The 68,909-nt window shown below is 51.6% G+C and overlaps 3 protein-coding genes across 5 annotated transcripts; all 3 read left to right on the top strand.

Annotated features, from left to right (window-relative positions):
• Window positions 1-17,788: 17,788 nt before the first annotated feature.
• On the top strand, window positions 17,789-24,258 carry KRT2 (keratin 2). Its single transcript, XM_040989010.1, has 9 exons — window positions 17,789-18,430; window positions 19,192-19,406; window positions 19,750-19,810; window positions 20,617-20,712; window positions 21,248-21,412; window positions 21,670-21,795; window positions 22,504-22,724; window positions 23,640-23,674; window positions 23,783-24,258. The coding sequence occupies exons 1-9, from the start codon at window positions 17,789-17,791 to the stop codon at window positions 24,256-24,258; spliced, it is 2,037 nt and encodes a 678-aa protein (XP_040844944.1).
• Window positions 24,259-33,808: 9,550 nt separating this feature from the next.
• LOC121162137 (keratin, type II cytoskeletal 73-like) lies at window positions 33,809-42,731 on the top strand. 3 transcript variants are annotated; one of them, XM_040988994.1, is made up of 10 exons: window positions 33,809-34,255; window positions 35,653-35,867; window positions 36,476-36,536; window positions 36,771-36,866; window positions 37,397-37,561; window positions 40,294-40,419; window positions 40,776-40,996; window positions 41,725-41,759; window positions 42,478-42,517; window positions 42,554-42,731. In XM_040988994.1, exons 1-10 carry the CDS (start codon window positions 33,809-33,811, stop codon window positions 42,729-42,731), a joined length of 1,584 nt encoding a protein of 527 aa, XP_040844928.1. The 3 variants fall into 3 exon arrangements, with proteins under 3 accessions (XP_040844928.1, XP_040844936.1, XP_040844921.1); XM_040989002.1 differs by having other exon boundaries at window positions 42,478-42,559; window positions 42,626-42,731; XM_040988987.1 differs by having other exon boundaries at window positions 42,478-42,731.
• A 7,922-nt stretch (window positions 42,732-50,653) lies between these two features.
• Window positions 50,654-59,365, top strand: LOC121162130 (keratin, type II cytoskeletal 72-like). Its single transcript, XM_040988974.1, has 9 exons — window positions 50,654-51,088; window positions 52,104-52,318; window positions 55,375-55,435; window positions 55,752-55,847; window positions 56,346-56,510; window positions 57,020-57,145; window positions 57,806-58,026; window positions 58,269-58,303; window positions 59,178-59,365. The coding sequence occupies exons 1-9, from the start codon at window positions 50,654-50,656 to the stop codon at window positions 59,363-59,365; spliced, it is 1,542 nt and encodes a 513-aa protein (XP_040844908.1).
• Window positions 59,366-68,909: the final 9,544 nt, after the last annotated feature.

The following is a 68,909-nucleotide window of genomic DNA, read 5'->3' as shown; positions in this document are numbered from 1 at the left end:
CACTAAAGTGTGGATGTCTACAGCTAAGTAGCCTGGCTGCCAAGGTACACTTTTATGAAAAGGTCAAAACCCCTTGTTGAAAAGAGTGTGCCATCTTCTCTTTGTACAATCAACATGTTCCTTGGTAACTCAGCAGATCTGGAATCTGCAAAAATGCTCTGTGTCTGCATGCAATAAGGAACTGGGTTCTGTGTTTGATCAACATGAGGCAGGAAGGTCAGCCCCATCGAGGTCCAATCTACATGTCAGAGACAGACTTCTTCTCATGCTGACAGACAAAAACTTGCAGGGTTATGAAAAGCACTGACAACAGTATGGCTTCTCTCCTTTAAACAATATTTATTTTATTTATTTGAAAAGCAAAATTACACAGAGGAAGAGATCTCCCACCTACCAGTTCCCTTCCCAAATGATTGCAAGGCTGGGGCTCAGCCAGGTGGAAGCCAGGAGTCAGATTTTTTCAGGTTGTCCACATGGGTGTAGGGGTCCAAATACCCAGGACCATTCTCTGCTGCTCTCTCAGGTGCATTGGCAGACAGTGGGAGTTGGGACTTGAACTGGTGCCCACACGTGTTGTTGATTTATTTAACCCTTAATGTCACAGCAACAACCCCAATATTGCTTCTTTAGGGCATTTTGTGGCTGGAGACTTCCTTAGAACATTCGGGGAGAGAAAAAGAATTACATATGTTCTACTGTATTTTGCTCTGTGTGTGATGTGTCGAAGGGTGTTGGGGAAAAGTCTAGCGAGAGAGAGAGATAGAGAGATCCATGGAGGACATGAGGAAGCAGTACTTGAGGTTGGAGAGATGTTGGGAGGTGAACACTTGAGGTAGGGGCAAGGGAACTGCAAGCTGAGAAGCTTCTAGAATCATGGTCAGCATTCAGCAAGTGAAAGGGATGGAGTGGGCACCAGGGGCCTACACCCTCTTGAAGAGGTGTGGCCAACAGGGGACAGCCCCACGGAAGACCAGAAACGCTGTCTATGATGAGAGGCTTCCTGAAGCTGCCACTGGCTGCAAGGAGAAGAAAGGAGAGTCAAGATGCCTATGAGAAGTGCCAGTGATTTTTAGCTGCTTGTTGAACAAACGGATTCCCAGGGTGCCCTGGGACACTCTGTGTCACCATGTTCGCTCCTCCTCTTACCTGCTGGAGGGGATGTGGCACTCCTGCCAATCCACTGTGGGGAACATGGCACCCGTCTTAGTCAACTCGTGACCTCTCCAGGTTCAAGTTGGGCTGCTCCCCGCCCTAACTGGTGCCCACGCCCCATTTCCAATCTGTCAATGAGCCCTGCTTGTTCTGTCTGGAAGTGTGGTGGCCTCTGCTGGTACAAATATTCCTTTACACTCAGCGACGAGACGACCAGTCACAGCAAGGCAGCAGCACTTGGGGACAGTGAGACCGGGACAATGGTGTTTCAGGAAGCTTTGGGGGAGTAATAGACAAAGAGAGGCCTTCTCCAGGTTCTATTCATCAATTGTATATGCAAGGAAGCTGCTGTAGCACTCATGGGCTAGGGCCTCTGACAGTGGGAGACGTGACGCCTCTGGATAAGCAGCTCAGTCCCCAACATTCTGAAAGTTCAGGAAAGCTCCTTTGGCAGGTGGGGTCTGCAATGGTGGGGTGAGGGTGGGACACCAGCTTGCTGTTGCCTCTCCTTTGGCCAAGGATATCTTCAGGCTGCGATGGAAACTTGTCTTCCAGTCACCGTGTGGGACATTTAATGGAGGCATGGGCTAGCCATTCTCTCTCTCTCTCTCTCTCTCTCTCTCTCTCTCTCTCACACACACACACACACACACACACACAGAGTTGCAGAATTAGTGGAGAGAGAGACAGAGAGAGAGAGAGACCATGTGAGCGAGTTTCCATCTGCTGGCTCAGTGCCCAAAAGAAGCCTGATCTGGACCAGGCTCCATCAGGGTCTTGCGTGTAGGTGGTGGGGGCCCAAGTACTCGGACCATGTTCTGCTGCCTTCCAGGTGCTTCAACAAGAGGCTGGAAGGGAAGCTATACTTCTGGCACACAGATATGAGATGCTAATGTTGGGAGAAGTGGCCTAATCCATAAAAGCTCAATACTGGGCCCAACACGTGTTTTTTATGTAGTACAGTTTTATAGGCGCTGGGGATTCCCCCCACCCCCCCCATAACCCTCCCCCCATGGTGGATTCCTCCACCTTGTTGCATAACCATAGTTCAAGTTCAGTTGAGATTCATTGCTTGCAAACACATGCCTAGCATAAAGTTCAGCGTCTTATTGTCCAGATAAGTTCAGTGGCCTCTTGGGGAGACCTTCTATGGTCTGAAGATAGGTCTAACAGAGTAAAGATCCGGTCGGTTAAAAGCCCCAACAAGGCCTCAGTATCAATATACAACATTATGGAATTAATTGACAAAGTAATGGGTAGACAATATGTTAAAAATAATGCAAGTTCCATTCTTCGAAACATCTGGGTTGAGACAGTATCAATGACCGGTTCAAAAAATAACCAACAACCAAACAAAAAATTACAGGTTAAATCAAGGCAAACATGTGGTATCTAATCTTTTGGGATTCACTCATTTCCCTTAGCATTATAGTTTCCAGTTGGGCCCATTTAGCCACAAAGAACTGCATTTTGTTTTTTTTAATAGCTGAGTAGTATTCCATGGAGTAGATGAACCAAAGCTTTCTTATCCAATCTTCTGCTGATGGGCATTTCGGTTGCTTCCATGTTTTTGCAATTACTGATTGTGCTGCAATGAACATAGGGATGCATGTTGGTTTGTCGTAAAACAGGTGTTTTGGATATATTCCTAGGAGTGCTATTGCTGGGTCATATGGTATGCAGATTTTGAGTTGTTTGAGTGTTCTCCAGACTGATTTCCATAAAGGCTGTACCAATTTGCAGCTCCACCAGCAGTGGAGTAGGGTTCCCTTTTCCCCGCATCCTCGCCAGCAAGCGTCGTTGGTGTTCTTGTTTATGTGGGCCAATCTTACTGGTGTTAGGTGGTACCTCATCGATGTTTTAATTTGGATTTCCCTTATTGCTAGGGAGCTGGAACATTTTTTCATATGTTTGTTTGCCATTTGGACTTGTTCCTTTGTGAAATGTTTGCCCATTTCCCGTGCCCATTTCTTGAGTGGTTTGTTTGTTTTGGTTTTTTGGTTGTTTTGAAGTTCTTTGTATATCCTGGAAATTAGCCCCCTATCGCCTATATCGTGTGCAAAGATCTTCTCCCAATCTGTGGGTTGCTTTTTTACTTTGTTGATTGTTTCCCTTGCTGTACAGAAGCTTCTTAGTTTGATGAGGTCCCATTTGTTTATTCTGTTCTCAACTGCTATTGCTTTTGGTGTCCTTCTTAGAAAGTCGGAACCTACTCCTAGGTCTTGCAGGGTATTTCCTACATTTTCCTGCAAGAGTTTGAAGGTTTCTGGATGTAGGTTTAGGTCTTTTATCCATGTAGATTGGATCTTAGTGTATGGTGATAGATGTGGGTCTATCTTTTTGTTTCTACAGGCTATCAGCCAGTTGTCCCAACAACATTTACTAAAGAGGCCTTCCCACTTGCTTGAGTTGTCATTGGTCTTTTTGTCAAAGATTAATTGGCTGTATTTGTGTGGGTTCCCTTTTGGTGCTTCTATTCTATTCCATTGATCTTCCTTTCTGTCTTTGTGCCAGTACCAGGCTGTTTTGATAACCACTGCTCTATAGTATGTCCAGAGGTCCGGGATTGTGATTCCCCCTGCTAACTTCTTATTTTTCAGGATGGTTCTAGCTATTCGTGGTTTTTTGTGTTTCCAGATGAACTCTTGAATCATTGTATCCAGTTCCGTGAAGAATGTTTTGGGCAATTTGATTGGAATTGCGTTGAAAATGTATATTGCTTGTGGTAGTATAGACATTTTAATGATATTGATTTTGCCTATCCAGGAGCACGGGATGTTATTCCATCTTTTGAGGTTTTGTTCAGTTTCCTTTTTAAATAGTTTGTAGTTTTCTTCGAATAGGTCTCCTACGCTTTTGGTTAAATTTATTCCCAAATACTTCATACTTCTCTCTGCTATTTTGAATGGTATCCTGTTGGTTAGATCTTCTTCCATCTTGGTGTTATTTGCGTACACTATGGCTGTTGATTTTCGTTCGTTAATTTTGTACCCCGCCACTCTGCCAAACTCTCGTATAAGTTCTAGCAGTTTCTGTATTGAGTCTCCTGGTTTTTCTATGTACAGGATTATGTCATCTGCATATAGTGAAAGCTTGACTTCTTCGTTTCCTATACGTATGCCTTTGATTTCTTTTTCTTGTCTTACGGCCTCTGCAAGTACCTCTAGGACTATGTTGAATAGCAGTGGTGATAGCGGGCACCCTTGTCTTGTTCCAGATCGCAGTGGGAAGGGTTCTAGCTTTTCTCCATTCAGTATGATACTGGCATTGGGTTTTTCATAAATTGCTTTGATTATGTTGTGGATTTTCCCATCTATGCCTACTTTGGCTAGAGTTTTTAGCATGAAGAGGTGTTGGATTTTGTCGAAAGCTTTTTCTGCATCTATTGAAACTATTATGTGGTTCTTGTTTTGCAGTTTTTGGATGTGGTTTATAACATTTATGGATTTCCGAATGTTGAACCATCCCTGCATTCCAGGGATGAATCCTACTTGATCCGGATGAATGATCTGTCTGATGATTTTTTGAATTCTATTTGCTAGGATTTTGTTGAGAATTTTAGCATCAATGTTCATCAGAGAAATAGGTCTGTAGTTTTCCTTCTCTGATGGTTCTCTGTCCGGTTTTGGGATTAAGGTGATGTTAGCTTCATAGAATGAGTTTGGGAGGGTTGCTTCCTCCTCTATTGTTTTGAAGAGCTTGTAGAGGATTGGGGTTAGTTCTGTTCGGAATGTTTTGTAGAATTCTGTAGTGAAGCCGTCTGGGCCTGGGCTTTTTTTCGTTGGGAGATCTTTGATGACTGTTTCAATCTCTGCCTCGGTTATGGGTTTATTTAATTCTGCAGTTGCCTCCGGACTGAGTTTTGGTAAGTGGTGGGAGTCCAAGAACTTTTCTATTTCTTGGTGGTCCTCAAATTTGTGGGAGTACAGTTCTTTGTAGTAATTTCTAATTATTTTCTTAATGATTGCAGTGTCTGTTGACACGTGTTTTTAATGCTGATCATCACGTGTTCTTCAACAGCCACCTAAAGACCAGCTGCCTGTGACATTCTCTTGCACCACTTCCTGAATAGAACAGCATTCTCTTATGGTCCCTTCCCACATCACCTGCTGATACCCCAGCATTGATGCTATCATATCGTATAGTTATCATGTGTCCTCTGATTTCTGATACCCTAAATGGTTGGATAAGTGGGAGATACATATATTAGTCGTACCTAGTTTGTTCAAAAATGTGTTCAAAATCCCCCCCCCCCGAAACAGATGGGGTCGTCAGCTGGGTTCCCTCCATCTTGTCCCAGCAGAGTATACTGCAGGGTGCAGAATGTGCATGTGTCAGCTTTCCTAGGCTCCCCGTTACCTGCGGGACACTGTTTGCCATAGTAGGGGTAGGGCTGGGGTACGGGGCAGCCCCTAAATAGGTGATCTCACCTTGCCAGGAGGAGCAGGTTCTTAGTGGCCATCCTGAGAGGGCATGGGTACCTAGTCAGATGAGAGGGGAAGGGTCCACTGTGGTAGCTTGTACTCAGTCCTGTTCAGTGTGTGCGTGTTTGCATCACAGGAACTGGCAAATGCTCCGGGTCATGACTTGCCCTGCCACAGAGCCATCGGCACCTGTGTGTTGCTGTGCATATACTTGCTTGGGAGCCCTCCCATCTGCCTGACGATGAGTCTCAGGAAAGCAAGGACTGCATCTTCTTTGCCTTTTCATCCCAAGGATGAAGCCACACATGTATCTCACTGTCAACCAGCAGGAAGTCCTGGATCACTGAATTGGAAAGAGCAGAAGCCCCGATGACTCCAGAGGATCGAGTCAACGGGAACAGGGTTGTCAGTCAAGACAAGAGAATGTTGGACTTGGGTGGCAGAGGATGGGTTAAGGGTAACAGGTGTTGAGTGGCAGGAGGTAGGATGTTGCCCACTCCAGTTCAAGGGAAATCTCATCTGAGAAGACAACCTTTTGAGGTGATTTTCACTTAGGACAGCAGGTGCCCGTCTGCCTGCAGAGTTGTGTAGGAGATGAGGTCTGAGATGCCTCTCCCCTAGCTCTAGGTCCTTAATTAACCTCAATTATATGGGCTCTGGGAAGGGGTGTGGGGGGCAGGTCCCGGCTTAGCTTTTTCAACCTGGCAATCTGCACATTCCTAGCCTGAATGTCAGAGAGTAGCTGGGGAAGTCCCTTTCGTTGTCACTCTTAAATCTCCTGATCTCAGCCCAGTTGGTCCCCTTTCATCCCACACCTGGTGGAGCTGAAAGAATGCAGCAGGCAAAGGAGAACGTGATGTACTCTTGCCTGTGTCTCCAGAAGAAGGGTGGGATGATCCTCTCTCGATGCCACACCTCCCCAGAACACGCATGCGTGTGCGTGCACACACACACACACACACACACACACACACACACACACACACATCGGCATTTGGGCGTGTTCATTCCCGCTGTGCTAACTGCCAGGGTGTGGTGCTTGAAATTAGAGCAACCCCTCTGACTCCCAGGGGAATGTCCGTGTGTGGTTTGCACCTCCTGCATAATCCTCTTTCTTGCCCCTACAATGAATCAACAAGGTTGCCATGGTGAGGCCAGTTGGTGTGGCCAAAGCCTCTTGTCACCTCTCTGGCACCAACATCGCCACTGCCCTGAGGTCACTGAAGGTCCCGTGAAGTAGAGGTCCTTGTCCCTGAACCCCAGTCAAGTACCATCTTTACTGGACATCCAATGGGATGCAAAGAGGAATTTGGGGTCGGTCTGATACCTTACAAGGGAAGGACTGTCACGAAAGCTCTGGAGGCCTGTTAATAGCACACTTTTGTTGGCTCTCTATTTTCCATCCTTTCTGTATAAGTACCACATGCTAACCAATTGCGCCACTGGAGCTGCAATTTTCCAACCTTTCTGGCAACCAAGTGCTAAGTGCAGTATTCACTAAGTCTCTGCCTTCGGTCTACTTGAGGTCCTTATTGGTCATCAAGTTTAAAGCCACAGGGTTGGGGTGGATTGTTGGAGCAGCTGTAGGCTGGGCTCCTGCATTGTTGGTTTTTAGCTGTGTGACCTTGACCAACCACCAAGCTCCATCTTTTCATCACCAGAGTGCAGGGTCTGGAGCTACGGTCTCTGAGACCCTCTGAGCCACTGACCATCACAGATGCTGAAGGACCTGGAGAGCCCTGGGGAGGGCAGAGCATGGGCCCCACCTTGTCATTAGGAGCTAGAATCAGGTTAGGTGGAAGGGTGGAAGCTGGGCTCCAAGGAGGTTGCAGAGTCTGAATATGTTGTATAACCCTGGACACATGTCTTGGTTCTCTTAGAGGCTCTGTCTGCCTTTATGTAAAATGGGCACGCTGATCTTTACCTTGCCCAAGGAGACAGGACAAAATGTCACATATGGGGTGAGCTGGGCTGGCGCACGAGCTTAATTGCTACTCTTCACCCGAGTGTGAGGGTACCTGGGGCAACAAAGGCTTTCATGAAGAGCAAGCCGAGCCCTAGCCTTTGTTTCTGTGGGTCTTGAAGGATTCAAGATTTTAAAGCAATCAATATGGAGGCAGGCAGCCAGCCAGTTTCCAAGTTCCTGCAACAGCTGATGCAAGGTCAGGCCAAAGACAAGAACTTGAAACTTACTCTAGGTCTCTCACGTGTGTGCCAGGGACCTAGCTTCCAGAGTCTACCTCCCAGACATTGCATGAACAGGAAGTGGTAAGCAAAAGGGAAGCCAGGACTTGAACCAGGATATGGGCTATGGGCATGCCAAGCAGCCTCTTAACTGCCATACCAAAGCCCCCATCCAAGAAGCATCCCCCTTTTAAAAGAAGAACCCATTCTTGGTGCCAGGGTTGAAGGGCAATGCGCAGCCCCCAAGTCACCCCTCCTACTGGCCCTGTAATTGAGGGGCTTGCTAGGATCAGAGCAGGGAGGAGCTGGTCGCTAGCTCAGGTCAGGGTTGGGATGGGACAGGAGCTATAGGAGGCAGAGAGAGGCTGGAGTGTGTGTGTGGGGGTAAGCCATAGGGAAGGGAGTAAGAGGTAGCCTAGGAGACTATACTGTTTCAAGACTATGGCGTCAGAGCTTGAGATATCCTCTGATAGACCACTGGGAAGCAGAGTCATTGCTTTGTGCCAAGTGCTGGGCGTATTATGATTTTAAAGAAGTTTTGTGAGGTACAGTTAGCCCTATTTCAGAGATGTGGACATAGAAGCCACAAAAGGGCAGGTCAAACTCTAAGGTCAGCAAGCGAAAGAGCAGTGCAGCTGGTCAGCACTGTCCTGCTGGACAGAGTCCTGTGTGCGTGGCCACCTTCGTGTGTCACACCTTGCATGGGTAATCAGGCATGACAGCTTTTCTTCCTTGAGACAGAGAAATTTCCAGAAGCCTTTCTGTTGGAAGGCTCTGGTTGTGACATTGGGATGGAGGGCCAGGAAAGGGCTGATGAGGACAGGAAGAGACCACAGTGTTGAACAGCCTAGGGCTCTTGCCTCTCAGTTTAGAGTAGCTCTGCATTAGGGAATGGGCACGTGAGATCTGGTCTGGCCCCATCAAAGCTGGGCTGTGAGTTGGGACCTCTGGGGCCAGGTATCCTGAGCTGGCCTCTCCAGCCAGCTTCCTGGGATCTCAAGCCCATGCTGGTAAAGTCTCTCTCTCTCTCAGTGTGTGTGAAGATACAGGAGGAGAGTGGCTGGTAACTGAGAGATCAAGTCCAGTTTATGTTGAGCAGATGGCCTGGGTCACTGCGGATGCTTCTTCCTGGACTCCCCGAGGGCTCCCCACCTTTCACTCACCCCCATATTGTGTCTTCTGGTTGACCCAGGAGACAGTCCAAGCTCTCTGTGCCCCAGCCTCCCCCCTGGGGACTAGGGACTTCTGTCCAGGACAGGTGGCTGCTTTCAAGCCTGCTTCTGGCTTCGTCCCTCACTTCCCAGGGCTCAAGATCATGCCTCTCCTGCCAGCTCTTCTTGTTCAAGCTGTCTCTGGGTTCCATCCCAAGTCCCACTGTCTGTGTCCGCGCCTCTGTCCCCAAAGACGGTGGAAACTGGGTTCCTAGGAGGTGTCATGGACAGGCTGCCACTGGGCTCCTGCTGGTTACAGCACTGGACAGGGAGGCCATGAGCTGTGTCCAGCATGCAGAGGTGACAGCAGATAAGGAGCTGTCCCCCTCTTGTGCACTTAACTACTCAGCTCTCACACTCTCTGCCTCCCTGTCTTCAATAACCCTCAGCCTCCTGGCTGCCAGCCTGCATATTGCTCGATCAACTGTGGCGTTAGTCCATCTGACCGGTCTGTGTCTTGTTTTACCACGTATCTGCCTTGTCCACCCATCCAATTGGGCTCAGCCTTATCCTTTCCTTTTTTCTCTGTGTCTTGAACCCATGTTCCTCCCAGATCTTTTCAAAGGACCCAGTACCAGCTCCATGATGCGAGGCGTTTGCCCAAAGCCAACACAGCCCAACTCAGCTGCAGTGGTTCTCCTTGCGTGTCCTGGGGTGCCCCTGGGAAGTCATGGCTGGGGCGGTGTTGGGAGGAAGAGTGCCAGGTAGTTTGTGGCTTGGGCAACCAGCATCTTGCACCATAACCAGTTTTGGAGCCAGGGCCTGGGGCAGGCAGGGAAAAACACAATGGAGTAAAATCAGTTCAGAATAGTGATGTTGAGAATTTGTTAGGATCATAGGGCCTGCATTTCCAAAGGAACCCTTCCTCCCTCTCTCTGCTTGTTTAGAATTCCCCCTCTTCCTCCAAATAACAATCCCAGGCAAACTCCCTGGAGACCAGTGTCTACAGAAACCTGTTGGAGATCCCAGCTTCAGAGCCATCATCATGGCCTCAGATGAAGAAAGTAGGATCAGGGGAGATGCAGACACAGAGACAGGGGTTCATTGGGAAAAGTGTGCACCCCATTGGGGTTCAGCAACCCTTTCTGGCTAAGTGTGGCTCTGTGGAACGGAGGACGTTGGAGAAAGGAAATGGGTGTGCCCCACACTGGTGGCCATCTTTGGTCTACAGGTGCCTGGGAATGCTGGTCATGGAGACCAGCAGCTGGGATTCTAATACACGTCCTGGTTCTCATCTGAGCCAGAATTCTCCTCCCTGTGGATTGTTAGCAAATTGAGACACATTCAGCAGCTGGTAAACCAGGTGCTCTGCCTGGTAGGAGGGGGGAAGAGAGAGAGAGAGAAAGCTGGGGTCCAGAAGGCCAAAGAGAGGTGAGACTCCGTGTGTGTAGGGACCACACAGGAACCATGTGCCTCCGTGGGTCCTCTTGGAGGGACTCCACACCATTGCATCTTTGGATCTCGCTGGGTGTGGGAGGGCACTGGGGCAAGTAAACCCGAACAAATGCCAGAAATGGCCAAGGAGCCTTGGAGGCTCCCTGGAGATCATACATGTCCTGGAGACTCCAGATCCCAGGTGGGAAAACTTTCCCACATTTCCAGCCTGCACTCTGTACCTCAGCCCCCTGGCTGTGCTCCCACACCAGGGGAAGAGGGAGGGTTACAGAGGAAGCAGCAGCCTGGGAGCTGGGAGAACAGCCCCAACTTCTTGAAGACACTGAATCTGTTTAAGAGGCAGCTTTGCAGTACTGTGTGGTCCTGCATCCCAACTTACAGAGAACACGGAGTCTCTGAGACACGCCACTAGAACCCTGCGATCGGACAGCCGCACGATGGGACCATGCACTGCCAGTGCTGTCTCCTCAGCTGATCCTCTGCCTGCACTGCTGGCATTCCATACAGGCGCTGGTTTATGTTCTGTTTGCTCCACTTCTGATTCAGCTCTTTGCTTGAGCATCTGGAAAAATAGTGAAGAATGGCCCAAAGCCTTGGACTCCTGCACCCACGTTGGGAAGCCTAGAAGAAGCTCCTGGCTCTTGGCTTTGTATTGGCCCAACTCTGGCTATAATGACCATTTGGGGAGTGAACCAGCAGATGGAAGATTCACCCTGCCATATAAATCTGCTTTCAAATAAGAATGAGTAAATATTATTATTTATTTATTTATTTATTTTTAAAATTTTTATTGGAAAGGCGGATATACAGAGAGGAGAGACAGAGAGGAAGATCTTCCGTCCGATGATTCACTCCCCAATTGAGTGCAACGGCCGATGCTATGCCGATCCGAAGCCAGGAGCCTCTTCCGGGTCTCCCACGCGGGTGCAGGGTCCCAAAGCTTTGGGCCGTCCTTGACTGCTTTCCCGGGCCACAGGCAGGGAGCTGGATGGGAAGCAGGGTTGCCGGGATTAGAACTAGCGCCCATATGAGATCCCGGGAGTGCAAGGCGAGGACCTTAACCACTGCGCCATCGTGCCGGGCTCAATAAATATTATTTTTTAAAAAGTCCTGCTAAGTGGAGGTGAATATTAATCCTCAAATGTGAGATGGCCTAGGAAGTATGACTTTGGTTTATCAAATGTCATCTATGCCATCAAGTGCCTGACTGTGCTTGCTCCACTAGACACTGGCTGCTGCATTAGCAGTCCTTTCACTTGCTCTTGGAGGGTCTAAAAGACTGTGTGAAGTGGTTTGTAATGCTCAGGGACCCTTGATGTGAAAAGAGAAAAGTCCTCCAAGGGCCTGGTGCAGTAGCCTAGCAGCTAAAGTCCTTGCCTAGCATGCACTGGGATTCTATATGAGCACCAATTCTAATCCTCGTAGCTCGGTTCCCATCCAGCTCCCTGCCCGTGGCCTGAGAAAGCAGTCGAGGACGGCCCAAAGTCTTGGGAACCTGCACCCATGTGGGATACCAGGAACAAGCTCCAGGCTCCTAGCTTCGGATTGGCTTGGCTCCAGCTGTTGCAGCTGCTTGGGGAGTGAATCATTGGACGGAAGATCTTCCTCTCTATCTCTTCTCCTCTCTGTATATCTGACTTTCTAATAAAAATAAACAGATTTTTAAAAAGCCCTTCAGAGCATTTCCGGTGATCATCTGAATTTTCACTCCAGATCGCATGTCTGTGACCACTCCTTCCAAAAGGAGGCCCACAGGTCGGGCAGCATGGCTAAGGAGCAGAAACCTCTTGAGTGGGGTCTTTTATGATGAAATGTGCTTTCATGCTTAATCTCATTTTTCTGGGGGTGGGTGGGTGTTAGGCAGTGCTAATTGTGTGTCTCCTTCCATGGTTACTCTAAGCTGACTCTATGCAGGAAGCCTCACAGAGGGATGAGGTAGGGTGAGGTTTGGGACTAGAGCTAGGAGGGATGGAGAGTGAGGGTGGGTACACCTGATGGGGTACACCTGTAATGCCTGGCACTGGGTATTCAGGTGGAGGTACTGAAAGAGCATCGTGGCTGTGCGTGGTGCAGGGCAACTCTGAATTAGGTGGAAGGATTGCTAACCATGGGGGCTAGGACAGGAAGGTGAGAAAGCGAGAAAGCTCTCCCCTTCCAGGGTGAGATGGGATCCGAAGGTGGTCCAGATGGTGTGTGGCAAACTAGAACAAAGACAAGTTGACTCTAGTCCCAATAGTTATGGGATCTGTGTGCTGGCTTTTTTTTTTTTTTAAGATTATGCACTTTTTTTCTCTAAACATTTCTTCCCTTATCTTCTCCAAGTTAATACAATCTTCCTACAAACAGGACAGATACAGTGTGGTTCATAGATGCCCTTCTTGTGAGAAAAGGAACATCATTCTATTCTTAGAATATGCACTTTATTGGAATCTTTTGAGGACCACTCATAAGCACAGATGTTGTATTTGTTTACATCAACATAAACTTATCTTTTAGATGTGTTTTCATCGATTAAACATATTCAAATTTATAAATTTCTTTATTTGTGAAAGCCAGAGTGAAATAGAAAGAGTGTAGTCTTCAACTGGCTGTCTCGTTCCCCAAATGTCCGAAAAAGCTAGGGCTGGACCAGACTAAAGCTAGAAACTTGAAATTCCATCTGGGCCTCCCACCTGAGTGGCAGGAGCACGGCCCCTGGAGCTTCTCCTGCTGCTTTTCCACATGTGCGTTAGCAGGAAACTGGATCAGAAAGGAGCCAAGACTTGAAATCAGCACTCCCATATGGATTGGGGGCCTCCCAGGTCACAACTCAGCCTCTGTACCAAATCCTGCCCCTGCATGAACTTTTGGAAGTGCCCCTGCCCCCATTTGACCATTGTCTTGTTCTTCCATGTCGGTTAGAGTAGAGATGTTGGAGATGTTGAGAAAAGAACTGGGAGACAGCTTGGCTGGAAGGAAGGTTGGGCTGGGAACAGCGAGTCCTTGCTGTTGGTAGAGGCTCTGTGTGAATAAGGGTGTATCCCAACAGGTAAGGACCCCCCCCGCCCCTCCCCCCACATGCACACCTGTTCCATTAGTCTCATTAGCCAGAGAGCATCTTGGCAAGCACATGGGTACAACATCCCCATGAGTGGCAGGTAGCTCATGGTGTGCCACTGAGTCTATTCAGCTGTAGATGGATCCCCTAGAGAAGGAAGCTAGAAATTGTCGCTTCTGCTTCCCTGGGTCAGGTCTTATGGGATCAACTTAGAAAGTTGCAGTTCTATCTGGCCTTCAGGGCTGCAGCGATGAGAAAGGAAGTGACATGGCTGATGATCTACCATGAGCCAGGTCGTGCTGGAGACTGCTTTCGCCAACTTGTTCCTCACTGCTGCTGACAGCTTCATGCATCAATGAATATGTGTGGAGCACTGCCTCCCCTAGCCCCAACGCCCTGCCCTGGTCCCCCCACATCTGGGGTCTGCATTGTTTCGAAGTGGTGGCCGTGCCCTGCTTTCTCAATAAGCCCAGAGTCATGCCAGGTGAGGACTCTGGGGACTTGGTGCTGACACGTGTACCTGGCTGCCTGCCGGACAGCCTGACTTCTTGGCTATAACCAGTTTGGCTGGGACGCCCTCCAATCAACAGTGGTAGTTTCACTTGTTTGGGAAGAGAGCGATTGAGAAAAAAGCACTAAAAAGAACACGTTGGGTAAGAGAGGAGGGGAGGTCTGGGAGTGAGCCAGGGGAACTGGGTCAGGGACTGGGACTTCAGACTGAGTGAGCAGTTTTAAAATAATTATGTACCAAGACACGATTGAGCAAGTGGCTGCTACTGGGAACCTTTCGGTCTCCTGTCCCACTTCCCTTGGAGCTGGGGAGCCACAGAGCTCTGCGGGCTGCACTTTAGTGCTCAGATGGGACATGCCATGTGTGCATGGGGAGCCAGCAGGCAGCAAAGCGCTGCACTTTCTGCTGACAGCTGGGTACCTGCTTCAGGAAGAGCTGTTTCCAGCTTTCTCATTTTCAAACTTTCTTGATGAGATCAGACTTTTTATGGCTCTGGGCTCCCTGAGGCAGTCTGAACACTCTCCTGCAGGAACTGGAAGCAAGGTGGGGAACTAAGATTTATTTATTTTTCAGTGAAAAGGCAGAGTTACAGAAAGAGAAGGAGAGACAGAAAGAAAGATCTTCCATCTGTTGGTTCACTCTCCAAATGGCCTCAATGGCTGGATCTGAGCCCGTCCGAAGCCAGGAGCTTCTTCTGGGTCTCCCGTGTGGGTGCAAGAGGATCAAGGATTTGGGCCATCCTCCACTGCTTCTCCAGGTCATGAGCAGAGAGCTGGATTGGAAGTAGAACAGCCAGGACATGAGCCGGTGCCTGTATGAGATGCCAGCACTAGTTTACTCTGCCACCATACTGACCTCAGGAGATTTTTTTTTTTTCAAAAATCCCAATAGCCCAGGAGGGCTTGACAGTTGATATGCCGAGTCCTTGGGGGCAGTGAGACTCCTGGCACAGCTCCAGGTGGGGTATATAGGCAACAGGGGCATGGAGGGCACATGGTTGGTCCTGCAGTCACACATCAGAGGAAACCAGCAGGAACCACGGCAAGGGGATGTTGATCATTGACTGTGTGCTGAGTGGGGGAAGCATGGGATGATGACACAGAGGGCCCCTGAACTGCCTTGTCCCGGGATTAGACTCACTGCAGCACAAGCAGGAGGGCAACGAGGAGGCAGGGGGCAAGTGCACTGCTGGGGACACACAGAGTGCGGAATCCAGAGAGCATCTGCAACATCTCAAGCTGCTGAGAGCTTCACTTATTCTTGGTGGCTGAACAGCAGACCCCACTGTCAGCCCTGCTGGATGTGCCCTTTGAAAAGCTGGGAGGAAATGTTTAGGACCTTGAAGGAGTTCACAGCTTGCTGAGAGAGGACCTAAGCAGCAGGGAGAAGGGTTTAGTTTTCCAGGATTCTCATTCTCTTCTCAGAGATGACAGCATTTCAATTCCACACCACCAATAGTTTGATATTCCTGTGGGATGGTAGGAATCCTGGGTAAATGCTTCCAATTTACAGAAGACAAAATTGAGGACCACGGTAAAAAAAATCCCTGCCAGATCAAAAAAAAAAAAATTGTAATTTATTTTACTTTTATCTGAGAGCAGAGTTAAAGAGAGAGACATTGGTTTACTCCACAAATGATTGCAATGGCCAGAGCCAAATTGATCCAAAGCCAGGAGCCAGGAGCTTCTTCCAGGTCTCCCACATGGGTGCAGGATCCCAAGAACTTGGGCCATCTTCCACTGTCTTTCCATGTACATTAGCAGGGAGGTGGACTGGAAGTGGAGTAGCTGGGACACAAACTGATGCCCACATGGAATACTGGTGCTACAGGCAGAGGATTAGTCTGTGGAGATACCACACTGGTCCCAGATCAAGTTCTTAGCTCACATTTCATTTTCTTAAGGAACTTAACTTGCATTATGTAGAAAAGCACATGAAGAATAATCAAATGATGATCAGAAGAACATGTGAAAATAAAACGTCTTCCAGGGTGCCCAAGTAGCATTGAGTCTGCCCCGCATGTTTCAAGAGAGGAGGTGGATTCACCTTCACCTTCACTGGGAAAAGTGGTGGATGGGTCCAGAGAGGGAAGACAGAGATGGAGGCGGCGAGAGAGGAGAGGAGGCCGACTCAGAATGCAGTATGACAGGCAGACTGGATGCCCGGTGTGTTCGCTCCCTTCCTGCTCCACAGAGGGATCTGAAATCTCTCGCAGCCTGCCTGGTCTTGGCATAGTCATAGGGGAGTCATGGACAAGGAGGGCGTTGTTCCCAAATCCATGGATAATGACACATTTGGCTTAGGATTGAGTTTCTCCAGAGCTTCTAGCTGCACCATTGATTTGCATGGTTACAGTTATGTAAGTCAGATTAGGAAAAAGGCCTAAACAGCGTGTGGATTGGCCACTTCAACGAGCATTCACTGCAAATTTAACACTGCAAACAGGGCCTTCTTAACTCTCTTTCTCCCCCGCCGCCGGGACAGGGAAACCTGGAGGGGCGTGCTGGGAAGTCAATACTGTGTGGTTTCTGCTACTTAGTGGGAACCGTATTTAGCCTCTTCCAGCTTCTTGTTCTTCCCTCCCTCTTTTGGTTTCTACTGATGTTTAAATACAGTTATGGATCACCCAAGATCCAACCTAATTGAAATGAAGCTGTGTCTTTGGCCTGACTTGACAGTGACTCTGTGTGAGGATCAGAACGTGCTGGAGTGGGCGTTGCAGGGGGCCTGAATGGACCACATGGTCAGAGTCGGCAGAACAGAAGAACACTCTAAGGGCAGGAAGAAAGGAGGTCATTTTGCCATGTCCACAAACACTGATCCTCATGCTGATCATGGTCATTGTGGTCCCAAACACAAAATGTGAATCTCTCCACTTCACAGGGAAGGTCACAGTTCAAGTTCAGCTTAAGGCCATCTGGCCAATCAATGGCCTAAAGGGGGCCCTCCAACCCAGCACTTCCCTCAGCCTAGTTCTTACTCTGAGGGCCTCTTCCATGTACTGTGAGCCCCATGGATAAAGGAGAGACCAGCGTGGGGGTGAATGCTTCGTGCACCTGCCGGCTCTCACCTGCCTTGGTGGGTGTCCTGGCATTCAGCCCTCCCTGGATTCCACCCAGGAGGAGCCTGCCTTGCTGACTGGCTGCTGGGCTCAAACTGCCCGTGCATCTCTGGATTTGGTCAAGATTTTGGTTGCAGCCTTTATCAGGTGCCTGGGTCACCTGGGCCCCAGAAACAAGCTTCCTAGAAGCTCCTCATCCTTTAGGTTTTCAAGTGTGTTGGGGGTTGGGGGATGGGAGGAATGCCAGAGCTGATGGTTACCAAGGGAAAAGCTCGCTGTGTTTGGTGCCCGATTATGGTGTTTCTGGTGTGGCCAGGATGGGGAGGAAAGAAATTAGATGCTATGAAAAGTGACTTTCAGGGAGGATGCTCTCGCGGTCCCTATCCAGCTGTCAGCCCCTTCACCTTGGTGGTGGGCAGCGGCCTCCCTTGGGTGGGTGCTGAACCGGCAGCAATGTTCTGTACCAGGTCCTCATTTTTCTGATTGAGAAATCCCAAGCTAATCTCCTCATTTGATGATTTTACAAAAACCAAACTGCTGACAGATGGCCAGATAAAGAGCACTCCTTTGCAATCGAAGCCAGTTCTGGGATGGAGCTGGGTGGTAGATTTCCAATGGCTATTAGCTTGATCGTCAGTCACTGGGAATAGCCTGCAGGCAGAACAAACCCGTGTCGGAGCGGGCCCACGCCCAGGTGCAGCAATACCTAGCTGGCCTATATATAAGGGGACCCTGGCTGCTCCTGGCAGTACAGTTCTCAGGCTCCACTCTTCTCGGGCAAACCATCCACCTTCCTCGCTGAGCAAAACCATCATGAGTTGTCAGATGTCGTGCCGGTCTCGGAGAGGAGGAGGTGGCGGAAGGAGCTTCCGTGGCTTCAGCAGTGGCTCCGCGGTGGTCTCCGGTGGGAGCCGCAGGTCCACCTCCGGCTTTTCCTGCGTGAGCCGCCACGGCGGGGGCGGAGGAGGCTATGGCGGAGGAGGCTTCGGCAGCCGGAGTCTGGTCGGCCTTGGCGGATCCAGGAGCATCTCCATAAGCGTGGCCGGAGCAGGTGGAAGCTTCGGCTCCGCTGGAGGATTTGGTGGCCGAGGAGGCGGCTTTGGAGGTGGCCTTGGCGGCGGTGGCGGCGGCTTTGGAGGTGGCCTTGGCGGCGGCTTTGGAGGTGGCGTTGGAGGCGGCTTCGGCGGAGGCCGCTTTGGCGGCGGCGGCGGCGGTTTTGGCGGTGGCAGCGGTTTTGGCGGTCCCGGCGGCTTTGGGGGTCCTGGTGGCTTTGGAGGTCCCGGCGGCTTCGGACCTGGAGGATTTCCTGGCGGTGGCATCCACGAAGTGTCCGTCAATCAGAGCCTCCTGCAACCTCTCAATGTCAAAGTTGACCCCGAGATCCAGAATGTGAAATCTCAGGAGCGGGAGCAGATCAAGACTCTGAACAACAAGTTTGCCTCCTTCATCGACAAGGTGAGTGGTGGTGGGGAGACAGGCCTGGAAGAACCCCATCTGGGCCGGGTCTGCTAGGGGCCTGGGTGATGTGTAAACCACGAGTGAGGAGGGTGAGGACAGTCTGTTGCCAGGAATGACTTGCCCCCTTTTGTCGCTTTTGTCCCATCCTCATGGAAAGCTCTGGAAATGATACAGAAAGGCGGGTAATGGCCAGTTGCATCCTGGCCATGGAAGGCATGGGGGAGATGCCTTCTGGGTCATTTTGTCTTTCTCTGCAAATGATTTCTCTGTTCCCTTCTTCTGATCTGGGAAGCAGAACCTGAAACTACTGCTTTGTTGGCGGGGGAGGGGGATGCTGAAGGAAACCTTGGCCTGGAGAGAAAGATTCTCGGTGCTTTGACCCTAAGTCCCTCTTGGTACTACTTGGGAGCTTTGTTGAATGCTCTCTGGTTTCAGGGCAGACGAAGCTGTCTTGATTCCTCTCAGGGAAAGGGGCAGGCATTGAAAAACCAGGCGGGCAGCCCCGCTCCTGAGGACTCCCATGCAGACTGCCAGTGGAGGCCTGCTGTCATCTTCAGAACCTACAAGCTCTTTGATGGGGATTCGGCTAGGATAAGGGAAGGAAATAGGCTAGGGTCTTGGGAGCAGCTGCCAACAATATCGTGGGTGGGGATGCGGGATTGGGCATCTTGGCTGAGCCAGTCGAAGGCAAGGAGGCCAGGTGCCAGGATGTGCAGGGGGCCCTTGGATTCACATGCTCTCTTTCCCGGCTGTGGCAGGTGCGCTTCCTGGAGCAGCAGAACCAGGTGTTGCAGACCAAATGGGAGCTGCTGCAGCAGATAGATGTGAGCACGCGGACCACCAACCTGGACCCACTGTTCCAGGCCTACATCAGCGATCTCAAGAAGACGGTGGATAGGCTCTCGGCAGAGAGGACGTCCCAGGACTCAGAGCTGGGCAACATGCATGATCTTGTTGAGGATTTCAAGAAGAAGTAGGTGGCGGATCAAGCACGAGAGGGTCTCTAGTGGCTGAATGGAACCATCTGTTGATTCCCTGTCCTCAAGTCACTTCCCTCCTGTTGATGAACGGGAGAGACCTCTGTGACTTCGTTGAGTATTTATTGGCAAAGAGGATGTGAGGGCCCTAGGGATCACATGCTTTGCATAACAGAGTCAATCTGAGAGCAGTCCACCCTCATCTGGATGTGAGCATTCCGATGGAGGCATTCAGACTGTACAAAACTCCCAGACAACGGGGGGTGAGTCCAGTAGAAAAAGGAAAAGGAAGAAAAAGAAACCACCGCTCTAATGGCCTTGTCATCTGGCTCCCCACAGGTACGAGGATGAAATCAACAAGCGCACGGCTGCTGAGAATGACTTTGTGACGCTTAAAAAGGTGAGCAGGGAATGTCCACTCCAGCTGCTTCCCACTCCGCCGGCTCCAGACAGGCAGGGTGGAAGACAGCTCCGAGCACAAAGAGCAGTGGGCAGGGCTGGGGAGGAGGGGTAGTGAGCTGCGTCCGTGGGTCAAGCTTGGGGAGACAATTTCTCCATATGTATGTATGTGGTAGATTGCTTCTCCCCAGTCGTGTACTCTGAGGCTCTCTTGGATCATGAAAAGTACACATACACACACACACACACACACACACACACACACACACACACCATGCTTCATCCCTATTCTGAAGAGCTGAGGAGGAATGGGACTGCTGTAACACTCTGCCTTAAGTTGCCATTGGCCGCGCCAATGGTAGTGTACTTAGTTTGGTTCTTGCAGGGCCCTGGTGTTATCTTCCAGGGACCTTCTGGAGAGGTGGGATAGACAGGAGGGATGCAAGAATTGAGGGCTGTGACAGCCCATGGAGGCCACCATACTCTGTTGTGGGTGTGTAGTCTGCCACAAGTAGGAAAGGGAGGCTGGTGAATACGGCTTGGTCCCACTTGAACTTCATGGTCTAGCGTATGCAGGTGGGGGTATGTGGTATGCGTGTATATGTGCAGGAGACATGGGCGTTCAGCCCCCTATGGGAGTACTTGGTGGACTGCACCCCTAAGGAGGTCCTGTGGGGGGTGTAGTTCTCCAGCAGGGTGATGCGGGATGTTAGAGAACCTTTAACAGGGAGCAGGTGGAGGTGGCGGCCAACGGAGGCTAAGGGAGTCCTTGCAGGGAGCATGAGTTTTATCAGACTTTCCCTACAGGATGTGGACAGTGCCTACATGAGCAAGGTGGAGCTGCAGGCCAAGGTGGATGTGCTGCGAGAAGAACTTGAGTTCTTCCAGGTCCTCTTTGCTGCGGTAAGGAGGCCAATCTCAGATAGATCTCCTTTTCCTGTCAGCTGGTGAGCAGGGAGCTGGAGTGGGGTTGACAGCCTGGGTGGCTTCAATTTGCTGTTATTCCAGCCCCCATACCCCCTAGTGGGAGGGAGCTTCTACAACACAGGTTTTGGGGTGTCTTGGGAAATCTGGGACAGGAAATGCCAGGATAACGTCCTCTTTCTGCACTCCACCCCACCCTCCACATCCAGTTGCCTTATGGAGACTTACCCTTTGCCCAATCCTATACCCCAGACACTTCAAATGCATTATGGCTCCTCTTGTCTTGCCCAACTTGAGTGCCACTGAGGGTTTGTGAACCAGGAAGGACATTGCAGGCATTTGAGCTGGATGGGCTTGTGTGTGTATGTTGGGGGCGGGCAGGACAGGGGAGTGCTAATCATAGCTGCTCAGAGTTTTTGCCCAGGATGGTCAGACATACAGAAGTCTGGGAACACAGGTGAATCCCACCCCAGCATGTTCCTAATGCTAGTTACTTGCCACGTGTGCACTGTAGGAGATCGCCCAGATGCAATCCCACATCACCGAGACCAATGTCATCCTGTCCATGGACAACAACCGTTCGCTGGACCTGGACAGCATCATCGCCGAGGTTCGCAGCCAGTACGAAGACATCGCCCAGAGAAGCAAGGAGGAGGCCGAGGCGCTGTACCACAGCAAGGCAAGTACAGGGAACACACAGCCAGGAAGTGCGTGGTGAAGTGACTTGGCGAACCTAACTTGAGCATTGCTGGTGAGAAGCAGGGGTGTTGAGAATAGTACTGAGTCCTTTGAGATGGGGTTGGGGTGTGGATGCTCTCCCACCTGTCATGAATGTGACCAGCACCTCCAACTTGGTTGAATTTTGCTGCACCACCCGCCAACCCTTAATGGGTACAAGTCAAGGTTTGCCTTCCCTGTTCTCTTGTGCCCACGTAGTATGAAGAGCTGCAGGTGACTGCTGGGAAACACGGGGAGAGCCTGAAGGATCTCAAGATGGAGATCAGCGAGCTGAACCGCATGATCCAGCGCCTGCAAGGGGACATCAGCCATGTGAAGAAGCAGGTGAGGCCCGCCCCACCCACTGGCCCAGCCCCGCTGGCTGAATGTGGTAGAATGGGACTCCTGATGGGTGCAAGCTTCTCTCTCTCAATGTGTGTGTGTGTGTGAGAGAGAGCGCGGGGGAGAGAGAGAGAGAGAGAGAAAGGAGTCAACACCCTAGCAGGTACTGATCCAGCATTGAGGGCTTTTAAACACCCTGACAAAGGTTTAGCCAAAGGCAAGAATCATGGTCACTTTCTGATTATTCATGTGAGTGAGAGGGAGCAACAACAACCAGGCACAAGTGTGTCTGACTTGCTGGATTGAACCTGAAGCTTCCCTGTGCTTGGCCCCAGAGACCTGCCCGTGGGGTATGACCAAGGAAGTTGGTCCTCAGGGGCAGTCTCTGGTTTTGTAGTAGATGACACAGGAGCTGATCTGACTCTGTTAGCAGCAGAAACATTGCAAAATAGAGCATGGTCATTGGTGTCCACAAGCTAGGAGAAGGGCTCTGGGCTGGTGTTGAGGGCAGCAGAGGGGATTATGGGGGAAGCTGAAAGGGGAGGTAGGAGGTGAGTGTTCCAAGGCAGCAGAGTCCCATTCTGGTTGTTTGCGACTTACACGGACTCCACTGAGGACCAGACCCTGAATACCTCTGCCCCACCACATCCCCTCTGCCAGGTTCAACTTGGCCCACTGCCCAAACAGAATCCTTCTCTGCTTTTCTCCTAGTGCAAGAGTATCCAAGACTCCATTGCTGATGCTGAGCAGAGGGGCGAGCATGCCATTAAAGATGCCAAGAGCAAGCTCACAGACTTGGAGGATGCCCTGCAGCAGGCCCGTGAGGACCTGGCCCGGCTGCTGCGCGACTACCAGGAGCTCATGAACACCAAGCTGGCCCTGGACGTGGAGATTGCTACCTACCGCAAGCTGCTGGAGGGCGAGGAGTGCAGGTGCGGGGCACTGGGAGGGGAAGAAGGGTCCCCTGGAACCAGGGCTAGAGTGAAGGCAGGGACAGCAGAGGATGGGGCAGGGTTTCTGTTGGAGGAGGGCTGCTTTGACCATGGTCCCCAGACATAAAAAGGGAGGAAACATTAGTGTATAGTTGTGCATTCATCAATATGAACGTGCTGGCCAAGCATAGTATGTTAGCTTAAGCAACACATTAACACCCTGGGATCTGCTGAAAGAGCAAACAGAATGATCTGAAACATGTTCATCCTGGGCCGTCTGAAACACTGGGCTCTTAGTTTATAGGGTGAATGACAGCTCTTCCCACCATGCACCCCTGAAAAGGTGGGAGGTGCAGGCTGGCTTGGGCGTGCTGCCCTGGGCAGGGCAGGGGTAGAGACATAAACAGAGGCATTTGCCTTCAAGGAGGAACTCTTCGCTCCCTGTGTGACCTGAGACCCGGGCCGGTATCACAGGCAGCCCTGGTGGCAGTCAGGAAGCTACCCCAGGACCATCAGCAAGTCATTCTGTAGTTTGAGAATTCAGTGGAAACAGAGGAGAGGGCAGAAGCTGCAGTTCTTTCGGGATGGAACATGCACAGTGCAGCTGAAAAACAGACATCCCCACCCTCATCCCCCAGCCAAATAGCTCTAGGTGCAAAACTGAGTTGCAAAGACCAAAGCCAAGTTGCTGTTTGGGCATTTGGCTCAGTGCTGCGTGAGAGCAGAGTAGCAAGTTGGCCTGCAATGCAAGCCCATGCCAGCACCTATGATCAGCGTGAGGGGTAGAGGTGCAAGCCACTCATGAGTCGCTCCTTGTGAGGCAGGACAGGGGCTGGGGGACAGGCTTAAACCACGCAGGTGCACACACACACCCTGGGCTCACTGCCATGGTCTCTGTCTCTCCTTCCCCTGCAGGATGTCATCAGACTTCAGCAACAACGTGACTATGTGTAAGTGGCTGGGCATGCTCCTGTCCTGGGGGTGGTGTATAGGGCAGGGCAGGTGGTGGTGGCCTGTGCAGTGACCGTGTCTCTCTCTCTCTCTCTCTCTCTCTGCAGCGGTGACAAGCAGCACCATCTCTTCCAACGTGGCCTCCCGGGCTGGCATTGGAGGAGGCCACGGTTCCGGAGGCCGAGGTTCCAGTTCTGGAGGAGGATTCAGCTCTGGAAGTAGCAGTTACGGTTCTGGAGGCCGAGGGTCCAGCTCCAGAGGTGGTGGAGGAGGAGGAGGCTATGGATCCGGTTCCGGTTCCGGCGGCGGCTTTAGCTCTGGAGGAGGCTCCAGGGGAGGTTCTGGTTCCGGTGGCGGTTTCAGCTCTGGAGGAGGCTCTAGGGGAGGTTCTGGTTCCAGTGGCGGTTTCAGCTCTGGCGGAGGTTCCAGGGGAGGTTCTGGTTCCGGTGGCGGTTTCAGTTCTGGCGGAGGTTCCAGGGGAGGTTCCGGTGGTGGTTTCAGCTCTGGAGGAGGCTCCCAGGGAGGTTCCAGTTCTGAGAAAGGTGCAGGTCAAAGCGGTTCCAGCGTGACCTTCTTCAGATAAGGATGTGATCCCCCTGTGCCTCCTCCACCTGCCCTCATCTTGACTCTCTTGCTCCAGAATCTAGAAGCCTGTCTCTTGTCAGCATTTTGGGGAAAGGGATGTGCATACTCCATCTTTGCTCCAAAGCAGTGAGCTGGAGCCAGTGACACCTGCTGTGTCCTGGAAAAGAAGCTACATTACCTAAGTTTGTCTTCCCACCATGCCCCACTCCGGGCTTCCATGCCTCCTTGTATTGTCCATCTGGGAGTGGGGATCCAAGACCCTGGGAAGTATACTGGTTCCCTCTCAAGACCACATTTCCCCTATCAGTGCTGGGGGATGCGTGCTGCTGTGTACATAACTTTTCTTGTTCCCCTCTGCTTTCTAATGTGCTGTGTTCTGGGTACCTGCCACAATAAAGCTTATTTGCAACTGACATCATGTGAGATTTGATTAATGCCAAGCATGGCAAGAGTGGTAGCTGCACATGTTAGGAGGTGCATTGGGATGGGCATTTGGACTGGTGGTTACGACTCCAGTTTGCAATGCTCATGTCTCACTCTGGAGCACCTGGGCTCCGTCCCGGCTCTTGACTCTGGCTTCCTGCTGCTGATGCAGTGATGGCTCGAGTGGTCGGTCCGTGTACCTGTGTGGGAGACCCAGATTGAATTCTTGGCTCTGAGCCTTGACCTGGGCCAATTGCTGCACTTCTGTATCTCTCAGAGAAATACATGGAATACTGGATATAAAAAATGGCATTTGGAGATGACTAAAGAGGGGATGTGGTGGCTTGGAGAAGCCCAGCTGTGTTCTCCCAGTAGGGTGTCTAGCATTGGGATGGGGGCATGAATGTCATACTCTCAGAAGGCACCTGCCACACTTGGGGCCATGGTGTAGGGGATTATGGGACATCCATTTTTATATAGAAGAAACCGTTCTTTTCACGAAGTGTCCTACTAATGAATTACTGTCCATCTCTCTCTGGCCAGTGGTTGGGGCCCTCTCTCCTCGGGTAGGCCTGCTGAGCCCCTGGACTGACCCTGGCTGTCTGTGGGACTCACCCAGCTCGACTGAAGCATGGTCCCTGCCCTCAAGTGGCTCCCAAGGGTCTCTCACTGGGATGAAGGAGCAGGCCTGGGAAGCATGTGGAACACCCTGAAAAGGAGTCTCCTGCGCAACTGACTTCCATTTTTCCAGCTCACCTCCTGATAGGGAAGTTCTAATACCCTCTGCAAAGAATTCTTTGCCTGTTAATCTAACATTCCTCTGCTGTTCCTGCCCATGGGACCTCCATTTGGGCTGCCTCCTCCTGGGGCCTTGACTCTGGCTGGGGACTGATAAGCAGGAAGGACCATGGGTAATTCAGGTGAAGTCTTGCACATGTGGATGTGGTTTCCTTTTGTTTCTCACTCCACCCCACCTTTGTGACTTGGGAGAGACCTTAAGTCTGGGACCATCATCTTATTGCTTGAGAAGGCAGGAAAGACCTTGGGGTTCCACCTGCTACAGTCCAGCCAGGCCGTGGGTCTGAGAGGGTGCTGGGCAAGTGCAGGAGACAAGACGACAGGATCTGAGGCTGAGCATTGCTGGGGGAATCCATGGCTCAGAGCAGGGTCCTGAGCACGGGCCATGACTTGGGCAGGTCTGAGGGGGACTGTGGAGGTGAGGGTGCAGATGGGGACAAGGAAGCTTGGACACCTGCCTGCTTCAATAGACGCTAGCATCCATGATATTTGGGGCTGGAAGGGAGATTTAACAGTCAGTGAATTAAAAAAAAAGATCTAAAAACATTCATTAGTTTAATACTGTATTGGTCAATGTTGTGCCAGGGCCAAAGGTGGGAACTGAACTCAACCCAAGTCATTTATCTGGGTGTCAGGCATCTGACTAATTGAGGCATTGATTGCTGCTGCCTGCCAGGGTCTGCACCAGCAGGAAGCTGGTGTCTGGAGGCAGAGCTAGGGATTAGACCCAAGTAATTGGGTGCGGGCCACGGTCCTCTCAGCCATGGAACCACTAGCAGTCAGTGCACATCCTAACGCTGTTTCTTTTATTTTGCTAAGCACCATGTTACAGTGCTCACTGCACAAGTCCTGTTCACGTTTTGTTAAGTGTATCCTTAAGCACTTCAGGATTTTATGCGGTTGTAAAACTGCTATTAAAGTTTTAATTTGCTTTTGCTAGTAGGCACAAGTGCAATTTAAACAGCGGAGCCTGTCAGCATGGTGAGTGTATTTATTAAGTCTAATGGTAATTATATAAAGTTGTTAGGATTTTATGTGTGCATAAGCAGATCACCTGCAAATAAAAATGTCTGACTTTTCTTTTCCAGATTGCTTTCTTTTATTTATTCTTCTTGCCTCATTGCTCTGGCAATGGGGTTCATCCATTAGTACACCTGCTAGGTACTGCCAGTACACCTGCCGACTGCCACTAGCACACTTGCTGGGTACCACTAGTACACCTGCTGGAGAAAGCCACCGGGTGGAATCCTCACTGTGTTCTCAGACCTGTAGGAAGCCTTATTCATTCTTTATTTCTATCTTTATTTTACTTGAAAGTCAGAGCTACAGAGAAGGAGGAAGGGAGGGAGGGAGGGAGGGAGGGAGCACGTGAGAGAGAGAGAGAGTGAGAGAAAGAGAGAGAGAAAGGGATCTTCCAGCCAATGGTTCATTCTCCAAATGGCTGCAATGGCTGGAGCTGAGCTGATCCAAAGCCAAGAGCCCTGCTTGGTGTTTAGAGGTGAGCTGAGCTTGCGTTCCTGGAATAAGCTCGCTCTGACTATGTTCTGCTTTACTTTTTGTAGCTGGCTAGACCCAATTTGCCACTGGTGAGGGTTTTGGGTCTGCCTGCAGAAGGGCCACGGCTATCTAGTTTTCACTAATGCTCTTTCCAGAGTGCTGATGACCCTGGGGCCAGCGGTGAGGGGAGAGAGTATGGAGAGGATCCGTGTTACTTCATGTCCTTATTATCTGAATTTTGCATGAAACTTTTGTTAAGGTAAGAACAATACTTAAGGGCCCAATGTAGTAGTCTAGTGACTAAAGTCCTTGCCTTGCATGCACCAGGATCCCATATGAGTGGCTGCTCCACTTCACATCCAGCTCCCTGCTGGTGTCCTAGGAAAGTAGTCGAGATATGGCCCAAGGCCTTGGGACGCTGCACCCACGTGGGAGACCCAGAAGAAGCTCATGCCTTGGGATCAGCTTAACTCCAGCCATTGTAGCCACTTGGGGAGGGAATCAGTGAATGAAAAATCTTTCTCTCTGTCTCTCCTTCTCTCTGTAAATCTGTCTTTCCAGTAAAAATAAACAAATCCTTAAGAAACAGAACAATACTTAAACAGATGCATGTTCTCTGAAGGACCCCATGGCAGAGCATGGAGAGCTAGGACAGGTTTCCACACAGGGTCTAGAGGCAGGTGTGAGAGGGGCTGTTGGGGTGGCTGAAGCAGAGGGAAGCCCAGGGAAGTCTTCTAAGATGCAAGGGCCCTTCCCTCCTTCCATACTGCATCTTTATTTCTAGTAACCACTCATCTACTCTCCCTTTCTACATTTCAAGATGCAAATCATGCAATTGTTTCAAGAAATTCCATATAGCACATGGTTTGGCATCTTTGAGGGCCAGCTTTTTTTTCCCCACATGGCATAATTCTCTGCAGATTCATCCAGGCCGGCACATGAATTGATAGTTCCTGTTCACTGCTGGCTAGTATTTCACAGTATAGACATACCACAGTCTGTCCTGCGTTGATGGGTGTCAAAGTGGTGTGCATGCCGTGGCTCGTGCAAACAGACCTGATATGAACAACTGAGTGTGAATGTAGAATTTCATTTCTCTGGGATCAGTGTTTGGGTATATAATTACTGGGATGTATGGCAGCTGAGTGGTTGATTTATAAATAACAGCCAAGCTTTTAAAAAAAGATTTATTTATTCTTGTTTGAAAGGCATATTTTGGGGCCAGTATGGTGGCTCAACAGGCTAATACTCCACCTTCAAACACCGGTATCCCATGTGGGCATCAGTTCAAGTCCTGGTTAATCCATTTCTGATCCAGCTCTCTAATGTGCTTGGAAGAGCTGTGAAGGATGGCCCAAGTCCTTTGCACCCTGCACTCACATGGGAGACCCAGAAGAAGTTTCTGGCTGCTGTTTTTGGATCTGCTCAGCTCTGGCCCATTGTGGCTATTTGGGGAGTGAACCAGTGGATGAAAGATCTTTGTCTCTCCTTCTCTCTGTAAATCTGCCTTCTTAATAATAAAAATAATTTTTTTAAAGAAGAGCAGATTTTACAGAGAGAGTAGAAGAGATAGAGGTTTTTTATTCACTGCTTCACTCCCCAAATGACCAAAACAGCCAGAGCTGAGCTGATCCGAAGCCAGGAGCCAGGAACCTCTTCTAGGTCTCCCATGCAGGTGCAGTGTCCCAGGGCTTTGGGCCATCCTCCGCTGCTTTCCCAGGCTGTAAGTAGAGAGCTGGATCATAATTAGAGCAACAAGGACACCAACCAGTGCCCCTATGGGATGCTGGCACTGTAGGTAGAAGATTAGCTTGCTACACCTCTGCACTGGACCCAAACAGTCAAATTATTGTCCATGATGTATCCGTTTCTCCCTCCTCCCCCATCCCCTCACCCGGTAACACACCAGGGCCAGTATATCCACTGCTGTCGCTAAGTTTGATTTAAGACATTCTGATGGGCAGGTGGTGATGATCCATATGGCCCAAGACTGTATTTTCCTAGTGTTAAACCTAGCTTCATGTGCCTATACGCAATCTACATGTCTTATTCAGGCAAATGCCTCGTTGTGTCTTTGAGTGTTGAGTTTATCCTAAACATTAGTTCTTTGCTGCCTAGGTGCTTTGCAAATAATTTTTGTCTCTAGATGGACTTCACATCTTCCTAAATGAGTTGTTTTGCCAAGTCCCATTTTTAATTTTAATGAAACTTAATTTATTGTGCATTCCCCCCCCTTACAGAGCATGCCTTTTGGGGTCAAGTCTAAAAGCTCTTGATCTGTGCCAGATCCTGAAGACGTCCTGCAGTTATTTCAATAAAAGTTTTACAGCTTTGCTTGTACGTCTGTGATCCACACAGAGTTACTTTTTCTGTAATAAACCAGTGAGCCAAGGCTGCCTGGATTTATTTCGCCAATGGTTGTGCAATCTCTCCAGCAGTGTCTGGTGGCTGTCTTTGCTGCAGTGAACTAGGCTTGTCCCGTGTCAAGCCTTGGTTGTTTTATTTATTTATTTATTTTTTGCTGTGGGCTGCTGTTGCTCCTGCCTCGTGTCTGTTGCATTGTGTCCCCCCAATTCAGACACGCTCAAGTCCTGACCCCTCTGGGTTAACCTTTATTTGAAAATGATGTATTTTTACAGACTTCCCATATGATGCCTCTTGATTCACAGGTCATTTAGAAGTCTGCTGTTTGATCCCCTTCTGGTTTTTTTTTCCCCACTAATTGGTTTCCAACTGGATTCCCTGGGTTCCAAAGGCCACATGGTCTCTACTGGGATTTATTTCCAATCGATTCAAATTTGTTTATGGCTCAGAATATGGCCTGTCATGGTGGGTATTTTTATAAATATGTGTTCTGCTTTTGTTAAGTATTCTGTACGAGCCAGCCTGATTCTCTTGGATCATGGCTTTTATAACATGGTGATTTTCTGTCCGTTGTTCTGTTGCTTGCTTCAAAGAAATAATGAAGTCTGTAGATACCTTTGAGCAAGTGTCTATTCTTTAATTTCCATCTGCTTTTGTCTCACATATTTTGCAGCTCTTTAGTTTTATACCTCAGGAATGCTGTGTCTTCTTACTGAATTGGGTCTTTTGTCATCAGGTGAGGTCTCTCGCTCCCTGTCTCGTGATATTCTCTGCTTTGAACTTTATCTGATTTTCATATAGCCACTCCTATTCAGTCTTGATTCATTCTCACAAGATGTATCTTGTCCCATCCTTTCACTTAAATTCGCACACATGTTATTTTTTGGTAGGCAGTACATAATCTGATAATCTCTGACTTCTAATTGGTGTATCTAGATCATTTCTCCCTAACATAGTTATTGGCATGCTAGGGCTTAAGCCTTCCATTTAAATTGTTGTTTTATATTTACTCTCTTTGTTTATAATCTCTACTTTCCTGTGGGCTCCTTCAACAGTTGTAAGAATCAATTTTGATTTATGTATATATTTTTGAGGGTATGCCTTTGTATAGTGTTTTCGGTGATGGTAAGTATTTCATTTTGCATATGTCATAAATAGTTTACTGTTATCATTTAGCTATGCAGGTGAAATGGACAAATCTTAACTTTACATCCTTTCACCCTTTCTCATTTACAATTCCTTAAATATTTCTTTTAAATGCATTCAGAATGATATCAGACAGCATTGCACTTTTTGCTTAAGTCACCACCAAATATAACAGAAAATTCAAGAACAGAATATCTGTTGTGGCAATCAGCATGTGGCTGTTGCCTGCGATTTTGGCATTGATGGTTCATGTCCTAGCTCCCCCGATCCAGCAGCAAGGCCCATATGGGATGCTGATGTTTGGAAGTGGAGGATTAGCCAATTGAGCTATTATACTGGCTGCTCTACTAAATCTTTCACATCTTTGTTGAGATCCTCTAAATTGCCATGGATGCTTGTAAACCTTTACAAGATAATTCCAACATCACTGTTGATTCGAGATGTTTCCATTTTCATTCAGTTTAAGATCTTCTTCTGTTCTTGATATGACAGGTGATATTTGACCAAAACTTGGGCCTCTGGGCTGCTATGATGAGGCACTAAATTGAACTGAAATTTTCCCTGTTAGCTGCTTTTTCTTCTAAGACTGTGCTGGCACAGGAGAGGGCAGGGATGCCATATTGTTGCTTCCAGGTAGAGGGGCGTTCAGGCTCCCCACCTCATCTTCTCTCATACAGGACGTTCAGGACGTTGAGATTACGTGGTGGAGTTGAAAGCCCCATTCCCTCTTTGGACCCCCTTGATACCACATGACTCTGGGGAAGGTGGCAGTTAGGGCAGCTGGTAGCAGTAAAGGTCTTGGCTTCCCATTCGGCTTTGTCTGGCATGAGTGTGGGGGAGATCGGTTTTCTGTGGTGTTCAGGTGGAGAAGGGGCGTTGTCGTCCATAAGTTCGCTGTTTCCAAGCTACAGCTAAGGAAAGCAGGAGTTTGCTAGGGCTTGAAGCAATTTTTGTGAGCTCCCAGGATAACAAATAGAAGACCCAAAGAAATCACCACCATGTCTTTCCTGGGGTTCCAAATGCCCTACCTGGTATGCCTCCCTTGGCTCCCCTTTTGGAACCTCCTTACATTAGGAAAACCGTGCTTGCTCCATCTTCCTGCATGGGGAAGTTCTAATTATTGTGTACACCACAATGCTTGTGAGGGTGAGAGGCTGAGCTCCTCCTGCTATTCTACTGGAACCTCCTGAAATACTTGCCCTGGAGGTCTGGGCCAAGGCTGAAGACCAGGGTAAGACTGCCATCTGTGGGAGGTGGGACTGATGAGGTGAGTGAAGATTGGATTCAAGCTCATCTGGTGTTGAGTTTCCCTTGGTGTGATAGAAAATGCAAAGGGCTCACTATATGTATAAATAAATACAATATAATAATTATATATAGAGAGAAATAAAAGGACATATCATCTATGTATGTATATATACATGTATAGGCACACATATATGATGTGTAAATGTATATGTGTATGCACATATATGTATATGTGTACATATATATGTGATGTCCTTCTTTTGTTTATCTATGTGCTTATTATTTCTTTGAAAGGCAGAGTTACAGAGACAGAGAGAGGTCTTCTGTTGGCTGGCTCACTCCCCAAAATGGCCATGACAACCAGGCTGAAACCAAGAGCCTGGAGCTTCTTCCTAGTCCCGCCCACCCCATGTGGGTACAGGGACCCAAGAACTTGAGCTATCCTCTGCTGCTATTCCCAAGAACATTATCAATGAGTTGGATTGGAAGTGGAGCAGCCAGGACTTGAACCAGCACCTATAAGGGATGCTGGCATGGCAGGCAGAGACTTAGCCCACACAATGCCAGTCCCAAGGGCTTGCTGTTTGAAAAGCCACTTAGAGGAATTGTCAAAACAGATGCCAGGGATCATGTGCTTCGGTGGTTATGATTTCAAAGAGCAACTATGAGTCTGTATGTCTGCTTCAAGATCACCTGAGGGTACCTCCTCATCCTCTGGGATTCTCACCCCCCTGGAGAGCAGGTAGAGAGAACCAGAAGGAGACTGGAAGCTGGTCTTGTTTTTGGGAGACTTTCTGCCCTTGGGGAAAGTGGGCACCCATCAGAGTACAGGTAGAGACATCTGGTTTGTGGACATGATTTACACAATAGGAGCTGTTGCTGGGCTGTCAGCTTGAGAGGCACAGCTGGACAGGGACAAGGGGCCAGGGACAAGCCTCTGTGGCAGGTGCACAAGGAGAGACCGCCAGAAACAGAGAAGGAAAGTGAAGGTTGCCTGTGCAGAGAGGGGCTCAGGCCTCCCTGGAGAATTGGCAGGTGCCGTGTCAACACTTGCTTTTGGCCCTTGTGGGGTAGGGGTGGGGTAACGGCTGGGCCTGTGACACATGGCAGTTCACAAGCTGGCTGAGACACAGGTTGCAGTCACCTCCAGCCTGACCCTGGTATCCTGATAGGAGCACCCTCGGAGCAATTCTGCATCCTTGTCACAGTGTAATATGGGGCTGGGGAGAAGGGGTTTCATCACCGTGTAGCAAAATACACTTGCCTTTTAACCCTACTTTCCAGTGATCTTTCTGAAGTACTTCTGGCTCTGGGCCTCATTTCTCCTATCTCTATTCCCTCTTCTTCCCCCAGGAGCACTAGGTAGATAGAACACAGGCTCAGTGCGCAAGGAGCTCTTTTGACACTGGTCAGTCCTGACCCCAGGTCAGCCACTGCAATGAGTGGTCTTGGCTGCTACTTCAAGGTTAAGAGTAGGGGCACAGGGATGGTACAAGGAAGTCAGTGTGTGCTGGGGACCTTGGAAAGGCACAGCATGGGGACCCAGAGCTCTGAGCTACTAAGATCCTGGCCAGCCGTGAGAACTTCCTCCAGGAGGCCTGGGAAGTCAGGCCAGGCCCATCTCTTCCTAACCACATAAAAGCTGTTCAGCAGGGTCCCAGAGCAGCCCATCTGATGCGTGAGATTTCTCACTGATGGTGCTGCCAATTAGAGGTCTTCCATTCTTCTCCATGGGGAATGGCTGTTGAGCCTGGGACATTTCTCCCAACCAAGATTCTTCTAGGGATAATTTGGCTAGGCTAATTATCTCATGTTCCAGAGATAAGACTCAATTACAAGAGTAAGGCTTGCAAGCCCAGCACTTTGGGGATTTGCAAGTTATGTTCCCAAGTGTCTCTGATTTTGTTAGGGGGAAAAAATGATTTCTTGCTCCCAGGCAAACTAAACCCATCAATTAGGAGTGGTGGTTCCCTCTTGAGCCATATAAAACGGGAGCCTGAGGTCTGTGGCAGGTGGACGTCACTGCACACCGCCAAGAGTGCACGCTTATCTCAGCTCTCCACTTTCCCAGCATGAGCCGCCAATTCACCTGCAAGCCTGGAGCTGCTGCCAAGGGGGGCTTCAGCGGCTGCTCAGCCGTGCTCTCTGGGGGCAGCTCATCCTCCTACCGGGCAGGGAGCAAAGGGCTCAGCGGGGGCTTCAGCAGCCGGAGCCTTTACAACGTGAGAGGTACCCGGAGCCTCTCCTTCAATGTGGCCAGTGGCAGTGGCCGGGCTGGGGGCTACGGGTTTGGCCGGAGCCGACCCACTGGCTTTGCGGGCAGCATGTTCGGCAGTGTGGCCCAGGGGTCCGCGGGTCCATTTGTCTTCCTGCCAGGAGGCATCCACCAGGTCACTGTCAACAAGAGCCTCCTGGCCCCTCTGCATGTGGAGCTGGACCCCGAGATCCAGAAAGTGCGCAGCCAGGAACGGGAGCAGATCAAGGCTCTGAACAACAAGTTCGCCTCCTTCATCGACAAGGTGGGAGCTATAGAGAGAACCGGGCATGCAGCCCCGCCTCCCCCTCCCACACACATAGGAAGCATAGGAAGACAGACACCTGTCCAGGAGGCAGACAGCCTATGGCAGGTGACTACTGGACCAAGCCCTGGTTGTCAGAAAATAATTACTGAGGGTCGAGGGAGTGAGAGGAGTAGGAGAGTTCAATCCAGAAAGTGGCACAGGAGACAGAGAAAGTGGCCCGCAGGCTGCCAAGCTAGGCAGAAGAGAGGCCTGGCCCACGAGAGCCTGGGTTGTGTTGAAAGTGAAGACACTTCCTTCTTCCCTTATGGCGCCTCCATCAGCTCAGGCTCTGGTCCAACTCGAGCTTCTGTCTGCCACACTCTCAACATCCCAGGCCAGGCAGGTGGCGGGTGGGAAGACAGTGTGACAGAGCAAGGGTTCTCAAATGTGGTTCCAATCCAGTGGATTCAGCCTTACCTGCACTCCCAGTGGCAGTGTATGCTCTTGGCAGTCTGAATTGAAGACTCTCGAGGGGGATCCTCCACTACTAGATTTAGGAACCATGGAGGGACATAGTGGCAGAAAGTCTTAGAAAGGAGAGATTTCCTGAGCTCAGTGGAACTGGGGGGAAGTTCTCCAGGAGGGACACTGTGCTAGGGCATTGGAGCATGAGTAGGAGTTTTCCAGATGCAGGTGGGAGAGAGGCAATCCAGGGAGAGATAGGACGTGTCTGTGGGAGGGGGCTTCATTTGGGTGGATGCTGAAGGTTGGGCGCAATGTGAAGAGCCCAGTGAAGAATCTGGACTGGATGCTGTCAAGGTAGGTTGGAGGGAGAGCCACCCAAGGGTCTGCAGTCAGGGAGACACGCTTGCTTTAGGTCACAGCTCAACAAGATCTGGTCTCCCCATGGGGTGATGCTATGAGATAATGGAGATTCTGACTTGGATGTACCATCAGCAGATGGGTGAGCTCAGGCCCCTGGGTTAGCTGAGCCCCTGCCCTCTGGACCGAAAGGGAGAGGCCATGAACAAAGAGATAGGCAGCAGGTACAGCACAAGCAGGGTGCCAGTCCCAAGCAGAGGAGCCCAGGAGCACCAGCCAGCACACGCCATTGTGCGTCTAAGGATTTTGTTGAATGAGGCAGCCCAGGCTATGCTAGCCATAGACACACGCCCTGGCAGGTGAGGCCAGACAAGAGGTCTTGAGCTGACTGATGGAGTGACCTTCAGGGTTGCTTGTGTAGTGAGGGGATCACACAAAAAACAGACTAGGGTGGGCCTGGGTGGCCTTGGTGTAGAACTGTGGTAACCAGTTGGAGCTAGCATAGCCCAAGAGAACTGTTCATGTCCTGGAATGGGGGTTTCCAACCCTCTCCTATTTCCATTGACTGATGGTGGTGGGACTTGGGGCTGCAGGTGCGCTTCCTGGAGCAGCAGAACCAGGTGCTGGAGACCAAGTGGGAGCTGCTGCAGCAGCTGGACCTCAACAACCGCAGGAACAACCTGGAGCCCATCTTCGAGGGCTACATCAGCAGCTTGCGGAGGCAGCTGGAGACACTGTCCGGGGACCGTGTGAGGCTGGACTCGGAACTGCGGAGCATGCGTGATGTGGTGGAGGACTACAAGAAGAGGTGAGTGGGGAGGCTGTGGGGAAACACTGCACCCAAGCTGGCTGCCTCCTGGGACTGGACTTTCTCTGACGGGCGCCAGGACCTTGACCTCTGCCTTGGAGGGGGCTGAACTTGCTGAGGAGACTTCTCTGAGCATAGCCGAGGCAGATGGGTGCCTAGTACGGGCAAGCCAGGAGGGCTGCTGGCTGGGCAGGACCTGGGGTTGCTCTAGGGCCCCATCTTGTTTCCCTTAGGTCACTTGGGCCATGTTCCTTCTTCTTGTCATTGGGGACAACTCTGGCTTCTCTGGAGCCCCTGCCTTGGCCATGGTGTAGGTGGAGATGCTGGTGGGGATACCTGGCCGCAGGGGGCTGGATGCACCCTCTGATTGGCAGGCCTCCTAGGATATCCACAGCCAGGCCATGCAGTCTCTCTACTCTCTGCCAGGTGGTGGGGTCTGTGAGCAGCCTATTTCCCACTCAGTCCACCCAGTCCTGGGCAGCTGGCACAGACTTGCAAAGACCCAGACACACACACCCATGCATATCTTTCAGATGGGCCTCTCTCTTGGGGCCTCACTGTCAGAACACATGCACACACTTGACTAGACTCTGATGCTTTTCCTGCAGGTATGAAGAGGAGATCAACAAACGCACAACTGCTGAGAACGAATTCGTGGTGCTCAAAAAGGTGGGTGGGGTTCATGGCCCTCTGTTCCCCCAGGGTCATGGTGGGGGGCAACACAGCAGTACGAGCAGATGAGCCTGCAGCTTGGAGGGTTGGGGACATCCTGGGACACGTGGATGCTCATCTGGCACACACAAGCTGGTGTGTTGCCCCCCCCCCCGCCACGACCCTGGGGGTAGGGCTTGTTTGGACTCAAAGGCAGGTGACGTTAGGGAGGGGACTCTGATTTTTCCCTAGGATGTAGATGCAGCATACATGAGCAAGGTGGAGCTGCAGGCCAAGGTGGAAGCCCTGGACAAGGAAACTAAGTTCTTCAAGTGCTTGTATGAGGGGGTAAGGCCTTCCTGCTCCCCATTCCCCTCCCCCAGTCCAGCACCCGGATGGCCACTTGCGATGAGCAGTGACTTATTTGTCATTCACGTTGGGAGTCCGGGGACCACCATCACATGAGTGTTGGGAGCTTGGTGGGTCAAAGGGGAGAGCGACCACTTGTCCTCATGTCCCAATAGTCTCTGGAAGCCAGTTGGCATTAAACTTTCAGCCTGAGTTCTTCTTTGTCCCGTTGGCTTTCTTCCTGCCACTTGAGATGCCAAGCAGGCATCTACTGGGGTGAATGTGGATATGGGGGGCGCGGCTATCCTTACACTTTCCTGCCAGGCACCTGTGGGTTCCAATGTCCTCCTGTCCCATCTCAGGGCTGTTTTGTTCCTTGGGCTGCTGCTGATGCCCTGAGGCAGTGTCAAGATGCAGGCGGGTGAGCTCATGTCTCATCAGCTTGTGGGAACATTGTTTGGATCTGTGTTTTCCGGGGGGTTGTTCAGCCACAGTGGGGTGCCACAGTTCCTAGCTTCCCCTGTCTGCAGGAGATCGCCCAGATGCAATCCCACATCAGCGACACATCTGTCATCCTGTCCATGGACAACAACCGTTCGCTGGATCTGGACAGCATCATCGCTGAGGTCCGCACCCAGTACGAGGAGATCGCCCAAAGGAGCAAGACTGAGGCCGAAACACTGTACCAGACCAAGGTGGGGCTGCGTGCTGCCTCCCTGGGGTCAGGGACACAGGGCCCTCTGAGTCCATCGTCTGTTCAGCCTGCCCCATGCCCATCCACCACAGCTGAAGGGAGGAGGAAGTGCAGCTCCAACCTAGAAAAGGGCTTGAATGTGGGGCAGGGTCTGCGTGAGCTGAGGGCGGAGGCTGAGAGTTCTGGGCTAAGTCTGAGACAGGACCAGGCAGAGGAGAAGCAGAAGCAGCTGACATCTCAATTACTCCACTTACTGGACTACATGAGGGGCGTCTGCAAGTGGCTTCCACCTTCTCTTTGAAATCTAATTGTCGACAAAGCGACAAGAAGTCCAGTGGGTGGGGAGGGCTTCTCTGGCTTTTCACATCAAGATGGCAACCCCCTAATTGCTCCTCTTTGCTGCTTATCTGGCTCTTTCTCAGGAGAAACCCACACTCTTGGGAGACCTTATCTCTCCCTCGCCCAGTCTCCCACCTGGCTGGCTCAGGCAATGGGAGATTTGGCCTGCAGCAGGGGAGGAGGGAGACTTTCAAGCAGACAAAGCCGGCCAGGGCTTCTAGAGAAAGGCTCCAACTCCAGGCCCTGGTCCTCAGGGCCTCCCAAGTCGATGCTGCCAGCTAGGGCTGAAAGTGCCATGTGTCTGTGGCCCTCTGGGTTGTCCTTTATTTTGCTTCCAGCCTTATCTCAAGGATGTAGCCAGGCCTGCTCAGATGGTAGGCGAGTAGTGGAGGTGGGGGAGGGATGTTTGGGGTCATCTGTCCATCCACTTCCCAACTGTACTGGAAAAACTGGCTTTAACACCGCTTCCCTCCTCCGCCCCACTATCTTTAACAATGAAGAAGCAGTCTTACAGAGAGGAATTTGCTGGCTCAGGGTGTCTTAGTTGGTAGGTGACAGAACTGAATGTGAACCTGGGGGGGGTCTGACTGCCGCCTGGTGAGAGGTAAGGGAAGGTGGCTTGTTCCAGGGTTAGCTCGCCCTTGACGTCACATGGTGGGGGGGATTGGGAGCACGGAGAACAGCCCCACATCCCCACCTCCAACCTTCCAGAAGACTCAGCATCTTTCATGGGACACCTCCACCTGTGTGGCCCAGCCCTTGGAGACCCAGACAGGCCTGTGCTGGGGGTGCACCTGCTCTGTGTGCCTCTGGACCCAAATGCTGGAGCAAATGACCCACAGTCCAGGGCCAGTGGTGTTGGCATGTATCTGAATTTATACCACCACCACATGTAAAACATTCTTGCCAGCCACATCCTTCTTAGCCCAGCAAGATTCCTGTAGCCCATCATGCTTTCAAGGCATAGGAGCCAGGAAACATGGATGGATGCCTAATCAGTTGCGTCTTCCGTTCACTCACTCAGAAGAAACCTTTTAAAAAAATATTTTAAGAGGCCAGCGTTGTGGCAGGGTGAGTTAAGTTGCCTCTTGTAGTGCCAGCATCCCATATGGGTACAGGTTCGAATCCCAGCTACTCCGCTTCCAGCCTAGCTCCCTGCTAATGCACCTGGGAAAGAAGTGGATGATGGCCCAAGTACTTAACTATTGCACCCATGTGGGAGACCCAGAATAAGCTGCTGGTTCTTGGATTCGGTGTGGCCCAATCCATAGCTGTTGTGGCTGTTTGGGGAGTGAATAAGTGGATAGATGATTTTCTCTTTCTTTTTCTCTATATAGCTTTACCTTTTAAATAAACGAAGTAAATTTTTTTCTATATATATATATATTTTGAAGTATTTGATTTATTTGAAAGGCAGAGTGACAAAAAAAAAAAAAAAAAAAACCAAAGAGCTGGATCTTCAGTATGTTGGTTCACATGCCTACCATAGCTGGGGGATGGGCCAGGCTGAAGCCCGGGGCCTAGAATTCCCTCCAGGTCTCCCATGTTGGTGGCAGGGACCCAAGATCTACAACCTCTTAGAGTGTAGGCTAGCAGGAAGCTAGATCAGAAGTAGGCATTCCAAAGCAGCAACTTCATCTGTGGGTGAAATGTCTGCTGTCCCTATGACATTTTTTTTTTTTTTTGGCTCTAACCAGGCACCGTGTTAGGCTTTGTTAATTCAGAAATAAAACCCCCTGCCATCCATGTATTCTGAGTCAGAGGGGAGACAGAAGCGTCCATTCACAAAACAATGTGATCAGACCTACACACTAGTGGGCCACAGGCGATGGACACACACTTGCATAGGATCAAGGAAGGCTTCCTGGAAGAAGCGACTTGAAGCTGAGTTGCAGCTGGCTGGGGGAAGGGCAGGCAGGTTGGGAGAAAGTTTCTAAGAAGGACGCTCATGCAAAGACATAGGGACATGAGGCACATGAAATAGCTGGGGGAGCCATGGGACTGACTGACACACCTGGGAAGACAAAGACAGGGGTTAGACAGGGACAGTGAAAAGTGAGCGTCTTGTTCCCTGGTGATGAGTTTGAACTTGACCTTAACATTGAAGGGCTATGGGTAGAGGAGTATCATTCTCAGAGCTGTGTGTTACAATGTTGAAGAATGGAGAGTAGAGACAGACTTTCAGCAGTCTCAAGGCCAGGGGAAGCCACTATCTTCAGCTGCACTGGAGGCAAACAAACCTAGCAGACAGATGGTTGACCAGCAGGCTGTCAAAGGGCTTAGTAGAGCTGAGAACCCCTTCCCATCTCTGCCTGGCACAACACAGCCTCTGTGCCAGTGGTGGCTCAGCCTAGCCCTGAACTGATGCTGCTGCTTGGAACTCTCCCTGCCCAGTTCCAGGAGCTGCAGCTGGCAGCTGGCCGCCACGGGGATGACCTTAAACACACCAAGAACGAGATCTCAGAGCTGACCCGACTCACCCAGAGGCTGCGCTCAGAGATCGAGAATGTGAAGAAGCAGGTGAGAGGCTGGGGCTCCTAACTCAACTCCCGAGGGATGGGGAGAATCACTCAGCACAGCCCCTGGCCCTTCTGCCTCTCCGGATCTTCCAGCCTCCAACCCTCCCTTGCCTCACCCCCACCCCCTTGGCTCCCATCTGAAGTTGGAAGCAACCAGAAGGCCTTTGCTCTAAGCCCTTGCTCTCAGATCCCCTAGGACTGCATTACTGTCATGGCCATGGCCTTGCTCATACTTGGGTCTCTGCTTCAGGGACTGGGGCAGCACAGGCAGGTCCTAGGCCCTGTGAGTGTGCTGGGGTTAGGGTGAGCCCAGGGTGACTTTAGGACTCAGAAAGAATGGTGCCTTCTGCCCCTCAGTGCAGCAACCTGGAGACGGCCGTGGCTGACGCCGAGCAGCGGGGTGATTGCGCCCTCAAGGATGCCCGGGCCAAGCTGGACGAGCTGGAGGCTGCCCTGCAGCAGGCCAAGGAGGAGCTGGCCCGGATGATGCGCGAGCACCAGGAGCTGATGAGTGTGAAGCTGGCCCTGGACATTGAGATCGCCACCTACCGCAAGCTGCTGGAGGGCGAGGAGTGCAGGTGCGGGGTAGAATGAGGCCTTGGAAGCATCTTCATAAATCCCAAGCTGGGAGAGGATTGTGGGAGTGTCCTGGCAGGAGGTATCTGTCCAAAGACTAATTAAGTTATTTCATTATTTATTATATTTGCTTTTACTACAGCTTCCTGTTTTCTTATTTGGAAAAGTTTTTTGTTTGCCCTGGTGATGCCAATCTTTAAGAGATGTGCACCTTGGTGGTGTAAGGCACATCTCATTTAACACGTGAGCTCTGTCACGTGGACATTGCAAGTGGCCACTGTGACACTAGACAGTGCTACAGGTGGCTCTGGCCTAGCTGAGTACCATGCTGTAGCTGAGATCTAGAGAGAAAATGTGAAGGATCTGTTAGCTCCTTAGATGTAGCGCCCACTTCCGCTGCTGGTGGCCCCACTCATGGTGTTTGCTCTGGCAGTACCTTCACAGATTGAGCCAGTGAATTCAAGGGAGGGGGATAGGTAGGAGGGAACCCTGGTGTGAGAGTGGATGTTCTTGGGCCCATGGGGGAAGTAGAAGGAAGGAGGGAGAGAGGGAGGGAAGGAGTGTGGGGCCGAGGTTCAGCAGGTGGAGTTAATGAGGTCTGGCCAGTAGCTGAGCTCATGGAGGCCCAGGTGGCCTGGTGGGTGCTCTCTGGGACAGCCATCAGGCTCTTTGAGGACAAGGCTGCGATTCGACAGGAGAGGAAATCACCTGTGCTTTTCTCTCCATGCAGAATGTCTGGAGAATATACCAACTCCGTGAGCATCTGTGAGTATTTCGTGCCGGGTAGAGGGGGAGGATTTCCAATTCACACAACAGGGAATGAGTGGTTGTAGAGGACAGGACCCCTTGAGCCCTGGTGCCACAGTCTGGGGGCTCTGCTTGGTGCACCTTTACTGTCATATACAAGGCACTTTAGAAAGTGTGTGGAGAAACAGAATTAACAAGATATGCTCATTTTGATGCCCCCCCCCGCAAAGTCCCATAAATTGAAACCCTTGCTGAGTGTTTTCCTAGTTAGCGTTTTCTATAAGCTTTCTGATGGTCTCCTCATCCCTGCTACATGGGCTACTTGCCAGAGATCCCAACTGCACAAAGTGGAGGCTCCCAGCCCCAGTAGCATCCCAGCTTCCCTGCAGGGTGGACACTGGACCTTGAAACCAGGCACCTGTGCACACACAGGTTAAGCACGATGGTTTTAAAGCATCAACCTGGTCCCTCCTAAAATTCAGGCATAGAAGCCCCCCTCCCCTAACCCAAGCAATTGGGAAATTGTTTGAGACGGGGGGGGGGGGAGAAAAAAAAGGGGGAGGGCTTGTTGTTTTTGTTGACTCTATGGTTGCTTTGAGGTACTGCAGGATCGAGGCTCTGGAAATGAGCAAGATGACAGCCAGCCAAGCTCATGGTTGTTGTATTTGCTTAAGAGGGTAACATTTGTGTCAGCTTGGGCTGGGAAGCTGATCACCTCTTACTCCATCCTCCACAGCGGTCGTCAGTAGCTCCACAGCTGGGACTTCAGGCACCGGGTCTGGCTATGGGTTCGGCGGGGCTGGCAGCTACAGTTTCCGGCAGGGCGCCCTCGGAAGCTACAACATGCTGTCTGGTGGCTGTGTCACCGGCAGCGGGAACTGCAGCCCCAGTGGGGAGGCCAGGTCCAGGCTGGGCAGTGCAAGTGAGTTCAAGGACACCCCAGCCAAGACCTCAGCTTTGAATTCAGCCACCAAGAAAGCCACGAGATAGAGGGACAAGCTCTTCCTTCTCCAGTAGGCTGCCTTGCCCTGGCTAGCTCTGGAATCCTGTGTGCTCCTGAACCCTAATGGGTCCTGACGTCACTTCCTCATTCTCCATGCAAAGGGAACTCTTAGCTCTGCCCTCTCCTAATGAAGACTCTCACAAAGAGACAACTTCTCTCCCTAGGGCAGCTCCCTCCACACCCTGGCTCAGGGAGTTACTTGGCCATGTGTGCCCTTGGCCATGAGTTATTGCCCTTCTGGGAGAGAAATGCTAGCTCAGGTCAAACACCTGTTTGTAGGTTGCTTCTTGCCTGGCCGCTGCTCACTCCTGCTGCTGGGCCTGTCTATCCAGGGTGGGAGGGGGTGTCCCCTGCTCTGGTTCCTGCCCTACTTTCCATGTCTTACCAATAAACACGTGAAATTCACATGGAGCCAGGCTGCTGCTTCTCTCTTGTCTCTGGGGCCAATTATGGAGTGGCTAATGGATGGGAGGAGCCTGGGAGTATTCATGTCTTGGAATTTGATGGTCCTACCACCACCTGCACTGAATCACTGGTGCCCAGGACTGCTCTCTCTCCACTCCCAGCAGAGGTGCTTTCCCCAGTGTTCCAGTAGATGAACAATCTGTTTTTTCAAGATTTACTTATTTTTATTGGAAAGGTAAATCAGATTTAGGGAGAGACAGAGAAACATCCTCCATCTTCCCCAAAAGGCTGCAATGGTCAGAGTTGAGCAAATTCAAACCCTGGGAGCTTCTTCCAGATCTCCCATGTGGGTGCAGGGTCTCAAGGTTTTGGGCCGTCCTCTGTTACTTTCCCAGGCCATAAATAGGGAGCTGGGTGGGGAGTGGAGCAGCCAGGACATGAACTGGTACCCAAATGGAATCCAGTGCTTACAAGTATTTAGCCACTGAGCCATCCTACTGGGCATGATACACCATCTTCAAGGACTCCATGGTTATCAGTAGGGAGGAGAAGCCAACCCTTGTCTGGCGGCATGATCTAAAATGGGTCAGAAGCCAGTTCTAAAAATTCTAGGGCTGGGGGTATTGGGGTTACTTCCTGTTCCCCCTAGAAAGGGCCCTGGGGTTAGTTTCCTGTTCTCTTGGGTTTTGCAAGGATCCCACTGAATTGAGTGTGGATGAGTATGAATATGCTCTCTCTCTCTCTCTGTTAAGTGCTAGGTCATCTCTGTCACATACATGGCTTTGTTGCTAAGACACACAGATGCTCAGATAGCTCTCCAGACCCCCCAGATTCAGCGTACGGCTCCCATGCTGCATCTGAGTGGGGGCCGATAGGTTAAGTCCAAGCTTAGACTCCACAAATGTGTGACTGCAAGCCACGTTTCAATCTATTTTAACCTCTTCTCTTGAGCCATAAAATAGGATGGATAATAACTCCAAGTTGGCTGGTAGGCTAAAATGAGACAGCCAGATGACGTCCTAGGAGCTCCTGGCACAGAATGGCCCAGCATTAATAACTGGGAGTGGAAACAGACACCAGTCTTCTACGTACCTGGTTCAGTTTCTCACCAGAAGAGCCTTGTAGCTTCTGGGAGAACACTTTCCAAAATCCAAACGTGACCGCTGTGTTAGTCATCCTTTCTTCATTGTAACAGACGCTTGACCAGACCTACTGCAGCACCATGGAGACTCATTTTGGTGGTGATGGCATTTACCAGAGGGTGGTGGTGATGCAGCACGGGCAGAAGAAGGGTCACCCCACTCCTAAAACCTGCCTGTTGGGGGCCACCCACTAGGCCCACCCCCAAGACATGGTACCTCAGTGAAATCCCCACCCTTTATCCACCATCCAGAAAAATGAATCCATTATCCACTAACCTAAGTCTCTGGGGGGACCTGACCTTTAACACTTGGGACTCTGCAGGAGGCATCCACATTCATATCCGAGTCAAAACAGATATCCTACTAACCATAAGGACTGTTTGTTTATGTTGCAAGTGGGGACCAGCTCAGAGATGAAGTGACCTCGGGAATCAGCTCTTGTTTCCAGGAGGGTAGACCAATTCAGTAAATGCTACTAAGTATCCTTGATGTGCATGGCAGGTGTTGGTGCTGGGGACACAGGGACAGAGTAACCTGGTCCATGACCCTGGTAGACACATCACAATGAGCAGTGTAACTATAACCTGATGTAATGTCAAGATCCAAAGGTGAGTCCAGACAGCACAGGAGGCACATGGAGGCTGAGAGAGGCTCACAGAGGGGGCAACATAGAGAAAGGTTTCAGAGGATGAGTAGGAGTTCACCAGGTGACAGGTGGGTTTAGCAGCCAGAGACACTGACTGTGATGGAAAGAAGCTCTTGTCGCTGGAATGTGAAAGTAGGGCCAGAGGCAGGTTGGCAGCTGCAGGAGGAGGTGCAGGCATATCTGGGGTAGAGGGAGCAGGCAGCAGGCACACCAGGGAGGCCCCTCTCCTGCCTTCTAAGAGTTGAGATTTTATTTTTGTGGAGCTTGGAGGAAAAGTTGATGCCTTGGTGGCATGTGGGCCCTGAGTCAGGAAGATCCTGCCACTCACCACCCATGGAACTTACAAAAGATATCTCTGCTCTGAAGGCCTCAGGGTTAACAGGAGCCGGTTCTGTGGCTTAGTAGGTTAAGCCTTTGTCTGCGGCACCAGCATCTTTATGGGCGCTGGTTTGAGTTCCAGCTATTCCACTTCCCATCCAGCTCCCTGCTGATGCCCCTGGGAAGGCAGCTAAGAATGGCTCTAGTGCTTGGGCTCCTATACCACATGAGAGATGTGGAGGAAGCTTCTGGTTCCTGGCTTCGGACCAGCCCAACTCTGGCTGTTGTGGTCATTTGAAGAGTAAACCAGTGAATGGAAGATCTCTCTTGCCTTTCCTTCTGGCTATATAAATCTACCTCTCAAATAAAAAAATTTTAAAAGTCAATAAAAGAGGAACTAATGATATTCATTACCCCATGAAGTTGTCATTAGAAATGAAGTGATATTCGAGAAATATTTAGCTCAGTACCTGGTACCTACTAGGTGGTGGCTGTTAGAACTGTCGGGTGCGAATTCATCTTTGAAGACGCTCAAGTGAGAAGGAAAGTAGAGGAGGTCTGATAGTGATAGGAAGTGATGAACGTGAACTTGGGGGGAAGGGTTATCAAGAGATATTTCTGCCAGCCAAACTTTACCTCGGCTTCAAACAGTTGCCATCGACTGTCTCCGGGGAGCAGCTCTGAGATCTTCACGGCTTTCCTCAGCGAGACCTAGGTCTGTCTCTCACTCGAACCCAAGGCAGGCCAGGGCAGCCGTCCTACAAGGTCCTGTCAACGGATCTTTCTTTGGACCGACAGACCTGCCATGTGGGAAACACGGATCCCAAGGTCACCCAATCAGGGGAAGACAGATGGTCGAGCAGCTGGGGCTGCCAGCTGCCCTGCCCCAGAAGGGCCTCGTGTCAAAGTCACTCCCATTTCATGGGTCAGTATCAGGCACGTGGCATCTCAAGGCCCAACAGAACCCCAAGGGAGGCTGGAAGAGGAGGATGAGTGCGAGGCTGTTTGGGGAGCGCTGACAGTTGCTGGTGCAGCTTCCTGGTTCTGGATGCCCAGTGGTGGTCACCAGGCTGGGGGTTCTGGCTTTCTTGCCCAGTACTAGGAGGATGCTGGATGTAGCCTCCGAGTGCCCTTGGCCTGGGCAAGGACATCCCCCAAGTGCAGACTTGGGGCTGGCTGCGTATCACTTTGGATTCTCTTTCAGGGAAGCTATGGTAAGTCTGTTAGGAACTGAGAGATTTGAACTACTTAGCGGGGAGATGGTGACAGCTCAGATGATATTCCTTCAAATATCTTTGCTGAAATCCTTGTTCCTATAAGGTATATGGTCAAAGAAGAGGGCTCTGTGGTGAAAAACAGATTTGAAAAACGCCAATTAAAAAAACAAAAAGAAAGAAAGAAAAACCTTGGGGCCTGGTGCAACAGCCTAGTGGCTAAAGTCCTTGGCCTGAACATCTGGGATCCCATGTGGGTGCCAATTCATGTTCCAGCTGCTCCACTTTCTTTCTGGCTCCCTGGTTGTAGCTTGGAATAGCAGTACAGGACAGCTCAAAGCTTTGGGACCCTGCACCCACCTGGGAGATCCAGAAGAGGCTCTGGGCTCCCGACTTTGGATCAGCTCTGCTCCAGCTGTCATGGCCACTTGGGAAGTTAACTAGTGGATGGAAGGTCTTTCTCTGTCTTTCCTTCTCCCTGTTTATGGTCTGTGATAGCAGTCGAGGATGGCCCAAAGCCTTGGGATTCTGCACCCTCATGGGAGACCCGGAAGAAGCTCCTGGCTTCTGGCTGCAGATCAGCTCAGCTCTGGCTATTGCAGCCACTTGGGAAGTGAACCAGCAGATGAAAGATCTTTCTGATTCGCTGTAATTCTGACTTTCCAATAAAAATAAATAAATCTTTAAAATATCCTTTCAAATAAGAAGAGTCTCTTGTTCTGATTGTACTATCTGCCTTCTCTTCTCATTCATCAGTTTAAAGTTGTCATTTAGTACAACAGTGAGTGTTCATGCTAGAAAACTTAGGAGTAGCTAAAAGCAAGGGAGAACTCCATTCGTACTCAGTCCTGTTCCGGAAAACACGAGCCTTGCTTGACAGTTTAATGCTGCCCGTCCATCTATGTATTTGTTAAATCGTAATTTGTTCAGAGTAGTTACAGATTCACAGCCAAACCGTGAATGGCCGCAGGTGTGGAGACCACCCATCAATCCTTTTGCCTGTGCAGCCTCATTCACAATGGATGAGCCCGCGTTGGTTGGCAGGTCGTTACCACCCAGCTCATTCCTATGGAGTTTGGACCCTTTCACATCCAGCATGAAGATGGAGCTAGAAGCTCCAGCAAGAAGACACACGCTGAATGGTAGGTTGTACCCAACACAGAAGCCACCCTCACACTTCCCCCCTTCCCCCATAACCCATGGTTTAAGAGATCCATCTGTGAGCCCCGGCTTAGTGCGACTCTCACCTGTCTTTTGCTGTGTGCCTCTGGTTTCCGGGGAGCGATGCTGCTGGCCGAGTCCGCCCAGCCCAGTGTGGTGGTACCCCTGGAGCAGATGCAGTGAGCAGTCCTTCTCTCAGACCTGAGATGCCTTTGATCCTCTGTCCACATCCCACACATCTGGTGCACCTGCCACCTGCGTGTGTCACTCCACCCCTGCGCCATCTGTAACAAAGGAGAACTCGGGCCTGAGTAATCCTGACCTGCCCCGCCAGGGAAGCCCTTGGAGGATGATAAGAAGTTGTCCTCTTCTCTGTTTCCTGGGTGGAAGAGCCCTGATTCCGGGAAAGCCACCCAGGACAGATGCTTTCAAAGGTTTCCTCTGTAAGTCAGCTTTGTGCAAGGGTAGGCGTCTCCTCTCCTAGCTTAGACCCCCTTGTTTCTTTATTCACAAGGGCCAGAATTAGAAAGTTCTTCCTTGTGGATGTGGAGAAACACATTGGCTACAATTGGAAACGGAGGAGAGGAAAATCTTATAAAATACATCCCCTTGTAGACAGACACTGGCCAGTGGCCCCTCCCCTGGGGCAGCCCAGGGAGCCCACCCTGCTTCCGGTCAGGGACACCCCAGACTGCCCTATCTGTCCATCTGTGCCCGGCGCCATCTCCACCACTACTCACTGATGAGCCCCTTCCCCCACCACTTTGTTCCCTATGGGGCAAACTCCTTGGCTGTTATTATGCCCTGTGGTTGGCCCAGTGGAGTCTAGGTTAGCCAGGTACCCTCAGGTGCCACCTGGTCGTCCCACAGGGGCCCTAAGGCAGGCTCGGGCTTCTGAATCAGGGCCCTCAACAACCAGTCTTTACCCTGGTGTGTGTAGGCATCATTCCACAGCCAGCACACATTAGCTCAGTGTCGCTTGAACATTGTCTTGTCTCCAGCATGCTCTGTGTTCACATTCAGCCACTTCTAACCCTTGCTGTTCTAGGTTATAAAGGAGTTGTGATTCCAGAAGGGTTAGAAACGCTCTCCTGCACGACTCTAAAAGGCTTCTCTGCCATCTCACACACTACGGTTATTTCTTGGTTGCACACTCATTACCCCCCACCCCGGCTACCAGGCCAGCACCCCCTTGAAGAGGCAGAGTATGAGGGCTGATCGGTGTCAGAGTCATGCTGCTGTCCCTGGTACAAGGACCTGGGGAGAGGGAAGGGTTAGCACAATGGCCATGCCAACCTACTGGAGGAGGTGTCCCTCACACACAGGACAGACGGACAGCCAGGGATGTGGTAATTGTGCTTGGTGCTGGAGGAGCTGCGGGGGCCACCACAGAGAGAAAGGATACCTGGGAGGCAACTGTAGCAGGAGGGGAGCAATCCTGTTCAGCCACAGATAGTGTCTCTGGAAGCTTCTATGGTGTCAAGTGCCCAACTCTGACTCTTGATCTTCGAGCGTCCATATCTGAAGAGCAATCAGAAATGCCAGAGTAGCAGGGGTCTGGCAGAGGATTCTAGGATTGGACAAGTGAGTATCTTCTCTCAAAATTAAGTGAATTTAGGGCTGGCACTGTGTATTAGGTTAAGTCTCCATCTGCTAGCACCAGCATCCCATATGAATGCCAGTTTGTGTCCTGACTGCTCCACTTCCCATCTAGCTGTCCACTTGTGGCCTGGGAGAAAAACAGAGGATGGCTCCAAGTCTTTAGGCCTCTGCATCCAGCTGGGAGATTTGGAAAAAACTCCAAGCTTGGATTCAGACCAGCTCTGCTCCAGTTGTTGTGGCTAGCTGGAGAGCGGGGTAGGGGGTGAGCCAGCAGATGGAAGATCTCTGATTCTTCTTCTTTCTGTAAATCTGCTTTTCAAATTAAATAAACATATAAACAAACAAATAAACACATCTGGTTCACATCCCAAATGGCTGCAATGGCAGGAACTGAGCCAATCTGAAGCCAGACCTCCTTTGGGTCTCCCACATGGGTGCAAGGACCCAAGGCTTTGGGCCCTTCTCCACTGCTTTCACAGATCATAAGCAGGGAGCTGGATGGGAAGTAGAGCAGCTGGGACACGAATCAGTACCCTGTGGGTTGCCGGTGCTTGAAAGTGGAGGGTTAGCTAGTTGAGCCATCAAGCAAGCCAGACCCAATAAATTCAATAAATTCTTTTTTTTTTTTTTAAATAAGGAAATCTCTGGACAGCAACATTAAGGAAAGCAATATATTTTAAAAAGGCTGCCTTCTAAGCCACACCTGCAGCCTGCTGAGCTTTCTTGCCCCCCCCCCCCCAGTTCTCCCTCCCACCTGCTGTCTCCCCTACCCTTCCTCCAGAAATGCTTTTACCTCTGGCTCCACATCACCCTTGGCCTTTGTGACCAGAGCCCTTGGCAGTGGGCGGGCTTCCTCCCCACCCTTTACTCCAGAAGCCCTTCCTTGGGGAGGAGGGGGCTATTCTCTGGAATGTTCTTGATCTTGTGCATGTTCTGTCTGCCGTGGAACCAGTCTGCACACTGACTCTTCATCCACCTACCACACCTCCTCTGGCCAGACCCCCTGGAGGTTCTCCTCTGAGATGTTGGCTGGGATAACCCTGGTAATTGGAGGGCAGCACGCAGAGATAGACGGCAAATTATTATAATGCAGGAGGTGAGCCGGCCAAATGCAGGGTTCTGGGTCATTTTATAGGGGGACACAGGTGGGTGACAAAAATGTAAGAGTAGATGGTAATTTTCCAAATGAAGAACCCGAGAGGCTTATACTGATCTGAAAGGGGTTCCCTACGTACAAATTAGGCTGATTCCAACCCCCTGATGTGCACGGATATTTAAGGAGCTGACCAGTTCTGGAGCGGAGTGGCTAAGGTGTCCCTTCCTGCATGCGCGCTCCGCCTCGCACCGCCCGCACCTTCACCTCCCGCTTGGCCTGCACTGCTTGAACCGCCCGCATCACCCCACACAGTCCCACGCCAACCATGAGTCGCCAGCTGTCTCTGTATTCCGGTGGGGAGCGCCCGGGCTTCAGCGGCTGCTCAGCCGTGGTCTCAGGCCGGCTCAGCAGCAGCTCCGCCTCGTTCCGGCCCGGGGTCAAGGGCACCTCAGCGGCCTTCGGCAGCAGGAGCCTGTTCTGCCTGGGGGGCGGCCGGCGCCTGGCGCTGAGCGCTGCAGCCGGGGCCGGGCGGAGCGGTGGCCGCCTGGGCGGCTTCGTGGGCACTGTTTTCGGGAGCGCAGGGCTGGGACCTTCCTGCCCCAGCGTGTGTCCCCCTGGAGGCATCCCTCAGGTCATTGTCAACAAGAGTCTCCTTGCTCCCCTAAACCTGGAGCTGGACCCGGAGATCCAGAGGGTGCGTGCCCAGGAGCGGGAGCAGATCAAGGCCCTGAACAACAAGTTCGCCTCCTTCATCGACAAGGTGGGTCCCGGGAGCATTGTGGGCCACGTTCTGACCCTGGGAGAATCACAGCCCCTATAAGCATCGCCTCTTCCATGCAATGGGCTCAGCATGGCCTCTGAGCTTGGTGCCAGGCGAGTCTGGAGGGATCTAGAAGGAAGGATGCAAGGTGGTGTGTCAGTCAGGGTGGGACAGACAGGCTGTGTAACATCACATGCATACTCAAAATGTGCCCTGACATTGGGGCACAGGCGGTAAGAGGGCTGAAGATTCAGAGATGGGGACCTCAAGCAGTGTGAAAATGACAGGGTAAGGGTTTGTAAGGACTTGACCAAGAATGAAGGGGCCACGATATAGACCGAAATCTCATTCAGCAGCTGGTACTATTCCTCTATTGCATCAGTGCCCAACTTGAATTTCTACCACTGCTCTGCCTGACAGCAGAAGAAACCAAGATATTGAGAGTCTCAAAAAGGAGCCCAGGAGGCTGGAGCATTGGTTGGGGGTCGGGGCTGGAGTAGGGGGACCCTGCTGGAAAAGGGAAGGGAGGTGAGAGGAGGTGCAGGGGAGGAGCAGAGGGCTTGAAGTGATGTATTCCACCTGTGGTGGAAATGGGGGGACCCAGTGTGACAGAGCCTGGCACAGCTGGTGGATACCCTGCCAGCCAATGCAGTCAGGGATCCTAGAGGGAGTACTCAGCTGCCAGGTGCCATCCATGGCATTCTGTAGTTGCTGTTCTGCCTACATTCCATTCTGTTTATTCAGAAAGCCCTTGCATCTTATAGAAAGAGAAGTCACCTGCGGACACATGGAATGGCTGCCCTGCTGAGCCTACCTTCTTATTTGTTTCAGGAGGGCTTTGAGTTCTTGTCTGGGAGACCCAGATGAGCACAGCGCTCTGGTCAAAGCCACCCTTTAATGAGTCTCACTCCTTCCTGCTATCACCCCCCTCCCCAATACGTGAGGCCCCCCACCCTGTGCTTGAGAGGCAGAATAGCATGAGGCTTCTGGGGCCATGATGGCTTTGGGCTTGCAGGTACGTTTCCTGGAGCAGCAGAACCAGGTGCTAGAGACCAAGTGGAACCTGCTGCAGCAGCTGGACCTGAACCTCTCCAGGAGGAACCTGGAGCCCATTTACGAGAACCGCATCAGCCACATGCAGAAGCAGCTAGAGACGCTGTCGGGAGACCGCGTGAGGCTGGACTCGGAGCTGCGCAACATGCGGGAAGTGGTGGAGGACTACAAGAAGAGGTGAGCAGGGAATGAGAGCAGAGTGGACCCTGGTGCTCCAGGGTCTCATTCCAGAAGCTTCCAGGTGGAGAGAGCTGCAGAGGTGCCACTGGGACTGAGCATGAGAACAGACCCTGAATGATGCTCTCGATGGCTGGCAAGTGTGTGGTCCTCTCTTGGGATGGAGGAATGAGAGAAGGAGAATGGGTTCAGAACTGCAGGGGAGGGTCCCTGTGGTGGCTCCCAGGCAAGAGCCATGCCACACCAATCCCAGGATGTGTTTTGTAGTATTGAAAGCTTGTTCCATGAGGGGGTGGATCCCATTTTTGACTTGAGAAGCTTGTTTGGAACCGGAGGCGGTCTCCCCCTTGAGAGGAGCCAATCATGAGGACAGGGAAGGCTTCCAACTCTGTGGGACCTGCAGATGTCTGGGAACAGGTGACTTCCAGGGCCGCAGGTGGCCAGAGCTGAGCTTTTTCTTGTGTTCCACGTTCAACGTGTCTATGCCTGTTCTGGGGTGCCCTCTCCCCTGTGCCCCGCTGATCTGAGCCTGCGTGCAGACCCCAAGGGAGGAGGCGTGTGACACATGCATGGTGGGACTGGGCTGAGCCAGCATTTGCAGAATGTGCAAATGAAGACAGTGTTAATGGAGGTGGGGTGGAGCGAAGATGAGGGCGGGAGCACATGGAGGTCCCAGAAGGGACAGGGAAGGGCTCCTAGCACAGCCAGGAGGCCCAGGGCAGAGGCATCCATGGCTGGGCCCCTGGGGAGAATAGGTCCATGAGTTCAAGGTACAGTTTTTGAGTTTTGGAACAGACTTCGCCCTGTGGGTTAAAGATGGATGGTGGAAAATCCAAGTGGCTGCAACCTAGTGCAGTCAACGAGTAATGCGCTGAGGTGAGCTGTTTAAAGACTCTGGGTTGAGTTATCCAAGCTAGAAAAAGCGGTTGTGATCTTGGTTACTAAGTAGCAAGCATTATATGATTTATTTATTTTGATTGGAAAGTCAGATTTACAGAGAGAAAGAAAGACAGAGAAAAAAGATCTTCTGTGCATTGGTTTACTTCCCAACTGGCCACCATGGCTGGAGCTGAACTGATCTGAAACCAAGAGCGTCCTCTGGGTCTCCCATGTGGGTGCAGGGTTCCAAGGCTTTGTGCCATCCTCCACTGCTTTCCTAGGCTACGAGCAGGGAGCTGGGTGGGAAGTGGGGCAGCTGGGACATGAATTGGCATCTATATCAGTTGCTGGCACTTGCAAGGTGAGGACTTTAGCCACTAGGCTGCTGCACTGGGCCCAGAAATACATATTTTGAAGTGAGTTGAATGAAGCCATTTTCCCTCAACTGGTTCAGTGACAATTAGAAGGAGATAAAATTCTAGTCCATTTTTCTGTTCTTTGGGATTTGCAGAAATAGGTTTTAATGGAAGGAATAGATTATTGAAAGTACTGAGGATTAAAATGCTGTAATTCTAATATAAATTAATGCATCAATTCTGTACTAAAACAAGTTAAATCAGCATTGCAGCATTCACTTTCTCATGGCTTAACTTTCAGTTGTGTTTTATAATGCATTTTTAGAGATTCCAAGTGATTAATGAAGTCTGTAGTATGGCTTTCTTTGCACATGTGTGTGTGTGCTGACCTCTGGTCTCTGGGAGTGAATATGGGGAAATGACAACTCCAAGCATTTTATGAAACAGAGTATAAACTGGTAAAAAAAAAAAACCTTCTAATTTTCTTGGAAACTGGCATGTCTTTTATGAAGAAGAGGTGGGAATGCCTATTTTATAAAAGGGATAGAGATCAAGTGTCATACAAGCAACTTTGATGCTATAATTTGACAGTAAGGTTTCAGTTCCATCTGAATACACAGGGAGTCATGAAAGTGGTTTTCCACGTGTTTATTCAATGTCAGCGGAGAAATCTGCCAGTCTCAGGAATGGGTCCACTCCTGTGTTAAACCGCTCGTTAGCATCACTCTGCTTCTATACTCAGCCGTGCACCTGCCCAGCTCACAGGGAGTGGGGCTGCAGCAGGGAGAGTTGGGCAGAACTGTTTGTGTCCAAGTGTACCAAGAGAAAGCCATTTTCTAGTGTTATTCCTTCTAGCTATCATTTTTTTTTTGGTTGTAAATACACATAGTATAAAATGTCCTGTTGTAACATTGTAGGAAATAGCACTGTAGCTTTATATGACTTCACCCTGATGAACCATCACCACCGTCCACCTCACAGATCTTCTGTCTTGGGAAGCTAACACGGTCCTTTCAGCCGCAACAATTGTCTGTTCCACCCTACCCAGCCTCAGCCCTGTCCGCCTTCCTTCTGTTTTGTTTCTGTGGCTTGGGCTATTTCCAAGTGTCTCAAATGACTGGGCATCTACAACAAATTGCAGCATGTGTAAAATTTTTGTTTTTATCCTTATTGTTTTTAACATTTTGTGCATTCATATATATTTATCAGAGAGAGAGAGAGAGAGAGAGAGAGAGAGAGAAAGAGAGAGAGAGAGAGAGAAATTGATTTGCCATGCATTGATTCACTCCGGAAACACTTGCAGCATTTAGAGCTGGGTCAGTTCAGGTCTCCTCCAAGGATGACAGGGACCCAACTACTTGAGCCATTACTTGTTGTCTGGGGTTAAGTCCTGTGTGCAGTTTCCTGCTAATGCAGACTCCCAGGAGCCCACAGCAATGGCTCAAGTCACTGAATTCTTGATACCTATGTGAGAGACCTGGAGTGGGTCTCCAGCTGCTGGCTGTGGTCCAGCCCCACCGTGACTGTTGAAAGAATTTATGGAGTGAAGCAGTAAATAAATAAATAAATACATAAATTTAATAGTGCTTTAGAGTGGTGCCTGGGAGGGCTCTGTCCATAGCCTTGACACATGTCAAGGTGCATACAGCACAGGGCAAGGGAAGATTTTTGTGAACCGGAGGTAGGAGGTGCACCCTGAACCCCATCTTCCAGCACAGCTGCTTTCTCAGGAAGATGACTTTAAGGCTGAGTGTGTGTGTGCCCCAGGGGTACTGAGTGATGCTCACATCCGTGCTGCCTCCCTGCTCCCGGCCCACACAGGTACGAGGTGGAGATCAACAAGCGCACGGCGGCAGAGAACGAGTTCGTGGTACTTAAGAAGGTATGGGGGCATACAGAGGAGGGGCACTGGTAATGGCTGTGGGGTAGGAGAGGGGCCCTGTGATGCTGACTGCCTAGCGTCCTTTGCCATGTCCCTTGCCTGGGATGCCACACAGCTCTCAAAGCCTCTTATTGCACCTCCTGTGGCCGAGCCAGTCTAGTCCCCCTGTCCATGACCTGGTCTGCTCTCACAAAGTGGATCATTGCATGAGGGTGCCTGGCTGGGGTTGCAGGGGCTCCCCTATGGCTGGAAGGTGGGGGAAAGCAGGCAACTGGCCCCTTGGCAGAACAGCATGGCCATCCTTTGTGTTTCCCAGGACGTGGATGCTGCCTATATGAACAAGGTGGAGCTGCAGGCCAAGGTGGATGCTATGACCGACGAGCTCAAGTACTTGAAGCGTCTCTATGAAGGGGTGAGGACTTGGTGGGGTAGGGAATTCTGCCCAGGGCCATCAGGGAAGCTCCCCACGGGGGGGGGGGGGGCGGAAAAAAAAAGAGGAAGCTCTGGGTGTGTGGGTGGGTGCTAAGAGGGGTGTGGCGAGTGGAGACCTGGAGGCCTGAGATGGGTGGGAGCAGGAACAGAATGGGTTGGGAGAAGAGTGAGGTCCTGGGGAGACCCTTCAAGGCCCCCAGGGCCCTGGGGAGGAGCTCAGACTTGATTCTTTGAGGGGCAGGTGGCATTGGTGGTTTTATAGTGAGGGGAATGTGGAAGGGGGTGGAGCGGTCCTGTGAGCACAGTGGGGATGGGATCTACCATCCAGGCTGCAAGCCCACAGCATTCATTCTCATGTCTGGCAACCACTGGTGCTGACAAAGAGCAGAGGTCAATGAGGCATCTGACCCAGGATGACCAGGAGACGTGGTCCCCTGGGGGACCCCCTAACTGGCTCCCCTCTCCCCACTGTCCCCAGGAGATTGCGCAGATGCAGTCCCACATCAGCGACACGTCTGTCATCCTGTCCATGGACAACAACCGGGACCTGGACCTGGACAGCATCATCGATGACATTCGTGTGCAGTACGAGGACATTGCCCAGAGGAGCAAGGCTGAGGCTGAGGCGCTGTACCAGACCAAGGTGGGCACTGAGTGTAGGTGTGCCGAGGCCCCGTGGCCACACCTGGCATCCCTTCTTCCAGCAGTGTATGTGTGTGCTGCAGGTGTATGTGGGTTGAGGGTGGGGGAACCCCTTGTCCTGGAGTTGGGCCTTGCAGGGGTGCTTGTCCGTGGCTGCATAGTCCAACTGCAGCCTGGGTGTGTGTGGCTTCGGTACTTCTGCTAACAGCTGAGGGCATAGCAGGCTGTGTCCCAGTGTCTCATCATGTTTCCAATTGTGGTGAGATGAGAACAGAACGATGAAGGGCCACCAGAAGCACCAGAGGCTCATGAATGTGAAGTGAAGGCTTGAGGAGTCAAGGACCTGCAGCTGGTCCCTTGCTGTCACTCGATTTTTTTTCTCCCCATCCTCCACTCCTCCACTGGTGCCTACACTGATTGAAGAGTGGGGCAGCTGGTGGTGGCGCCCCCCGCTGGATACTCCTGAACAGGTGATTTCTCCACCGACATGTGCTTCTCCTCTCTCATTAGATCCAGGAGCTGCAGGCCACGGCAGGCCAGCATGGGGATGACCTCAAGCTCACCAAGGCCGAGATCTCGGAGCTGGGCCGGCTGATTCAGAGGATCCGCTCCGAGATAGGGAACGTGAAGAAGCAGGCGAGTTCTAGGGGACACATCTGCTGGCAGCGCTGCCGAAGAGTCAGTCAGGCCAGAGACTATGGGGCAGGATCAAGGGCAAGGGCGACCCCCTCCTTAGATGTCTACTACTCACAGGAGAGCAGGGCAGGTGCACCTGCGGCAGGTGGAGCGTTCCATATGTGGTGCTGTGATTGGAATGCACAGCAGGACCCATGGGCCCCAGCAAGTCATGTGACTACAGCTAGCTGCAAGCTGGTAGAACTGTCAGCAATTCTGAAGTCTGAAGTTCATGGCTGCAGGATAAAGGATCAGGGGGCAGACACTTAGCACAGTGGGTTTCTTGGATGAACACAGACAGACACTCCCACCATCCCTCCTTAGACAACCTGTACACCAAAGAGCCAAGTCTAGCTTGACAGGTTAATTAGAATCTCCCAGCTGATACTCCAGACCAGCAGGGAGAGGGAAGGGGCCATGTGCTCAGGGAGCCCACCTTTGCAGTGCCTGTCCCCATCTCTCTCCCATGAGTTGGTGAACTGTGCCTGGAGTTGAGGGCAGGATGGGTATGAAGTTGGACCAGCATCTCAAAGCATTTGCTGTTGGCAAGTGAGAGAGTTTGAGTGAGCCACGACAGACACAGAGCTTGGCTGTGAGCTGTCCAACTCCTCTATCTTTTAGTGTGGCAACCTGGAGACAGCCATGGCTGACGCTGAGCAGCGGGGTGATTGCGCCCTCAAGGATGCCCGGGCCAAGCTGGATGAGCTGGAGGCTGCCCTGCAGCAGGCCAAGGAGGAGCTGGCCCGGATGATGCGCGAGCACCAGGAACTCATGAACGTGAAGTTGGCTCTGGACATGGAGATCGCCACCTACCGCAAGCTGCTGGAGGGCGAGGAGTGCAGGTGTGGGGGCCGACCTGCGAGCAATGTGGTTCTGTTTAGGGGCCCAGTTCTCCGGTATGGTCAGTGATCTGAATGCCTTAAATGGAAACCACTGGCCTGCAGGTGTCAGGAAGTGTGCGGAAGAAGGAGGCTGTGGCAGGGCACAGTTCAGAGAGGAGCAGTTCCTTGCCAGAGGGATGTCCCTGGAGAGAAGGGAGCGGTCTCTCAGGTGGGACTGACTTATCTTTCTTCTCCCTCTACAGAATGTCGGGTGAATATCCGAACGCTGTGAGCATCTGTAAGTACCCACTTGCTCTTTGCTGTGCCCTGGCTTACCTCACCAGGTTCGAGTCTCTCTTGTTCTATAACACAAAAAGAAAACAAGATTCCCCAAGAGAGTTCCAGGACAGACAGGGGAAGCTTCAGGAAGCCGAGGGTGCAGGAGCAACACGGCCTAGGAGAAAGCACACAGCATCCGTGAAATGTGCCAGGGCCATGTTATGGCTGTGTCCTTTCTCTGTTGAGCCCAGGACCCAGATAACAGCTGTGGGGTAGAGTAAGAGAGGGCCCGGGGACTGTGAGGCTGGATGATGGAAATGGACAGGTGAAACAGCTTTATTGAGGTCCAAGCTCTGTACAGGGCTTGGGGGAGCTGCAGTGTTGCTGAGTGAAAGGGATACCCCAGCACCCCCATTTCTGGCAGCGGGATGAGCTGGCCTCTGTGCTGTGCCCTTCTTTGTTTAGTCCCCAGTAGGGGATAAATTCTTGGAGCTGGTGGATTGGCAGGGCTGGTGAACACCTGGCCTGTGGTTGTAAACCAAGCCTGGCTGAGGTAACCACAGGTGGGACTTGAAGTTCTGTCAACCTTCAGTGGGCTCCTGTTTAACTTGGTAATTCTGTATAGCTCGCGAATGATACTGTACATATAGAAGACCCTGGGTAGAAAACAGGTTCTGTCCATCTCAATGAGGCAAAGGGTATGAGGGATATGTGAGGCCAAGTATGTGCAAGGTGAAGACATGCATGATCGATGCAGATAAAATTTCTGGTTGGACCAAAAGCATCCCACAGGAAGCATTCCACCTATCATGGTGGGGTGGGGGGTGGAGACGTAGTAAGGGCCAAGGGAGGGACCCTGACCAGGGCCTGGGGTCTACTCTTGCCCTTTCCAGCTGTCGTCAGCAGCAGTGTGGCCGCAGGGGCTGGTTTCAGCATGGGCTTTGGCGGCCCTGGCACATACACCTACAAGCCCGTGGCAGCGGACATCAAGACCAAGGGCAGCGGTGGCACCAGTGAGTTCAAAGACTCCCTGGGCAGGACCTCCGGCAGCGGCAGTGCAGCCAAGAAGGGCCCCCGATGAGGCCCAGACCCTCGGCTCCAGGGGTGGAGGGTGCAGCCCCGTCCCTCCCCGCCTCTTCTCTGTGCCCCCTTAGCCCTTTTCCAACTCAGAAAGTGTTCTGTCAGTCACCCTACCTCCATGCCGTCACCTCTGTGCTGTGTTCACAGGAAGTCCAGGCCTGCTTCCCACCCCGTGGTTGTGACCTCTTGCTCAGACACTGTCGGTGGTCATAGCTCACATGCAGAACCCCAGGGGCTCCCAGGAGCAGGCTCACCTTCTTAGGTCTTCACTGCCAAGGGCAGCATATCCCTGATGGCCTCTGGTTGGTGTTGTGTCTGGCTCTCTGCTTCTTCTGCAATAAATCACCCAAGCCATATGTCTTTGTCCATTTTGTCTCCATAGCAGAGTATCTGTGACTGGATTGTTTTAATAAAGGAGTGAGGGGGCCCAGCATTGTGGCACAGTGGGTTAAACCATCTACAAAGCTGGCATCTCATATGAGGATGGGGGGTTCAAGTCCCAGCTGCTTCCCTTCCAATCTGGCTCCCTGCTAATGTACCTGGGAAAGCATGAGAGGATGGGCCAAGTCCTTGGGCTCCTGCACCCTCGTGGGAGGTCTACAAGAAGCTCCTGGCTTCAAATGAGCCCTGGCTGACCAATATGGTTATTTTGGTCTTTTTAATAAAGGAAGGAAGAGAAAGAGAGAAAGAGAGAGAGAGAGAGGGAGAGAGAGAGAGAGAAGGAAGGAAAGAAAGAAAGAAAGGAAAGAAAGAAAGAAAGAAAGAAAGAAAGAAAGAAAGAAAGAAAGAAAGAAAGGAAGGAAGGAAGGAAGGAAGGAAAGAAGGAAGGAAGGAAGGAAGGAAGGAAGGGAGGGAGGGAGGGAGGGAGGGAGGGAGGAAGATAGGCTTAATCTGGCTCGTGGTTCTGAAAGTTGAAGGGCTTGGGAACAGCACCTGCATGGCGCCCTAGAGAGCTGGTTGCTGCGTCACAGCATGGTGGGAAGCAGAGGGGGTGTGTGTGTCACGACTGAGCGGGGGAGATGCCAGGCAGGTTCCATGCCCACAGTTCTCACTAGAACCTCTTCCCACAGAAGCTCAGCCAGCCTCTTGAGAAAGAGAAAGGCGTCAATCTTTTAAAAAAGGATTTATGTTTTTATTGTAAAGCCAGATTTTGCAGAGAAAGGAGAGAGAGAGAAAGACAGCTTCCGTCTACTGGTTCATTCTTCAAATGGCTGCAGTGGCTGGAGCTGAGCTGATCTGAAATCAGGAGCCAGGAGCTTCTTCGGGATCTCCCATGTGGGTGCAGGGTCCCAAGACTTTGGGCCATCCTCTACTGCTTTTCCTGGCCACAAGCAGGGAGCAGCTGGGACACAAACAGGCGCCCATACGGGATGCCAGCACTGCAGATGGATGATTAGTGTGCTACACCACTGTGCCTGGCTCACGTGAATCTATTTCAGTATCCCCACCCGCAAATCTTTTAGGTCACGCATCCCAGTACTGCCTTGTGTGAAATCAAATTTGAAGGCAAGTCTTGGCGAGGACCCAGCCTGCTTGTACTTTGGGTCTCAGTGTGGGGTCTGTTGAGTTTGTGTGTCACTCGTAGTTGCTGGATGCAGGCCCACCCGGGGGGGCTTTGCCCTGTTAATTGGGTAGGCAGGGGCCGTAGCTGAGACTGGGCAGTAGCTGAGATTCTGTCACCTGCTCTGAACTGTGGTCACGGAGACAGGTGTTCTGGCCTTGCTACAGAGCACCACGCCTGGACTGCTGCTTGCTGCAGCTGGCCTGGCATGGGCTGCCTCTCCTGCCACCCGCTGTGCTGGTTCGCTCAACTCTTCCTTCTGTCACTTCCTCCCTTTCCTGTCACCACTCAACCCAGCTCTCCTCTTCTTTTGGCTGAAGTTTTTTTGTTTTGGTTTGGTTTTTTGTTTTGTTTTGTTTTCACCCTAAGGCGTGAGGCTTGCGTGTGTGCGTACTTGTTCAAATTGTTGTGTCTGGCGGGTCATCAGCCATCATTGCCATTGTCAACCAAACCACAGCTGCATGCACGGCCAGTGTCACAGGGCTGTCCTCTACCTCAGTGTCCGCACAGGACTGCCTGGCACTTGTAGTGCTGGGCGGGAGGAACTGTTCGTTCTGCTGGGTGGCTCTGTGGTCTGTTGCCACTTGGCAGCATCAGCATGTAGGGTTAGTGGGTGTCTGAGGGAGCTATGAGCTTACCGGCTGAGCTTACCAGCAGCAGAGACCTGGCCTAAGAAAATGAGATGAGCCATGTCGGGGGCTGAACACCCATCCTTGCAGTCATGAGCTGCTCCTATCCCAGTTGGAAAACTCTGGGCAGTGCTGCCTCTATTTTGTGCACACACTGCCCTCTGCCATCGTCCCCAGGTACTGCACCTCCATTCCCTTAGCTCTGCTTCCTGCACAACCTTGAGCCTGTGGGAGGCTGTTCAGTTCCCTGGCTGTACCCAGGCTGGCCCCGCCTCTGTGTTGGCTGGGCCCTGGCTGCTGCTTCCCATCACTGTCCCCTCTGACCTCTCCCCTTAGCCAGAGGTCCAGCGTGCCCCAGATTCTTCTGCCAATCCAGAGGCCCCACCACGACCCTCTTGCCTGTACCGTGTGCAACCCAGCCCTGGCTACAGGTGGAACCCTCTGCAAACTCATCTTTAGGCAGCAGGTGTTCCAGGCCTGTGAGCACCTGCAGGGCACAGCCAAGGGTCTACAGGGGAAGGACAGTGGCAGGCTGGACACAATCTGAGAAAACCTTCTGGAGGAAGGGGCGAAAGAGACAGGATTTGGTGGAGATGGACAGATCCTAATAAGCTCTTTGGGCCCCATTTGGTGCTGGTGGCTCGGGAATGTGAGCTGCCCTTTGCCAGGGACCTCCAGGGTCCCCTTTGGGGGTATTAGCATGCCTTCCCCCGACAGGATAATTTCTGAGTAGAGTACAGCTATGTTTCCCTGTCCCCTTGGTCTTCATTGTTTCCATCACTTTCCAGAAGCTTCTCTGCTGTGGTTGCTCTGAGCCCTCTCTGTAGCTCCCTGTTGGCACATGGAGCCTCCATCCTGGCTCCACGCTGCCTACCTTTACCCTTAGCCAGGAGCCAGTGGGCCCCTACTGACCTCCTGCTCCTTGGAGCAGAGCATCCCTTCCTCTTAGGGCTGTGGTTTCCAGCTCTTGTCACACCCCCTGGGCCTCCACAGACACACGTGAGTACCTCTGCAGGTGCGTGGGGCTGCAGGCTGGGTTCTTGGAGCTGTGTCCCTTGCCCCTCCTCTGTAGCATGGGGTACAGGAGGGAACTTTGCTGAAGGTCTGGGCTGTGGCCTCAGGTCCCGAGGGAGAAACTACACTCTATCCCCTCACCCCAACCTTGAGCTTCAGATGTTAGCATCAGGCTCAATTTATACGGTGGGGGCACTGGGGGTGGCCATTCCTCCCCTAGTCCACCACCACACGGGAAGCAGGTGTCCCCCTTTTCAGGCCCCCACCACTGTCCTTCCCCTGAGGCCTGGGCTACACCCTAGGCTTGGGAGGAATTGGGCTTCTCCTTCCTGTTTGGACAGGGCTGGTAGCAGACAGGCAGGGCTGTCATTAGCAATGATGTGGCTTAATTACAGCCCACTGTGCAGTTCCGCGCCTTGACTTTGCAAACAGGTAGAGGAAGGGGCGGGTCAAGCCTCCGACTTCACAGTCATGGTCAGAAGACGGAAGCATTTGCTTCAGCGTGTCTTTCCAAAAAGAACCATGTGATTGCCACAGAGGCAAGCTGGAGCAGGGGTGGGGTGGTTAGAAGGTGCCTTCTGCTTCTCCCAGAAGTGGCTGGGGCAGGTAGGGGGCCGGAGATGAAGGGGGGGGGAGGGTGGCTGGAAGGTTACCCGGTTTGGGGCCTCTTAAAAAGAGCACAGGGAAGAGAAGGAGGAGGAGGAGTTTTTGCCCAGAGCAAGACGGCACTTGTCTGGATGTTGTTGTGTGCATCCAGGCAGGAAGGGGCTGCCCAGGGAGTGGGGGGCAGTGGGTGGAGCTGTGGTGCTTAGGGTTCATAGCACAGGTGCCTGTCCATCATCTGGGAGCTGAGCAGGCAGAGAGAGAGAAATGGAGGAACTTGGCAGAACCTAGGCCAAGGTCTGCTGAGAACGAGCAGTCCTCAGAGCTAGGGAGGGCCAAGCACCAGCTTGCAGACCCCTGAGCCAGATGAAGGGAAACTGGGCAGGGCAAGTCTCCTAGTGGGCAGGGCCTGAGCAAGCTGGTGAGACTGGGCAATGGGGCTCAGGCATGCCTGGAGGAGCTGGCAACCTGCCAGGGAAGCTGAGGCCTCCTTGGCCTTCACTGGAGCTGCAGCCAGGCTGCCTTGGTTGGGGCAGACCTGGTGGTAGTTCCCACCGCCAGGGCCCAGTAAGGGGCAGCAAGTGGAGGACTGAGGTCCCTGGCCATGGGCCACATCTGCCCACAGGACAAAGTGCCCTTGGGTCCTGCAGCTTATGGCCAAAGTAGGCCATGACTTCTCCAGTGTTGCTGCTGCCAGGGAAGCGGGAGGTGCTGGGCAAGGGGGAAGGCCGCTGCTCTCTTTCTAACAAGTGTCTTCCACACCAGTGTTTTTATTTTTTTAAGATTTATTTATTTATTACAAAGTCAGATATACAGAGAGGAGGAGAGACAGAGAGGAAGATCTTCCATCCGATGATTCACTCCCCAAGTGAGCGCAACGGCCGATGCTGCGCCGATCTGAAGCCAGGAGCCATGGACTTCTTCCGGGTCTCCCATGCAGGTGCTGGGTCCCAAGGCTTTGGGCCATCCTCGGCTGCTTTCCCAGGCCACAAGCAGGGAGCTGGATGGGAAGTGGAGCTGCCGGGACTAGAACTGGCGCCCATATGGGATCCCAGTGCATGCAAGGCGAGGACTTTAGCCACTAAGCTACCGTGCCGGGCCATCTGGGTTTTCTTAATAAGCTGAGGGCCCCTGCATGCATGAGAGTGAGCAGAAGAGGCACTGGTGGGTGTGTAGGCAGAGCAGGGAATGACTCAAGTTGGTCTTAGGAACTCGGAAAGGAGCAGCCTCCAATAGCCAGAGAATGCAGCACCCTCTGCTGGCAACAACAGCTCTCCACCTCCCACGCTGCATGTCCCATGGGCTCGGACCCGAAGCTCCTGGAGCTGGGCTATCTTGTCAGCAGAAGCACAGAAAGAAAGGCAGAGGAGCGGACGGAAGCTACCTTGATTGCAACAGGGTGCAGAAAGGCCTCTTTTGCTCTTTTCAAACTTGTCTGGGCAGTCAGAATGAGTCCGGCTTCTGTCCCATAGATGTCATGGGTTTGACACAGGTTTTGTCTTGTCCTTGAGCGTTTTTCAAGCTTCCTTCTTCCTTGCTCTGCGAATGACTTTGATTTACAGAATCTGGCTTTCTTCCATGTCTGGGGGCAAGCAAAAGGCCACAGGACGAGGGGATAGGGGCCTACCTGACTCAGCCCAAGCCCAGTAGAGGTCATGTCCATTTGGGGCCCCTCTCCACCTTGAAACATTAGCCTCCTGTGCAACATATTTGCCTCCTGTGCAACATACTCTCACCACACCAGGGATATTCTGATCCAGGATGAGGGGAGTTCAGCTCCTTGGGCTTCCTGGGACAGCCATGCCCTCCACTGATGTCCTTGTGCAGCACACGTACCACTCTTTGACCTTAAACCCTGGCTCTGCGAGGCTGCCCGCACCTTGGGCCCTCCACAGCTTTTTGGATTCTGTACTGTCCGCAGGTGGCAGGAAAGGGGAATGCTGGAGCCCACAGAGCCCACAGCTACACCTTTCCCTGGGGATCTGAGTTCTCATGCAACCTGCACAGCTGTTCACTGCCCCAGTGCACATGTACCTGCCAGTCTTGGTGATGACCTTGCCTTGCCAGATGCCCACTTCAGGTAGCCCAACGGTTATTTTAACCTGATTTTTGCTTTTTTAAAATGCAAGGCTGGAGAAGACTTAAGGTTAATAAAAAGTAGGTATTCAAGTGTTTCTCGTTCTATTTTATTGACTTGTTTATTTTGAAAAGTTTATGATTTATTTGAGACACACCCACACAGCTCCAATTCACTAGTTTACTCTTCAAATGTTTGCAATGATTAGAACCAAAGCCAAATACCAGGAACACACTTCCAATCTCCCATGTGAGTGGCAGGAACCCAATTATTTTAGCTGCCCAGGGTCTGTACCTGCTAGAGTCGATAACTGGGGCTGGAAGTCAGACCCATGTTCTCCGATGTGGGGTGGGGCCGTCTTACACAACACCCTCTACCTGTGCCCATTCTGTTCCGTTTGATTTTTAACCAGAGTGTCGGCACCTGCTTGTCTTAGGCCGTTGCTTAAAGTCCACGATCCAATACAGACATGTAGACTGAGAACCTCAGCAGAGACAGCAGCACACCCATTCCCACAGGTCCTGTATTCCATCTCCTCCAGCTCTGTTATCTTTCTAGGGAGCGAAGGGGGTGCCTTGGGCAGCCCACGGCACGTGTAGCATGCAGCTGAGCACACGGTAGCGGCTCGAGGATGAGTCAGCGTGATTCAGCCCTGGGACGTTCCTGGGTCCAGCAGCGCATGCAGGGACCAGGGTGGGGCAGGCAATGGTTAATTAGAGGGCTGGAGCAGTTGGAGATCCTCCTGCATAGAACAGAGACAATTACCCTGCAATTACGTTTCCTAGGAATCCCACAGGAGGAGCCTCTATGTGAGGCAGTGACTGTAACATGGTTATAAGGAAACTCCTCCTGTCTGTACTTCCTCCTCTTTCACAACCTCCAGCCTGGCCCTCACCACCATGTCACTGTCACCATGGTTACTGCCAGCCACCACCATCACCACCACGATCACCCTCTTCATCACCACTACCATCACCATCCTGGCCATCACCACCATTCAACAGTCACGCCGACGACCCTGTGTCCTTGAGAGCAGCGTCCAGCCCATGTTGAACATTTCCAAATATACAAAGAGATGCAGTCGTCCGCTACCCTGCCCGTGGCCCCTGCTCCCGGGCTTTGCTATGGCATCTGAGCAATCACAGGCTCAGTCAGTCTGGAGCTTTTTCACTCACACCTGACCATCTCTTCTGCTTTGCCCAGAGCTGCTGCCAGCCTTGCAGGCCCACCTTGTGTCTCTCCCTCCTTCATAAATGCTCTGTGGACAGGGTTCCCAATAAGAAATCTGGCTGTCCTGGTAGATGAGGCTTGTGCACAGACTTTGCAAGCCACAGACATGTAAACCTTGGCTCCAGGAAGCCAGGGCATCCAGGATCATGGTTCATTCTTCCGTGGAGCCCTGTAACCAAGGGTTGGTGATCAGGGAGTTTTGTGAGCGCCAGCCTTCCCCTTCCCTCTGCCAGTTCCCATTTGGGTTAACTTTGCCTTTGAACCCCAGCGGGACACTTGAACTTGAGAAGCCAGCTTACGTAAAGGCCCTGCACTTGATCTTAGCCAAAAGGCTGAGAAGCAATATATGCGGGACCTTGTTTCAGCGGCAGCCTCCCCTCCCCTTGCCCCATGCCCTTCTTATCACCAAAGCCTGAAATGGAACAGTAGAAACACAAGGGACCCAGGCCTGGGCTGTACCCAGCCGCCAGGCCTCCCACCTGCCATGAGGAGGGCTGTGCGAGTCTGCCTCAGAGCATGGTGCTGGGGAACGCCAGTCCCAGCTCAGCCTTGCTACGGAGCGATCAGGCTTTTGGTCACTATTGTCCACAGTTTCACTTGGGACCATGGCTGCCACTATCAGAGGGGACCTCTCCACCCCAGGCTGAGCGCCTGGCACCCCCAGCTCCCAGCACGAGCTGTGGCCTCCTGGATTCTGTTCCATGTGTAGATCCCTCTCCTTGTTCTGTAGGCTTCTTGAAGGGCTGGGACCTCAGATGACCAGGGAATGTCCCCCGCTCCCCGTCATCATCAGAGCTGCACTCAAAGGGACATAGCACCCCTGTTAACCTCCTTCCCACAGCTGTCTCAGAAAGCCGCATGGCTTTAATGATGTCTTTCCATGCCCTCCGGCCGGGCTAAGACTGGGAGACAGGGTCTGTTTGTCATGGCCTCAGGGCGATAGGGAACCACTCTGAAGGAGAAAGTGCTGCAGGTGTGTCCCAGGCTTGAATACCTGCTCCTGCCTAGGGCATTGTTCCCACCCCCTGCCTAAGGCAGGCTCCCCTGCTGCAACCAGCGTTCTGATTACCCGGGCGGCCAATATGGCTGCTCTTAAGCTTGCTGTTTGCTGGATTTTACATCCTGACCAGCTTGCTCAGCCCCAGGCAATGATGATGGCAGGATTTCCTGTTGAGTGACAAGTGGACACAAGATGCCCATGTACCTCTCATCCTGGCAGTTGCAAGCATCCAGATTTTTCCATAACTTGATGACTCCACCTTGGGTTCCAGAGACGATCTTCTGGTTATCAGAATGGAAGGGCACATTCAGTACATCCTTGGCATGGGTCACATGTGATCTCGTGGTGGTGCTCATTATGAGATTCCTGAAATGAAGTGCTCCATCCCAGGAAACTGAGGGCAGACTGGCCACACCGCTCACGAGTGGGAAGAACAGGCTGCAGGATGTCCCGTTCGGTCTCCTCCCTAGGCAGTGTTCACCTGATGATGGTGGACAGGATCATGCCTGGAGCTGCGGGGCAGGGGGAGGGATGTGGGCAACCCGGCTGTTGTGGTCCTTGAGGGTGCCCCTGCCTCTTGAGAGTCATCTACTTCACCATTGGGGCAGGTACAGGTGCAAGTGAGGGCCGCAGTCATGAGGATGGCACTGGGTAGCTGGTGTACAGACACCAGCAGCACAGCCACTCCCAATGCATGCAAAGAAAATCTGCAACGAAGGTTTCATCTATTGGTTTGTTTTTTAGTGCCCCACTCTACCATGATGCTCTGGGCTATAAGGGGGCTGGTGTGAGGGACTCCGCAAGGTATACATGAGGTTGACAAAACTCAGGAATAACATGTGTCTGTCCCTAAGGGGATGGGTGAGGAGAAGCAAGGGACCCTCCCTGTCCCTGCTCCATCTCTCAGAATGTAACACCCAAGACAGGAAGGCCCAGTAGCCTGAGACACTTTCGCTGCACAAAGGCAGCACCAAGCACCCCACAAGCCAGGCTCTCCCCCAGATGAGATCCCCAGAAAGCCATGTACAGACGGGGGCAGGGTGGCTCTCTCATCACTGGGCTGCTCTAGTCCTTAGTGGGGAGGCTTGTCCAGGGGGCCACCTTTTCAGGTGAGTTCACTGCCATTTCCAATGTTTTTCTTCCCTGGTGTGGATATCCTGGTGCCCCTACAAGACAGCATGGGGGTGGTGTCTTTTGGGAGGAAAACTGGGGTGTGCTGATAGGGCCCCTTTGGATAACGGCCAGGTGTTTGCCCAGCTCCTTGATGCTGGTGGATGAGCAAGCAAGAGGCAGCTCTGAAAAAAGACAGCTTGGAGATCTGGAAGGGGATAAGTCCCCACGGCCCTTATTAAGGAGCACAGATAAACTCCAAATTAGGCTGTTCCAGTGTGCAAAGGCAAGCACATCACACTTGCTATCAGAGGAACTCAG

The sequence above is a fragment of the Ochotona curzoniae genome, unplaced genomic scaffold, assembly GCF_017591425.1.
Source record: "Ochotona curzoniae isolate NIBS_2020 unplaced genomic scaffold, NIBS_Ocur_1.0 contig_1014, whole genome shotgun sequence".
Classification (NCBI taxonomy): domain Eukaryota; kingdom Metazoa; phylum Chordata; class Mammalia; order Lagomorpha; family Ochotonidae; genus Ochotona; species Ochotona curzoniae.
This window is presented reverse-complemented; position numbering and strand designations above follow the sequence as displayed.

Excerpts from the sequence above, each read along its gene's own strand:
- LOC121162137 (XM_040988987.1), top strand. The coding sequence starts at position 33,809 with ATGAGCCGCCAATTCACCTGCAAGCCTGGAGCTGCTGCCAAGGGGGGC. Across the intron at positions 35,868-36,475 it reads GTGGAGGACTACAAGAAGAG|GTATGAAGAGGAGATCAACA; the intron begins GTGAGTGGGGAG and ends CTTTTCCTGCAG. Across the intron at positions 41,760-42,477 it reads TACCAACTCCGTGAGCATCT|CGGTCGTCAGTAGCTCCACA; the intron begins GTGAGTATTTCG and ends CATCCTCCACAG.
- LOC121162130 (XM_040988974.1), top strand. The coding sequence starts at position 50,654 with ATGAGTCGCCAGCTGTCTCTGTATTCCGGTGGGGAGCGCCCGGGCTTC. Across the intron at positions 55,436-55,751 it reads AGTTCGTGGTACTTAAGAAG|GACGTGGATGCTGCCTATAT; the intron begins GTATGGGGGCAT and ends TGTGTTTCCCAG. Across the intron at positions 56,511-57,019 it reads AGGCGCTGTACCAGACCAAG|ATCCAGGAGCTGCAGGCCAC; the intron begins GTGGGCACTGAG and ends CTCTCTCATTAG.
- KRT2 (XM_040989010.1), top strand. The coding sequence starts at position 17,789 with ATGAGTTGTCAGATGTCGTGCCGGTCTCGGAGAGGAGGAGGTGGCGGA. Across the intron at positions 18,431-19,191 it reads TTGCCTCCTTCATCGACAAG|GTGCGCTTCCTGGAGCAGCA; the intron begins GTGAGTGGTGGT and ends CGGCTGTGGCAG. Across the intron at positions 19,407-19,749 it reads GTTGAGGATTTCAAGAAGAA|GTACGAGGATGAAATCAACA; the intron begins GTAGGTGGCGGA and ends GGCTCCCCACAG.